General features: G+C 39.4%; 1 protein-coding gene across 1 annotated transcript; it reads right to left on the bottom strand.

Annotated features, from left to right (window-relative positions):
• Positions 1-17,993: 17,993 nt before the first annotated feature.
• Positions 17,994-64,120, bottom strand: Slc27a6 (solute carrier family 27 member 6). The gene is made up of 10 exons (XM_055622929.1): positions 63,640-64,120; positions 52,000-52,203; positions 46,267-46,425; positions 43,232-43,356; positions 33,269-33,463; positions 27,196-27,286; positions 23,072-23,270; positions 21,760-21,857; positions 20,662-20,792; positions 17,994-18,170 (listed from the first exon to the last, which is right to left on the bottom strand). Exons 1-10 carry the CDS (start codon positions 64,118-64,120, stop codon positions 17,994-17,996), a joined length of 1,860 nt encoding a protein of 619 aa, XP_055478904.1.
• Positions 64,121-72,089: the final 7,969 nt, after the last annotated feature.

Below are 72,089 nucleotides of genomic sequence, written 5' to 3'. Positions count from 1 at the left end.
CAAAGGAGGAAGGCTTTATCCGGGTTCACTGTTTTAGCAGCAACAATCCACGGTGGGCCAGCTATATTTTTCTAGACCTATGGTGAGCTGCAACATCATGGCTGAAAGGCAGGCTGAAGCAAAGATTCTCACTTCATGACAGCCAGCATACAAAGGGTTAACAGGAAGGGGTCAAACCAGCCACAGGCTTCCCAGGGTGCACTAGGAAGAACGGTGATGTCTCTCTTCCTTCAACCAGGTCCCATCTTCCTCAGTTTTACTACCTCTTAATAGGCCACTTAAATTTTGAATCAATTGGTGGATTAGCCATCTATTAGGTCAGAGCCTTCACGGTCTAATCGTGTCTAGAAATGTCCTCACAACATAGTCAGAGGTGTGCTTTTCTGATCTGCGAAATTTCTCAAACTCAACCAAATTGATGATAAAAATTAACTATCACAAGTATTTCTAGTTTTGTAAAATAGGGGCTAAGTATGTTTTTATATTATTTGTAGGCAGATACAATAAATCTTTTGAGTATATTCAGTTTTGAATTTGTCAAATTGAATTTGTCAAATTTAGCCTTTAAAACAGGTTTTCAAAGTAAGTTTATAATAATTTTATATTTTACAAATGAAGACAATGAGGCTTTAGAGTTGAGTTACTCCAGCTACCCAACTAATTTAATAGCAAAACTGTAATGAAACAGAAACTCTAACTCCAGTTTCTCTTCACTTTTGAAGAGAAAATTTAAGGTGAAATCAGAGATGAGTTAGTAAGCTATAATATTAGATAGCAGATAAAACCAAATCAAAATTTCTGAACTTATTCATTAAAGGAAGATTCTTTGTGATATTTTAGGTATATGCAATGAGGAATATTTAATGTGTTGATCAGTGGACACACACTACAGTTTGCCCAGAAAAATTGTTAAAGAAGTTAAAAAGAAAAAAACAAACAAACAAAAAAAAACAACAAACAAAAACACTACAGGGGCTGGAGAAATGGCCAGGTGGCTAAGAGCACTTGTTGCTCTTGCAGAATTCAGACTTGGTTCCCAGCATCCACATGGTGGCTTACAGTTATTCATAGTTTCAGTTCAAGGGGATCTGATGCCCTATCCTGTCCTCTTTAGGCACCAGGCAGGCATACAGTACAGGTACATGAATGTCAGCAAAACATTTCTATAATAAAATAAATAAATCTTTTTAAAAAAATCTCTGCAGGTTAATAGGCAAAAACAGTCTCCATTCTCTGTTCTATAGACTGTGTAGAATAATGTCTCTACTATAAAATAACAATTCTGAAATTAACACATAAACCACATAAAATTGCAATTCCAACTACAGATATGCTTCTTTTACAATATGTATTCAAGTCATACATAACTGTACCAATTTTAATTGCTGTTTAATTACGTATCCTAGTATTCATTTGTTTCTGATAACTTTAAATCAAAACCATATCATTTAAATATATATATATATATATATATACATATATATATATATATATTCAACCATCAATATTCTAAATGTCTTTACAGAGCCACTAAATGTTTATTACACTTTGAATAGTCATTCTGAGAGAAAGATAGCTAAGTAAAAGAACCCCATGTAGAAAGAGCAGGTACAAATAAGCAACGGGTATCTATCACATTCTGCATGATCATGGTTTAGAGGTGAAGATTGAAAGTATTGGCTCATCCTTAGCTTCATATAGATATAGATGGATATATTCGTATATATTTATAAATAATGCGCTTGTACACAGGTTCATCTAAGCATGTGTACTTCTTTTCTATGTCAGTTGTCAAGATCTATACACAAAGTATCCCAGTGGCAGCCCAGATTCTTCCATTGCCCAATAGAAGGAAACAGGAGTGGATAATTGGGGTGAGTGTTATACAGAATGGGTAAAGTGCGGAACACAATGCATCCTGAAGATCTTGCAGGGGCATAAAAACTGTCTGACACCCCAAAGAATGGCTTGATCTGAATTATATTAAATATATCAAATGTGTACTACCAAAATCATGTCCACATTCCCACAGATTGAAAAGATAGTAGAGGCTGAAGCTTTTTGTGTGTTTTTTTTGTTGTTGTTGTTTACTTGTTTTGCTTTTGTTTTTACATTTGTTTGTTTAACACATTTGGTGGGAGTCGTGGCTCTTGCCATGGTGGGTATGTGGAGGGTAAAAAACAATTTGCAAGAGTTGGTTATTTTCCTTCTATCATGAGGGTTTCAGGAATTGAACTCAGGTTAGCAAGCTGTTACCCACTGAGCCAGGCCACTGAGCCCAGAAAAAAATTTAAAACTACACTTTTTGCTTTAGAATGCCTTTAGATTGATTTTAAAAAAAAATGGATCAATCAGAAAGCTTCCCTGTACACATATCCAGTTTTTGCTATTGTAACATTTTAAATTAAGCGTGGTGTATTTATTACAATTAAGGAATTGAGGCTGATGATATTATGACTTACAGTTTCTTCTTTGGCAGATTTTATTAGCATTCATTTAATTTCCCTTTCTGTTGCAGACCCTACCCAGGATACCACATTATGTTGGTATGTTTTCTTTAGTCACCTTGATCATCTACAACAGTGCTTTCCAGCTATTTTTTTGAATGTTCTCAGCTAGGGTTTGTCTGACTTTTTTTCTCACAGGACCAGGGTTAACTGTGTGTTATTGGAGTCCAGGATTATGCCATTTTGAAAGCTGTTTGTTTTTGTTTTACTCCTCTCAAGGAATTGTAAAATGTTGCTTTAAAGGTCTCCAGGTTTTTAGTCAGCACATATTACATGTGCTATAATAATTCAATCGTAATATGCAGTAATTATTACAAGAGTTTCAAGTATTTTCTCTTTGGATTTTAACAGGCTGTATGAAAGTAAGAAAATAACAAACTCAGCAACGCTGGTGTTAATTAAAAATAATTGACAATCCTAGACTTTCCTTTTAAGCTTAATGATTTGAGATGTCCATTAGTCACCAAAATATTTTATATCCAGCTCATAGAAATAGTTATAATCATTGTCTATGCTGTGAACTCATGAGTATATATTTTTTTCTTGCAGGGATTTCTCTGCTAATATGAACAAGCATTGTTATTGTTTTGGCTAACTTTGGTTTGAGTGGAATTTGCCCATTACATTATTACTTTCTTGGCAGAGCATTTATGTGCCATCTTCAATATTTTAGCTTATGTGCATAAGAATGTAATACAGGTCTGAACACTATAGCTTCTAATATTTGGAACTCTTGCTTTAATTTTCCATTATGTCATTGACAATTTGAAGAGCTCACATCTATAGAAATTGCTGTGTCAGATATTTTCTTATAAACACATTTAAGAAAACAAAAGTCCAGTGAAAAATGATGACTTTCATTCTGAATTTGATGGCACAAGTAAATATGCAATTTTGTCATCTGACCCATCCACTAGTCTGAGCTTCTTGTTCTCTCCTCAAGGACGTTGGGTCCGTTACAATTTCAAGGCTGCTTTGCTGATTCAAGTAACAATGAACAAAGGTATTGAAAGAGGAATATCTATCTTTCAGTTTGAGAGATCTGTCTGTGAATCACATGAGAAGAAGTACGTCCTTAGAACTACAGCCAACAGTCACCCCCTCTCAGCATCTATACATTGAAGCCATTTTAGTTAGCAATGTTTTTGTATACTAAGAATGTGAAGTTATTTTTCAGAGAATACAAGGCTGAGTTTGGATCTCAATTAGCTTAATTTCCGTGGCAAACGTTCCTAAGAGAACTTGATTTCAGACAGCTATGGTCTTCCCCTTTCTGGGATATCCAGACTAAATGATTTTGAATGAGCTAACCATGATCAGAGAAGACGAAGGAGTCAGATCTGATGCTATGCAACTGTCTCCGAAATAGTCATTATTGTGTTTGATTCCCAAAGGTTCATAGTTTCAGCCACTGAAATGACCCTCATTCTCAGCCACTAAGCCTCTTGAAGCCCAGGAACTTTCTAACTAATGTTTCAGCCCCAACTAGAGTCATGGGAGCTGTTCTGCTTCTGAAAGAAACTCAACAGTTTTCATATGTTGCTCCCTTACAGCCAAAGGAACTGGTGTAATGGAAACTCTATTCTTAAAATTTTTCATTCTATGATCTCATAAGCATGATAGGTATGTTTGCCTTTCGTTGTTATTTTAATTAAGATGGAGGAAGGCTTTTCTGTGTGTTCTGTTCTGTAAACTGGATACCAACAATCTCTCTTTCTTTCTGTCTCTTTCAATATACCACATGTTTGTGAATGTATGTGTGTGAGTATATGGGCACAACTGCATATGCATGCATTCATGTAGAAGCCTCGGATGTCATTGTTCAGGTTTCTTGGGATCCCTCCACTTTGGTTTTTCAGGCAGGGTCTCTTACTGTCTTGGTGCTCATGAGGTAGGCTAGACTGGCTGGCCATTGAACCCCATAGATCAGTTTGGTTCTGCTTCCCAGCTTATGGGATACAAACATGTGCCACCACTCTAGGCCTTTTAAATCAAGCACAGCTCCTCATGCTTGGATGGCAAACACTTTGCTTCTTAACCTCATCCAGAATCTTGTTAGGAATGTATTATGTATTTTCTCATATCTCCTTCCTTAACCCTTGTGACTGCTCCCTCTATTTACACTGCACAAAAAAAAAAAAAAAAAAAAAAAAAAAAAAAAAATTAGGGAAGCCAGTCAGCATTTCATCCTCTTGCTCTCCCATTCTCCTGAAGAAGTATGTGGTTGCTGCTTTTCTCTGGAGAGGAGACTGACTCCCATTGAAGAGAAACATTGCAAGATTTGGGCAATTATACACAGTTAGAGATTTCTCGTTCTCATAGGTGACTTGTGGCATTTACTCAAGTATTTATACACTAAGGAAAAGAAATACCCAAATTTTCTTTTAGCTATATAACAGAAAATATCATTAATACAAAAGATGTCCATTCTCTAGAATAAAAGTCAGGACTAAAGCAAGTTCATGCCACAGTGGTCCATCTGGGCCTAACCCTGTTCTCATCTCCCAAGTTCTAGACTACATAATAGGCACATTCATATAGAAAAAAACAGACACATGTTAGTTTTTATTGTTCTTATTGTTGTTTTTTAATTTATATAGTAAGATCAACAGCAGTGAAATAATCACGAGTAGTAGCCTTAGAATTCTCGTAGTTCATGCTTAGGCGGACATCAACGTTACAAATCCCAGGTGACATGCACAAATTTATGACAGCTGTAAAGTATTAAATACACGTTGCAGAGGTAATGGACTCTATCATATCCCTGGTTTAACTGCTTGATACATAAAAAGACTAATGGAATGATGGTGGAAATTTGTTGGTGAGTGGGAAAAAGCCAGGGTAATAAAAAGCTGAAAAATGCATGGGAAGATTTGCGCCCCACGACAAAACCAGAGATGAGTTGGAGAGTAGTGAGGGCATGGTCTTGTCTGTGGTTAGCAAGGCATACAACTGTGGCTGAAAAGCCTGAGTGGGAGCATCCGTGAGGAAAACCCTGCTACAACTGTCCTTTCCTGTATAGTGCATGTTCAATGTGCCTTCATGCTATGACAGCAGTTGCATGTTTCCTGTTATAGATAGTGAGACAGACAGCTAATGCTGAGCCATCAGGATTAGGAGTGCTTGTGAAAGAAATCCTGGCATGGCAGCCTTCATGTCTGATGAGTGGAGTACACAACACGAAGAAGGAGATGCCTTAACAACAGTTAAAGGTTTAGAGGAAATTGCACACTAGAGTCAAGGTTGTTGGCGAGCAGCAGCAGAGGTTGCTAGGCCTCTGTCAAGTGCACTTAGAAAGGCTTCTGAAGCCAAGATGGTGGCAAAACAGGAACTTGTCTGTGTAAAAGAGGAAGCTGTTTGTATAAAGGAGCAATTGCAACAAGATAGGGAGCAACTAGCATCCTGCCTGCTAGCCTCTAAATGGAAAGATAGAAGTTAGATAAATGAGATGATAAAAGAGAGGTGGTAAAAACAGTAAAAGATAGCCCGAAAGTCTGACCTTCAGTAGGAAAGGAGGGAAAAATCTGTTATCCAATATATAGATGGGAGCCTTTACAATGGTCCAGTACAAGAAACTAGGGTGTTCAAGAAACACTTAGCACTTAAACTTCTGAACTCAGGAAAGACTTTTAAGAAAGCAATGAAAGAGCTTGTCACAGCCTGGCTTGTGAGGCTATGGGGCATGGGAGCAGATGGAATCAGTCTAGCTGTTATGGAAGCAGAAAAACTGAGTAATATAACTACTCAGTTATATTATGACATACCTGAGAAAGTATGAGGAAAAACAGTCCCCAATGAACTGGCCTACTAGAGCCAATACTGCTTTATCTCCATCTGAAGTTCTCACACATGTCTGGGAATGGAAGACCACGGAGAAAGGAAAGTAATTATTGGGAATGTAGGAGTGAGAGGAAGGTCCCTTGAACTTCAAGTTCAAGAACTTCATCTGGGCCAGATGAAACTATGTTCACAGCGGATTTTTAGAAATAGTTGATCCAGCAGGGACCGACAGCCTGGTGTAGAAGGAATTTACTGGCTTTGCTGAGCCTGTTCGTGAGGCAAGGCCTCTCTAACATAGGAAAGGCTTTGACAGAGAGCAGTAACTTAGACAGCATTGAAATAGTATCCATAAAATGAGAGAACAACCTAGAGGAGATTTTTCTAAAAAGTAAAACAGAGAGAGAGAGAGAGCTGTCTGGGTACCTTGGAGAAAAATGTGGCAGGACTTGTATTGAGCTATAGTGCCTAAGGAAAAACTGAAAGGAAAACAAAACAGGCGAAGTGTATGCCGCTGGGAAGCTTTGAAAAGACATCCAGGATAAAACCATACAGGTAAAGGCAACCGAGCCCGTCCCAGGTGGGTAATTATCTCCCAGACTAAGGAGGGTACATTTCCCTCCAGCCAAATGTTATGCTAGGGGTGGAGATGGTTTGCCCAGACAGAGTATGGGGAATGGAGAGGCAGCGTCTATGGATTCAGCCACAGTGCCTACCCAGGGTCACTCTGACCCAGGGAGACAGCAGGTACAGCAGGATAGAACAGGGCTATACTAATCTTGAATATGTGTGAGCAGATTAAGTCAGGTCCGTTGAGTTCATCAGGGGTATAGGAAGGCTCCACAAAACAGCTCCAACATACAAATATGTAACAGCTCAGAGGCAATGTTCAAGGCTTACAGAGCGCTAGTTACCACCTCCTTTCCATGCTTTGTAGCCAACCTTGACCAGAGGGGAAAACAATTAATGCAAATCAATGGACCATTTCCATGCTGTTGACCTTGCTTACATCCTTCGGTGTCTTTTTAGCTGTTAATCATTGACCTCACCCAACGCTTTCTGAGAATAGATAGAGTAGACTTTCAGAGCACTGCACCAAGGTTGTCTTTGTAACCCTGCTGTTTGTTATGGGATCATGATTTGGGATGCTGCTTTGTCTTGCCCAGCCTCAAAAAAAGGTTTTGTTTTCTATAGATAGCATGATGCTAACCTCTATGTGTTTTACAAATTTAAAAAGCTATTGCGGATCAGTCAGGTGAAATGGTATTTCCTCCTATCTTGTAACCCTATTGGGGCTGAGATAATAAAACAAAACAAAACAAAACAAATTCCACACTACTCAGTTATTAAAAACAAAGACATACAATTTGTAGGCAAATGGATGGAACTAGAAAATATCATTCTGAGTGAGGTAACCCAGACCCAGAAATATAGTATGTACTTACTTATAAGTGGATATTAGCCACAAAATACAAGATAATCATGCTATATAGTCCCCAGACCCAAACAAGCCAAGGAGGGCCAAAGGGAGGATGCTTGAATTTCAATTTCACTCAGAAGGCAAAATGAAATAGACATCTGAAGTAGATGGAAGGAGGGATCTGGGAGGGAGAGGGGCTGGAAGAGGGGTGAGGGTAACATCAGTGAGGATCAGGTGTGGGGATAGTGGTGGGAGTGGAAGAAGGAGGACCAGGAGATTGTTGGAGGGAGAAGGCATCTCTGAGACAGAGGAGGCTCCAGAGAGTCTACGGGAGTGACCCTAGCTGAGACTCCTAGCAGCAGGGGATATGGAGCCTGAAGTCACCACTGCCACTTTCTATAGCCAGGTGGCACTTCCAGTGGAGGGAGGGGGCACAGTCCTGATGAGACCTGATAGGCTAAGGTCAGATAGAAGGGGAGGAGGACCTCCCCTATCAGTGGACTAGGGGAGGGGGGAGGGAAAAAAGAGGGAGGGATGGATGGTGGAATTGGGAGGTGACAAGGGAGAGAGCCACAGCTGGAATACAAAGTGAATAAATTGTAATAAATAATAAAAAAATTTTGGTTGTACACCTAGCCTTTAACGGCTGAGCCATCTGTACACCTAAAGAAGCTAAGCAAGAAGGAGGACCCTGGGTAAGATGATCAGTCCTCACTCAGAAAGGTAAACAGGACTGACATTGGAAGAGGAAGAAAACAGGGAACAGGATAGAAGCCTACCACAGACAGCCTTTGAAAGACTCTACCCAGCAGGGTATCAAAGCAGATGCTAAAACTCATAGCCAAACTTTGGGCAGAGTGCAGGGAATCTTATGAAAGAAGGGGGAGATAGAAAGACCTGGAGTGGACAGGAGCTCCACAAGGAGAACAACAAAACCAAACAATCTGGGGCCAGGGTTCTTTTCTGAGACTGATACTCCAATCAAGGACTATGCATGGAGATAATCTAGAACCCCTGCACAGATGTAGCCCATGGCAGCTTGTGTCCAAGACAGTTCCTTAGTAATGGGAACAGGAACTGTCTCTGACATGAACTCAGTGGCTGGTTCTTTGATCACCTCCCCCTGATGGGAGAGCAGCCTTACCAGCTCACAGAAGAAGACAATGCAGCCAGTCCTGATGAGACCTGATAGGCTAGGGTGAGATAGAAGGGGAGGAGGACCTCCCCTATCAGTGGACTTGGGGAGGGGCATGGGAGGAGATGAGGGAAGGAGGGAGGGTGAGATTAGGAGAGGATGAAGGAGGGGGCTACGCCTGGGATACAAAATGAATAAATTGTAATTCGTAAAAAAATAAATTAATTTAAAAATAATGAAAAAAATAAGAAAACCCAAAAGGCATCTTTCATTGGTGGAAATGGACACTCCCATGGCCATAGGTTATTAAGTAAAAACCGTGTGTCAAAGCTAGCCTATCTTCCTGTGAATTTTGGCCAAGGAAGCCCTTGAGGTTCCACAAACCATAAAGGCTACTGCTACTACTGTTGGTTGTATACAAATCTAAAAGGTAAGACCCTCTTGCCAAAAACACTACAGGACATGGAGACATTAAATTGGGACGGTACTGAGAACTCCCATCATGCTAGTGGGTTTTCATAGTGCCCACGTAGACTACTGGTAGATAACTGGTGGACATTCGTGTTTGGCTAAGGACCCTATGTGCTAAAATACCAACATGGCAGGCAGGCTGGGCCTGCTTGTACAACAGTGGCTCCGTTATAATCGGTAAAACCAACAGCCCTCTGAATGCTTAAGCTCTGTTCCACAGGAGGGTTCACATATGGTAATACCAGCCAGGACAAAAGCCCGTGGCTGGCCAAGTCATAGGTCCAGATTCAGAAACAACTTCTGCTGTTCTCCTGGATGGATGTGATGTGCCTATCAATATACTTTCTGAACCTATGTGTTTATGCTCATAGGTCACCCAATGTTCTTGTCAGCCTCAACCCGTCACCACCGGTAATGCTCTGGAGAACATTGTGACTGCAGGGTGACTCCCAAGGCTCTGAGATCATGAAAGAAAGAGGGAAAAAAAGCATGTAAAGAGCAGAAATGTAAGAGCATAAAAAAAGGGTGGACTGTTGTGAAAGTTTCCTCTAAGACTGAAACATTCCCCAGTCTGCTCATAGTCTTAGATAGGTTTTCCCAGTAGGTCATTTTGCCCCTGATGCTTCCAAGATCTTTGTCTGACGTTTAACAATTTAATGAGCACATGGTCAGCATATCTCTTTTATATCCTTAGGTCTTCCTGGCTCTGGATGCTCATTTTTTTTCCTCCCCTCAGGGATTGGCTGGCTTTCAAACATTGTTCACTTAGCTGAGCTTTCTATCTCCTTTTTTCGTTCTTCTTATAGAACGTTCATAGCATAGATGGTTGGCATTGCAATATCCCTTGGATGATCACCTGTCTCTGAGTCCACAAACCCTTTCTTCTGGCAGATTTAGTAGGCTGCTGAAACTGTGCTGTTACACGCATTTAACCATTGCTTTGTTCTCTGGCGTTCCAATGGGACCCCCAAAATTGTAGGCCCTTTCTGCTGTCAGAAACAAGTGAATCATAAGAAAATACCCCACACTGCAGCTAGAACACATAGAAGACTAATGGGTGGCCCGTGTCTTCCCAATGAGAGGCTGTAGGCCTGGTTTCTCCTTGAGACAAGCCAGAAAGTTTGAGAGATAGGTAAAAGTGTGATTAAAAGTAGAGAAACAGGATTCAGTACTAACCATAATTTAGGATTCCAGAAGGAATTGTTACAAATTAATATTTATAAGACACTGAGTTCTGGATTCAACAAATCTGGTAAACCCCAGGAACACATATGTTAAAAGTGGCAAAACGTTTACACTCGAGATTTTAGAAACATCTGATATTCGTTGAAGGCAGGGCCTTAAAGTTATAAAGATTTCAGTTATTGTTGAAACTGCAATTATTCCACAGAGAAGAAAGAACCGTTGCTGTTCAAAAGGTCAGCTGTGTTACCTAAGTCATTCAAGAATTCAACCCCTTCACCATGTTACACGTGACAGCTAAAGTGTTACATGCTAAAATGTGACATGGGTTTCTTTAGGAAAGGCACAGCCATGTCTGACCTATAAAAAGATTCGAGTCTCACAGTTTACAGAGGGAGATGACAGTTACTTTAAACCAAGCATCCAATTCTGAGTAAGGAAAGCACTGCAAGTTTATAACATAAACTCTGCAGACAGTTTTAATACTGCATTTTAATGTTGCTCTTTAATCTGCCAGTGATGATATTTGCCAGGGCTACTTAGTGCTGAGGCTGGAATCATGGCAGAGAAAGCTCTCACTGGTGTAACAGTGACTATGCGTGGGTGTATGTGTAGTGTGTAAGTTAGACACGCACGTGTGCGTCTTCATCAAGGGTGTATACGTGTAGACATGTCAGTGGAGGCCTGTGGTCAACCACGGACGTTACAAAGTGAGAGATGTTGTAAGTGTTAACAGCTCTGAGGGGAAAGGCTTCCCCAACGGAAGTGTTGCAGCTCTAAAGGGAAAGGTATCCTGGCAGTCTAAAGCCGAGAGATTTATTGGGAGGGACGCTGGGCGGCTGCCTCTGCTCAGGTGAGAAGCGGCGGGGAAGAAAGCCCAAGACAGGCTTATCTAGGGTTTCTTGGAGGGAAGAGTCTTCCAGGGTGGAGATTTCCAAGGTGGGGATGGGTGAGATTGAAAGCCGAGCCAAGGGATTGCTGAGATTTCCAGCTCAGGGTTTGGTGAGTTTTCGTGCTCAGCAGTTGGTGGTTTCTGATAAGTTTTCAAACCTGGAAGTGGACGAGGACTTTTCACCCTGTATTTCACTCTTGATTTTTGCAGTAGTGTGGGGGCTGGCTATCCTGGAGGAGATCTGCCTGTCTTCCAGCTCCCCGGAGATGAGAATACAAGCACTGGCTCCATACCTGGATTTTTACGTGAGTTGTGAGTATTGAGCCCATCCCTTGCTGTTGAGGGGCGAGAATTTCACCGAGTAATCTCACGAGCCTAGAAACCTTGAATGTGATTTAGTCACATTAAAAATTTGGCTAAGAAATTTACTGAAATTTGGGGATAATTAAGCAAGCAGGGTGACTTTTCTCAACAATGTAACAGGGCTTTCTTGAACTGCCAGCTCCCCAATAATGACACAGAGATTTTTTTTTTTTTAATTAGTATATAAAAGCTTAGCCTTAGCTTAGGCTTGTTGCCAATAACTCTTACAATTTAAATTAATCCCTTCATACTAATCTATGTTCTGCTACATGGCTCATTGCCTCTCAGGCCCTAAGTCTCAGCACCTGTTTCTTCCCCGCTCTTGATTCTTTCCCAGAGTTCCTATCTCTGTCCGGAAGTCCGGCTTTTCCTCTCCTGCCTCAGCTATTGGCCATTCAGCCCTTTATTAAACCAATCAGAAGGTGTTGGAGGGAGTATTTACAAAATATAATGCAGCCGTAAAAATGATAATACCAAAGTCTGTACTCAGCTCTCTGCTACTATAGAATCAGCATTTGAATGATGCAAAGATAACATTTTACACAGTGCACAAGAGATTACTCCAACTCCTCAAGAAGCTAATGCTGATACTTAATATCTATTTAAAAAACAGATTTTAGAAACTCTCCTCTTTGGTGCGCTTCATTCTTGAATATGTCACAATCTGATGAATCTATGGGTAAGTATAATATATTAAGAAAACTAATGACAATCTAAGGTTAACTTTTACTGTAAAATTACTGAATGTCTTAAAATTGCCTCTTATAATGTCACTTATTCAACTTCTGCTTTTCCTAAGGAAAGTGATGCACTTTGCTAATGATCTTGCAAACTAAGAGTACCTTAAGTAGTTATAAAATTCAAACAAAAGGCTTAAAATGTGAGAGTAAAGATTCTTGTCTCAAATGGAATATAATTATATATAATATATATAATATATACATCACTAAAAGTATGAGATCAAGTTAATACAAAGCAACAGAGCTTCCTTTCTTAATTCCTATTCTAACTGTATAGGCTTTGGGTCTGATTAATTTTGCTGTGTGATATTTCAACTTATTTTCAAGGCTTTTTTAAAATAATAAAGTTTATAAAATTAAAAACTCATCTGCTCACATATAGTAATATACTTGCTTTTCATTTAACTAACATTCTTTAATTTTTTATTCCAAATGTTTGCATTTGTCAATGTATTTAAAAAAATAAATGATACATCCTTTGTATTATTATTTCCTTAATTGTATGTCAGTGGGTGTTTGTGTCAATCAGCTTTCACTGCTATAAGAAAATACTTGAGATAAATCAACTTAAAGAAGGAAAAGTTTATTTGACCTTATTGTTCCAAGGTTTTAGTTTACTAGAACCATGGCCAATTGACTCTTGCTTTAGGCCTGTTGCTAGCCAGAACCCCATGGCTGAAAGTGTGCCCTGGAGTAAAGGTTCTTACTTCATGGCAGCTGGGAGGCAAAGAAAGAGAAGAAGACGCTAGAATCCTAACTTTCCCAACAAAGGCCTAAACACATTGCCCCAACTTTCTTCCACTCCATTCCCCCGTTAGAGGTCCCACAGTTTTTTGCTTCAAGCTCAGATCACACCATTAACATATGAACCTTTGAAGGAAACTTAATATCTAAACCTGAAGCTTATCACTCCATGTTAGGCCCTTGTTAGGCACTTGCATGGCAAGTGTTCTTTATAACTCCATTATGCCAAAATAAGTATAAATTCTACCAATATTTGTATAATTGTTTCCCATGTGAGGTTATCCCCAATATTTGGTGTTATTAATAATGGATCCCAAACAGAAAGTAGACACATAAATTCTAGCTCATTGCCATTTACTTTTAGCCCGGGAAATAAAATTGTTGAGTCAGTGCTTTACATGCATCAGAAGCTCAGTGAGACATTAGCCTTGAGAAGGTTGTACCCATTTGGGCTCCCACTCACAGTTTCTGTAGAGTCTTCTTGTCAATTTGCAGTCACTAAAATATAGTTCAGTCTTATCTTACAACCTCCCAAATTATTCACAATTTTCAGATAGCATCTCCAATGCTTAACAAACATCTGCATTCTTTATCAGATTTCCATTCTTTATGCGAGTTGACATTTTATTCCATTTAAATTAATTGTAAAATGACAAATTATTATAAATTTTGTTTTAGGTAGTTTTAGGCCAATTTTAAATTAAAGAAATGAAATTATATCTACCCAAATATATGCCTTTCCAAAAGGTCATCATTGATTCATTCATGAAGATAGGAGTTTCCTTTTAGCAACATTTTACTTTGGTCTGAAAACAAAAAACAAACTACTTTTGCATTTGCTATGGACAAAGCTTCCTGGCTGTTTTTAAGGTAGCATAACTGAGACAGCATTAACCTTCATTCCTAGAAGACAATTTCACCGGGTATAGAGTTTTGACTTATGTTAGTAGTTCTCAGCTTTCCTAATGATGTAACCCTTTACTTCAATTCCTCATGTTGTGGTGAACCCCAACCATAAAATCATTTTGTTGCTACTTCATAACTGTAATTGTGCTACTGTTATAAGTCATAATGTAGATATCTGACATGCAGAGTGGTCATCAGTGTCCCAGGGAAAGGGTTGTTTGACCCCCAAATAGTCCATGACCCACAAATTGAGAATCACTGGCAGAGAGTGCTTAAAATATAATATTTTCCATCTTTATTTGTGCTTCTTAGTTTTGATAAATCATACATATTATTTTATGAGACAAATATACTTAATTTGTTGAGATATGTTCTTGTTTCCCAGAGTTTAGTAATTTGGTAACTAATATTCTAGTTGTCAAATTGTAGTGATTTGAAATCACTAGATACTAGATTCCTCTCCTCCCCTACCCTCTCTCATATAAACATCTCTTCATTTCTATATAAACATGTTTATTTATGTAGAATAAAATGGAAGACTTCTGAAACATTTTCCTGAAAGTTTTTGTTTGTACAGTATAGCTGTGATTAAGCTTAATGCAATTATCCATTCAGGTACTATAAAGGTGGCTCTGTTTATTTTCTCCTAGTGTCTAGCACCTTAAACATGTTACCTGTTCTTAGGGTTTGCTTTTGTCCTGAGTGAACTCATGCATTTGTGTGGTGTTGGCTCCTGCTGCTTTCCCCAGTCAGCAGTGCAACTGTCTGCTCACAGTAGTTTTCCACAAGCCACAGAAGTGCAGAAGTACCTGATGCCGCTTTCTGTAATTTCTTGTTCTGATCATACATGGACCCCACTTGCTTTTCAAATGTGTTTACTGTATAATTGGCTTCCTTTGACTTTGAAGCATTTGCCTGTGTAATACTATTTCCCTTTTCTCCCACTCTTTCTTTGATCATGTGATCTCATCTGCTGTGTTTTCTAGCAGCTTCCTATAATGCTCTCCACTTGTGACACTTTCTACACCTACTCCTTTTCTAGAATGGATTGTTCTCTTCCAAACATCTGCCTCTAATATCTATGGATTTGGCAAAAGAACTGAATAGTGGTACCGGGTGCTACAAAGATGTGTTGTTTACTGTCACAGTTCAGTCTGCCTGCCTTTTAAGGAGTTAGAAATTAGCAGAAACTCGCCAACAGATTTCTAATACTTAAAAGAGGACAACAAAGTGCAAAGCACATATCCCAAGCAAAACCTTAAAACTAAAGGCAATTAACTAGTGACCATTAATAGAGGTTTATACATTCACTCAACCTTTTTACTAAAGAAAATGTGTTGTTGATTAATATTTATTATTAATTTATTTTTTAGTTAAACAGTGGTTATTCCTAAACCAGCTGTACACCTAAATCACCACACAGAGACTAGGATTTATTTACTTAACCATTGCCCAGCACAATGCTGGGCAACAGTTACTCCAACCTAAACCTCCAAGCCTGGATAGTTTCCTCCCATTCATATTTCCCACATTATGCTTGCTTTTAGTCACATGTTGGGTCAGGTTCATCTCTCCTCCTGGTCCCAACTGTTCTCCTGCCGAACTCTTCTCTTCTACTCTCCCACTCGCTTCTTTCCCTCCCCGCCACCAGAGTGTCCCACCCTATTCTCTCCATTGCTCAGCAACTGTTTTATTGAAAATACAGAGAACAAATGGGGGGCATGCTTACACAAACTTGAGACAGGCGATGCTAAGAATAAACATCACGATGCAATGGATTAAAACCAGATAGTAGGGTAGAGAAACCAGCATTTGAATGAAAATGGGTAAATTGTTTACATTCCTCAAGAACATTACACCAACAAAAATCAATTCATTTTCATTTATATATTGCTATACAAGTTTTCTTAGATAACATAAATAGGCAAACTTTCTTTCGGAGAGCTAGGTTTATAGGTTCAGGGCTGGCTAGTCAGACCTTATTCCACCTCTTATTCTTGCTTTATAAAGCCTTCTAACTTAATATATTTTCTAGTGTTATTACAAAATACCTGAAGTTGGGTGCTTACACAGAAAAGATGTTTATTTAGCTGACAGTTTTGGAGGCTGAAGTTGTAGATTATGTGGCCATATCTGTTTGTCCTCTAGTGATGTCCCTGTAGACTGTGTCATACTATGAAAGAACAATGAGAGCAGTATGTTCAGGAGAAGCTAAGCACAGCGACTCATTCTCCCAAGAATAAACTGGAATCTGAAAGAATTTATTAATCCATTCCAAGGGTGACCACCCCAATGACTGAAGTCTTTTCCACTAGACCCTACCTCTGAGACATTTTGTCACCTCAAGATTGTACACTGGAAACCAAGCTTCCAGCAAATGCAGCCTGGAAGATGAAGACACACTTAAACCACAACCCATCCATGCCACTTTTCTATGGACGATACTTCACCTTACTTAGGGATGTTTTGTGGTTCTAGATTAAAGGCAACACTGGGTCCAAACGCTCCCACCTTCCAACCAGCACTCTGTTCCCCACACTGTCATTGTATCCTGTGTTTTAGGTAACTCCTTACATTCCTGTTAAGACTGGCAGCTCCTTCTGTCTTTGACCTTGATGGTAACTCCAGAGCTCTGCCCTAGTCCAGCTGTTCTCTGTACCACTATTGGTTCCCGTGACTCTTTGAACATTTATTGCTGATCTTCCATTTATACAGCTGCCCAACAATTCCAAAGACTTGGGCTCACCCATTTCCCTGCTCTGCCCCTTTTATATTTTCACATTTGTTTGTCTCTTTAGTGTATTTTTTTAAGAGAAAGGAAATATGAGTACATGTATTTTCGGTCAGGTGCCTTTGATTGGAGTTTACACTTAAAAACAACACAACAAAGACTCAAGTTTCTGGGCTAGAGAGAGGTATCAGTGGATAAGAGCACTGGCTGCTCTTCCAGAGGACCTGGGGTTTGATTTCCAGCTCCCACATGGCAGCTTACAACTATAAAACTCCAGCTCTGAGAAATCTGATGCCCTCTTCTGGGCTCTGAGGGACAGCAAGCACAAACGTGGGGCACAGATATACATGCAGGCAAAACACCCACACACACAAAATAAAAAATAAAGAATTTAATAGCACCCAAATCACATAATAATAAAGTTTGTTTTATTGAGTTACAAGATAGAGAACATAAAAATAAACTGAGTAAAAATTTTACTATTCGTTGAAAACTAGAATCGTTACATATTAGAAAGTATTTTAAGTGATTAAACCGTTAACTGCTTACATATTATCTTACATAAAATCTTCAATATTAAGGCAAGTATTTATTTACTGAGTCTTCAAATTAAGGAAAAAGTCAGCCAAAGTCTACATCAGATCAAGCAATCTTAAGCCTTATTAAACTCAAGGAATTTTAAGCTTCACAAGGAAGTGCAGCATATGATGAACACTACTTCGCCGTCTCTGCTTCAGAGTAAATCAGCCTATTTGTTAGAGTCCCAGAGTCAGGTGGTAACACTACGGCCTGTTTGCTTTTACTTCCCAAGTCACTGTACTTTGAACTGTGTTCTCATTCTGGGCACATGCTGTGCAGTGTGCTACTCTCTGGTAGTCTTGGGCAGCAGCTGTTAGCAGCATCCTCATGTCAACCTCAAGCCTCTGGGGTGAACATCTCATTCTTCACGGCTCACTGTGCTGAGAAGTGTGGGCCTTGACAGCTTAGGTATATCAAATGCATTCTTCAGTTCTTTCCAGTTTATGATTGAGTTATGAAAGGAACCCCTCCTGACTGTCAGTCAGGGAGCTCGTGAATCTTCCTTCATCTTTCCCAGGAAGCCATCAAAGTCCCATAAATACAGCCTTAAAGTTTAAGCTCCTCTAACATTATCTGATTATAAATTTCTTTGGTCAGTGGAACATAAGATTTTTTCAAGTTATCCATAAAGTAGAGTGGGTCAGAAATCTTCAGGGGATTAAATCCGTCTTCTACCAGCTGTAACTTCTGTAGCTTGAATGTCCCTGTTGTTTCCATTTTGTCCTAGAAAATAATTACAGATCTGAGTGGAACAAGTTATTTGTATTTGTAATTACTATTATGTATGAGTAAAATGTTTAGGTCATAAATGTTTAAAATGTTTAGGTCAAAAAAACATAGGTCGTATCTTCTTATCACATTTTATATCCAACTTACTTTTCCATATTTAGTATTAATTTAACATTAGAAATAGACACCTTTAATTTATCTGTAAACTTTATTGAAATGTTAGCTTATTAAATACATAATAGTAATATAATCAACAAACTAAGCATGATTGAAATACATATCCTATTTCATGTCAATACCAAAACAATATTATAAATACATAATACTATAATAAGAGTTAAAGTTATAAAAGACAAAATTTATGATCTAAGTTTTCCCAGGAGGTTCTGGAAATTTTTGTCTCTGGGGTTGAACCAAAGGACAGGGTTAGTTCTATTTCAGCTGTTTTGAGATGTGAGAAGAAAGCTTTAAATGTTAGGCTTTCTGTCCATTGTAACGAATTAAATAACAATCAGAACTGTAATGGCCAAGGTTCCGTTTAGAAAATTAATGATATTAAAATATTTTCTAACGGTGTATAATGCTGACCCAGTCTTCTAGAGTAGTGAAAATAAGGCTCCCACTCTCTAATTAGATTTCAGAACTGCTCAAAAACAGGAAAGCTATGCTTTGTACTAGTTTGTATCCAACTACCCAGAGCTAACGAGGTCGTGAGGTTGTGAATCTTGGAGAAGAACCTGCCACATTATTAAACCAATGTAATTCCTAACCATGTTCTAAATATTTAGTTATACCCACGGATAAGTGTAACTCTTACCCCTCAACAAAGAAACATCTTTTTGCAAGAAATGAAGACCATTACATAAAACTACAACTGGTCAAAATGCAAAAGCAGTGATCATATGTTATCCATCTTCAACTGAGCCATCTACAACAAAAGGCCTGCATCCTTCACCTAAGGCTCAGGGAACATTTTCAAAAGAGAAGGCGTGTCTGCTGTGAGATGACATCTCCTAGAAATGTCAGGAAATTACACTTATGGCGTCTCAACAACATGACTCCTTAAACATGACCCAATCAGGGATGATACCAACAGACATGCTAACACAAAAGGAGGAAATCTCAAAAGGCCCCAACCATAGACTAAGAACTGTAGGCAACTAAGGAATACTGAGAACGGGATGAAATAGTCTTCCCAAGGAAGAGTTCCCTAATTGGTTAAACAACACCAAAAGATCAGCCCTGAGATAAATTGCATATAAGTAACAATTATATGAACTCAACCAGTTGAATTTATATATTTAGGAATATGTATGTATATATAATATGCTATCTACATATATAAACAAAGAAAAAAGAGGCCATACAGCACATGATGTATAAGAAACACATGCACATGAAATGTAAATACACAAGTAATATGGGAGAATTAATAGTAAACTTAATTATGTTATAATGGTCGTGTCAGTTGTCTATATATGTCAATGCTTAAAAATAGTTAATTCTAAAATAAAAATACTTAAATGCTAATCCTCAACTTCATCAATAAAAGGTTCAGCTAACTAAGTTACTTCTTTTTCATACTTACTTAATTTTATAATTTCAGAGAATATTTCTGAGACTTATCTGAAAAATATATAATATGCAAATGAAACAAATAAATTTGGATGACGTGCACCTTGGATAAGCAATAGCTTGACTATGAGCATTGGTTTACAAATGTTTTAAAATATGAATGTGATATCATTTTGTTCTACTTTACTAGTCATTTAATAGTAATATAACAAATATATTCTGGAAAAGTATGTGTTACAATGTTAAAAACAGAAAACTACTAACGTCCATGAATTGTATTTGAGCCACAGTATTAAATAATTGAGTGACAGAGTAAATAAGCAAGTAAAATTATCCGGAAGCTGAGTAAGATATTTTCAAACCACTCTTTACTAGCAATCTAACAAAATCTAAAAAGAGCTTTTATCCCAAAGGAAATGAGCTCAGGAATTCCCACAATATAAGGAGAGGACTTAAACCTATAAAAACGGGTTGGGAAGAAAACTGCTTGAAGACAAATTCCTTCAGGTTCTGTAAATAACCTACAAGCAATTTGGGGTTGACCTAGTAAAGTCTAATTTTAGGCAAATGGCACCAACTGTCTTCAGAAATTAAGTACAAGATACAGTTTCGGCTTGCCACCCTCACTGAGAATATCACTTTATTTTAAGGTCCTAGGTGAAGAGGAAGAGATCTGCTCCACAGGCAGGACAAAGGCTCACCCTAGCACATCACACTTCTTTCCTACCCAACTTCAAATACAGCATCAAACAGCACCCATTCTACATTTCTCTGCTCTTTATTCTTAAAATTACCCGATATAAATAAAACACATGCATTACCTAAATCAGACAACAGTATTTTGGTATGACCCACCTCTTGGTTCTGCCTCTTACATTTGACAGTACATTTAGAGGCTGTAAAAATTTACCTGAATTCTTAAAAATCGCGGGCAGGCATAGGCTGGTAGAGATGTTGCGACTTGGTCGTAAGTTTTTTGTAAGTCTAAAGGCTTGTTTGGTTTTAGAATAATAGACGTCATCCCTGCTTTTCCTTCATAACCTGGGGAAAAGATTGAAATAAAATCCATCTATACTACGTGAATTTTCCAGATTCATCTGGTCACACACCCACTGCCACAGAGATAACTTTGTCTGTCGCAGAGGTTAGTTTCAATGTGGCAGTAGCATTACTGACTGTGTGTCTTTCCCTGGCATATGATATAATCACTAGAAGTCACTGAACAGAGGGCATGACCACAGCTTGTCCTTCATTGTCTATACTACAGAAAGGAAACAGGCTGGATGGAAGACACAAGAAATTAAGGATAATTTGCATCCTACCAAAACGAATACTAAGAAAGAAAACTGACTTAGAGGTAACTACACTGTGGCCCAGCAAAAATGCACATTTTAGTCACTGATGAAAAACTCAACTGGGATATTTGAAGTTAGGAAAACTAGATGTGGGTATTTTGACTAAGTCCGCATTGCCAACTGTCTGAATGCCATCTGTAGACCTCAGGGGGCTGGTGCAGTTCTCCAGTCCTCAGGGATCTGTTGTCTCCTTCAGTCCCTGGCTTCCCCACCACCCACAGCATTAGCAGGAAGCACCTTCGTTTGCATAAAAGGACACACTTCAGGCCCAAGTGGTATTGCTAAACCTTTAAACTCGAACATGTTCCTCTTTGGTGGAATGCACCAACACACACCATCAGAGGAAAAATGAGACAATTGGAAAGATCGGCTTCGACTATTTTCAAGTCGCTAGTCCCTGGCCAGATTTTCTAGCTTTTGCCTAAAAACACACCAAAACAGTAAAATTCATCTGTACCGTTCCTCCAATGTGTCCATAAAGCTTGTTGGCTTATTCAAGGGCATTGCTTGCCAAGTCAAGGTGAAAATATTTTTTAAATGTTAATTTTAATGTGCAAAATATTTTAATGTCGACTTAGAACGTAATAAAGCCTAGAGAGGACACGGACATTCTCTTCTGCAAGTCTCAGAGCCGTCTGTCGACAGCCACATACCTGGCACAGGCACGCCATACACGTTTGCTTCCTGTATGAAGTCCAACCTCCCAATCACATCCGCGACCTCTGTGGTCGCCACGTTTTCTCCTTTCCACCTAAAAGACAGGTGGAGCAGTGAGTCACTCTGAAACTCTGAAACCCACTCTGTTTCACTGACTCGCATTTGGCTCTAGGAAGCACCTAGTGGCAAAAATACCTAGTTTCTAAGCAAATGCCATGTCTACCAGAGCATTTTGCTCAGAGTTCAATAAAAACGATCAGCTGTGGTTTGGTTAAAATAACTTAAGAGTTTTATTGGTATAAATTGTTCACTGTAAAATGTTTTTAAAAGAGCCATAAAATTAAACGATGATAAGGGGAATATATCAGGACAAAATCACTGCTTTGTGCAGTAATAAAAATTAAGTTTAAAATTTTATCCCTGGAGGTAGAACTTAAAAGAAATACTATAATCACCTCAGTTTCTTAACACACTTTAGTTTCTAGGCATTAATTTCTTCACTCCTGCTATTTTAATGAGGATAATTCTATAAGATGAGAACTTGACATACTTCTCTTTTTTTTATTCCCTTTTCATCTATCCATTCAAGCCCTTTGTAAGTACTTACTCTATGCTTTTGACTATTCTAAAGGCACTGAGTAGCAAAGTAAAATAAAATTTTAGGTGGGCTAAGACAAGCTTGAAATATTAGAAAAGAAAATGTTAAAAAAACAAACAAGAAAAAAGAGGGGAAAGTCTCAGTTTCAGTATTTTTTCATTGTATCAAGAATCACCTCAGGACTGGTGAGACAGCTCAGTGAGTGGAGGCACTTGCCACCAAATCAGAGTTCAGTACCTGGACACACATGATAGAGGAGAGGAACAACTCCCAGAAGTCGATACGTGGTGTGACACGCCTCCCGTCCCCCCCATGCCACCCACACGCCCATACACATAGAGGAATAAGAGATAATAAAGAAAGAAAGGGAAGACAAAACATTGACCTTAGATTTGATCCTATGGCTCTTCTGTTTAATCGTAACTCCGAGCTTCACCCAGGACTTCTTTTTAACCCTAACGTTAGCTTCACCTCTTCTCCTTTTAGATCTTAGAGGAGGGCTTACTGATTGGGTATAGACTGGTTCTTTTTTTTAAAAGCAATTATGGAGTTTGACGTCAGAAATCAACTTCTAGTTTGGTCTTGAAGCAGATGGGGAGTGAATCTTTGCGTGGGGAATCACTATGAAGATGGAAGGACTGTGTGTCCCAAGGAACAGAAGCAGGAACTCACAGGCCCAGGGCCAGCTGGGTACCCAGTGTCACTCCTACCTGAAAGTGTCTCCAACACGGTCCCAAAAGTAAAGGAAGTTCTCATGATCTTGAACCATTAGGTCTCCTGTATTGAAGTAAACATCTCCCTTCCTAAAAACATCAAGAAGCAGCTTGCTTTGTGTGTGCCTGTAAGAGCCTGTGTAGCCAAAGAAGGGATTCTTCATGTTCACACGAGAAATGAGAAGACCAGGTTCGCCTGCAAGACCAAGGGATATTTTGGCAGCCGTCACTGCAGCAACCATCATTACAGACACCACACACACCCAAGTTTTATCAGAGAAACCCAGCTATTGTACGTTCTTGTTTCCCTTTGTATTTGTTTCAGTCCTACCTAATGGCCTTTATTCTTGGTGCTTACAATTAACACACACCCTTGCAAAAATCAACAACAAAATAATTCTATGCAAAGGAAATATGAATATAGTTTCTTTTATACTCTGGGTTGACAGGCTGAGGGTAATGTCACTTGGAATTACACAGATTTTAACTCAGGTAATATTGAGAGCAAATAACTCAATAATTTCAGTAAGCTTGGTGACAGCAGTACACAATAGTGATCACACCTGCTCTGCAATTACAATTCGATTTATTTTGATTAGCAGTTGTTTAAAGCTGGTATTACAATTCTAATTTTCTTAAGAAAAGAACTGATACTGAGAGGATAAAGTCAGCAGTCACAATAAGAAAAAGAAATAGGTGTAGAACTCAATGGAGTCTTTACAGTTTTGTGGCTAAGATTCCCTGAAGTAGGCTGAACCAATTAACACAGTGGTAGAATGATTTTTTTTTTCCTCTGGGGTGTTATTCTGGAAGTACTTGACAGGGAAGGGGAAGGCATTAGAAAGAACTCCCATCTCATGACACTTACGAGTGCCACTCATGCTTAGGCACTTATCTGAAATTATTATTCCAGCCAAGCCTATTTAATCAAGGTCATGCTTGGCAATCTGCAAGGCAAAGTTATCTGCAAGATAAAGGATAGCAGTGATCTTAGCCTCTAAGGCCCTGGTTTACCTTCTTCTGGATTAGCTGCAGCGATGGGCTGAACTACTCAGAGGGTTCTTAGCAAGGGCTGCTCCTCAGCAACTGGCTCCTCAGCGCCACTGCCATTGCCTTACCTTCTCCCTCAGAGCCCCGTGGCTTCTCTTTCTCATTGTTTCCATCCTCACTAGCACCCCTGGTTCTGATATGGTCACCGCAGTTACACAGTGCACCTTCTCTACGGTAGCCTCGCTGTTCTCAGAGCCTGGCATACGTATCTACCCCAATCTTATTAACAGCCTCTAAGAAAGGCTCTTGATGACAGCTTCCTTTGACCAATGCAGAAATGGGGGTAGACAAAGTAATTTGCCCAGTGTCATACAGCTGTCACACATAAAAGTTGCAGTGAACATTTTAGAACAAGGTCCATGTGCCTTCAAAGCCTCACGTGCATTTGTGTAGTCTGTCAGGCTACATTTAATATTGCAGAATTTTTAAACACTCTTATCTTCCTCACAATTTGTACTGTTAGTTTATCATTCTCAGATCATATAGATCTGTTTTTCCTCTGATAACTTATTGTAAATGCTTACATAGGTCACATAGGTCACAATGTATTCATGCCTTTCCTGACGAGGCATAATTTACATAATGAAGGCACAGCACCATAATAGAAAACAAAATGCAACAGCTCATCATGAGGATTCTAAAGTGGAGTCATTTAGCATTTTTAATAAGTGCTGAAATTACATAACCATAGTCCCAAGATTCAAGTTCCAGTTTCAGGTCTCATGATGGTTATAAACAAACACGCTAGGAAAGACTTCAAGTTCTCCAAGACTTCCGAAGTTCATCTTTTTCCTCTTGGAGAGTATGTGGGGAGTTGAATTAAGAACTGTTTGAAAATGTATATCTTATTATTATTGTGGGGTGTGTGTGTGTGTGTGTGTGTGTGTGTGTGTGTGTGTGTGTGTGTGTACCAGTGAAGTTGGGTGCACGTGCCCTCACAGGCCACAGGCTCAGATCTTGTGGAGCTGGAGTAACAGGAAGTTGTGAGCTGCCTGACATGGGTGCTGGGAATTGAGCTCAGGTCCTCTGCAAGAGCAATGAGCTGTCTGTGTTATCTCTCCAGTCACCAAGACACTAATTTGAACTGATTTGATATTCAGAGGCTTGGAGATTAGGTTTTTTTTTTAATTCTTTATTAATTACACTTTATTCACTTTGTATCCCCCCTGTGGTTCCCTCCCTCCTCCCGTCCCAATCCCTCCCTTCCTCCACCCTCTGCACGCATGCCCCTTCTCAAGTCCACTGATAGGGGAGGTCTTCTTTTCCTTCCTTCTGATCCTAGTCAATTAGGTCTTATCAAGAGTGATTGCATTGTCTTCTTCTGTGGCCTGGTAATGCTGCTTTCCCCTCAGGGGGAGGTAATTAAAGAGCAGGCCAATCAGTTCATGTCAGAGACAGTCCCTCTTCCCATTACTATGTAACCCACTTAGATACTGAACTGCCATGGGCTACATCTGTACAGGGGTCTTAGGTTATCTCCATGCATAGTCCATGGTTGGAGTATCAGTCTCAGGAAAGATCCCTTTGCTCAGATTTTTTGGTTCTGTTGTTCTCCTTGTGGAGTTCCTGTCCTCTCCAGATCTTACTGTTTCCCACTTCTTCCCTAAGATTCCCTGGACTCTGCCCAAAGGTTGCATTGATAGTCTCAAGAGACAACACATGCTGGAGAGGTTGTATGGAAAGGGGAACCCTCCTCCACTGCTGGTGGGAATGTAAACTTGTACAACCACTCTGGAAAGCAATCTGGTGCTTTCTCAGACAACTAGGAATAGCGCTTCCTCAAGATCCAGCTGTACCACTCCTAGGCAAATACCCAAAAGAGTCTCAAGTACACAATAAGAACATTTTCTCAACCATGTTTATAGCAGCCTTATTTGTAATAGCCAGAAGATGGAAACAGCCCAGATCCCCCTCAGTGGAGGAAAAGGGATGCACAAATTGTGGTATATCTACATAATGGAATATTACTCAGCAATAAAAAACAAGGAAATCATGAAATTTGCAGGTAAATTGTGGGATCTGGAAAAGATCATTTTGAGTGAGCTATCCCAGAAGCAGAAAGATGCACATGGTATATACTCACTCATATAGACATATAATATAGGATAAACCTACTAAAATCTGTACACCTAAAGAAACTAATCAAGAGGGAGGACTCTTGCTAAAATGCTCAATTCCTATCCAGAAAGGCAAAGAGGATGGACATCAGAAAAAGGAGAAAAGAGGGAACAAGTCAGGAGCCTGACATAGAGGACCTCTGAAAGGCTCTGCCCTGCACTCTATCAATAGAGATTATTTTTTAAGAAGTAAAACTTTTTTTTCAAGCTCTCCATTACCAGTAAAACACAACAAGAAAAACAACAAAGCAGCTTTACAACTTGTATTATCACATCAAAGAAGAGACCTAGGAAGTCACATCTGGTGTTGCCTCATGGTGAAATCTGGGCCACATTTATGCAAATAATATCTCTGAACAATTCTAAGCGCACATCTCTACATTCTGCCTTCAATAATAACACGCAAGTAACTGAGACATTTGTTTTCAACATTTAAACTGAAGTGTGAGGTAGTCTACCTTGAGAGGAACAAAAGAGAGAAGCAAAGAAGGCAAGAAGCCACAAAGATTTTTCCCACACCATTTAGTTGTCAGCTTGAGCCTCTGAGGTAATGTCATCACCAATTTACACAAGAAGGAAAGGAGTCTCAGAGCAGCCGATCTTCTACAGTTGCAAAGGTTCCAAGTATCAAAACCCAAATTTAAACCATGGGCGGTCTGTTTAATGTGCCAAGGATAAAATAGTGACTTAATATTATTGGTGATATGTGATGCAGACATCTGCTACGATCACACACCGGATGTGTATATAAAATCGAAAGATATGCCACTTAACTATTTTGCAATTTTGCATTTAAACAACGTAATCGTTGTTTAAATATCCAGCAGTTAAAGCTAGTCCACCTGTGCTACGATTCAAGGCAGATCACGTTCTGAAGAGTCATTTGTTCTTCCCTGAACTCAGCACCTGTGGATTCAGTGTCTTTGTTTAAGATGTCTTCATAACTTATCTTACCTTTTCTCACACAGTAGCACCAGCCTTGTTCATTCCTCAGTGGCTCATCTTTCTGGAAGTCATACTTTATCAACTCAAAAACAAAAAAAAGCTGCAAAATGAAGCAAAGAAAACAAGTGAGCATTTGGCTATTTGTGCAACAAAAGGAACTGCTAGCAAATTCTCTGCTCAATTTAAACAATTTTTTTTCTGACAAAATATTTAACAAAGATTTGAAAATCGAAACCGGAGGCATCAGTAAATAACCCTTCCTAACGGACATTCATTTTTGTTTCCTTCATGCTTTGTTTTACCTTAACACTGCTAGGATTTTCCCATAAAGGAGTGAAAGCAAGCCACAGAAGGTACCAGGCACTGACTTATTCATTCTTCTAATGGGGAACAGGAGGATCTGTTTCATAGTCTTGGAAAACATCTTCTTTAAGAGCAAATTTTAAACAGCAGTAAGATATGAGCTCTGACTATCAGGATTTTTGTTTTCCTCAAGGCCTCCAGAAAGGTGACCAACTGCCTACAGCTGCCTGACAACTGTTTGGCTTCCTCTGGGCCTTTCAAGTTAACTATTCTAAGCTAACTTGTAGTCTGTATGCCTCTGTGGCATAAGAAGATGTGTTTGACAGAATGTCCTCCTCACTTAAGAAGCCAGGAAAACTGATGTCCATCCCCCTCATCTTCAGAAGGTCTCAGCTGCCTCATCCTGTGGTGGCTGCCTCACAGTGTCGTGCTGACATATTCATTCCATCAAGCCTGACCTGAAAGTGAACTGAAAATTGGCCAGGCCAACGCCCTAATTTTATTTAAAAGAAACATGTGGTTTTATTGGCCATTTAAACATGTAAGCTTATTAAACAGAATTAGAAAACAGATTTAACATGGAGGTGATAAGATAACAGAAGCCAGTAAATAAGGAGGGAGAAGAGGCAATGAAGATTTTTTTAAAAATGCATAATAAGAACAAGTTAATTAGAAAAATAAATAGATTAACTAAGATAAATATGATATTAGTATCAAAGTATAAGTAGAACCATATTTGGTACGCAGTCAGTGAAAACAACATTTGAGCAGAACCACAATTCAACATCCAAAAGGTTTTTTTTTTTTAATTGTATTTAGTTATTTACTGTTAGTGTGCATGTTAGTGTGTGTGTGTGTGTGTGTGTGTGTGTGTGTGTGTGTAGGTCAGAAGACAAATTTTGGAAGTTAATTCTCTCCCTCTGCCATGTGGTGCCTGGGATGGACACTTTTATCCAGTGAGCTCTCTTACTTCCACCCCCAAACCAAATCATCATTTTAATTCAGTTTAAATGACAGCATCTTAGGTCAATAGAACACTTCATCTAAGCCAAAGTGCCAAGATCGTAGGAGTTCTTTTTAGGCATGGGAACTCGGTATGAGGGAGTAACTAATGTGATCCCATTTGAAGACCAGGACCCCCCAAAGAGGCTGCAAAGGAAACACACTATTCTTCATTACAGAGAGATTCTTTATTAAGACACATGTTTATACCATGCTGGTTTTGTTGCTTTGATAACATGATGCTATTATGCTTGCCTAACGGCTGGTGGGAAGATTCCAGACATTCAGTCCAGCCTTTATCACCTTGTTCCAACAGGAAGAGAGAGCTCTTCCCACCACCCATCCTTTTCTCTCTTATTTTATACTTTTTAAGTAGTTTCCCAGCAACTTCAGATATCAATTTTGATGCTACTTACTTTCAATTAATTTGGTAACGTATACACTCATGAGAGCTACTTCCTAGTGAATTACTGTCAGTGAGTCTGGTGATGGCAGGGGTACTTTTATAGCTTCAAGTGAAGTTAAACACATTATAACATCTTTGAAAGTAGTCTGGAGTGAAGCATAAATGTACCCCTAAAGAAGCATCTCTCTTCTCCTTTCTATCTTTAAGAGGCTCCAAAGAGATTGCAGCAATGTCTATGCTATAGTATCTCAAATAAAAATAGTTACTACACTTTAAAGTCCCAAATTAAATCATACACATGTGTCTCTGTATGAGGTCCTGTTCACAGCAATATTGATGTGTTTTCCTCCAAACTGTTTCGTCCACAGTTGCATGGTTACACAATAGCTCCAAGAGTCCCACATGCCTTTCTATTATTATTATTATTATTATTATTATTATTATTATTATTACTATTAATGTTTTGAAAGCATGTGTATGCACGGTGTGCATGCATTGCCCACAGAGGCCAGGAGTGGCATCAGATACCTTGGTGCTGGACTTAACAGATATTGTTAGCTACCATGTGGGTGCTGCACATTGAACACAGGGCCTTTAGAGCAGCCAGCACTCTTACCCGCTCAAACATCTCTCCAGCCCCACCTGTATGTCTTCCTATATTCAGGTACAGAAATGTCTATATTGCTGAGGAACCCAAAAGTAATTTCCTCGAATAATATATGAGGAACATTTAAGCCAGAGAAAAGGAACTCACTCAAGTTATGAAGTCCAATAGCTGCAGAGTTGACATTGGAGCTAGGCTATCTGACTGTGTCTAACATGATTCTTGGCCTTCACCCTCAGTTTCTTATTGATTGTCTCTAAGACCCTGAGAGGTTGTTCTTTTCAGGAATGCACTCATCTGTCTAAGATGCTTAGGTCAACTAGATAATAATGATATTTTTAAGGGGGTCTTCAAGCAATGTCAACAATGATGTAGCTGAGCTTTGGATCATCCATCTCCATCCCAAAAGCAGGAGGAAATGGAGGTCAGTCTGTGGGCTGCAGAGCTGTTCTGATTCTAGGGAAAACACATAGCCTTGCCCTTGATACTTTCCTGGATTTTGCCCATGAGCTGTTCCCTTGGCTGGATTTAGACTGTAACCTTGAGCTGTAACCTTGAGTATAACAGCTTCCAGTGAACTGAGTCCTGTCAACTGTCAAGCCTAACGGTGGTCTTAGAGGCTCCTGAAATTGAAAGTGCTCTAACTTTGCATTTGGTGAACTTTGCTTATGGTGAAGAGATGCTTACATTTAAGAGGGTTAAAAACAGCTTGTAAAACATATCAGGAAATAGGCTTGTCAACAATTTATATTTTATTTTTTGTATTGTTTCCCTGGATTTACTGCTATGGAAGAAATACCACCTACAGGTCTTCTCTGCTATCTATGTTGTTAATACATGTACTTTATATTTTCAGATCTCATTTCCATTCCACTTAGAGACATAAAGTGGATCTGTTTAGTCTGTATTTAATGCTGACCACTAAACTTTTAAAATTAAAGGAGACTTTTTCAAAGTTTTGTTTTATCTTGAGATTGATCAAATGTTTTCTTTCAATACTTTTTTTTTAGAATCCTTCTTATAATACATATGTGTTTTATCCTCTGTTTCTTTGTAAAACTTTTATTTTAGGGAACTCCGTTGTTGCTTTTATACTGGCAGAGCACTGTATCTATTACCAAAATCTCTAAATGAAGGATGAAGATATTTCTTTTCTGTCTGGCCTTCGTTATTTTGTTAGCATTTTGAGAGATACCTGAACCATGTCCTATTGTCAACCAAGCTATGCTTTCTACATCCGATACTTTTTTTTCCCCTTAGCATCACCTGGCTCTTTACATTTTGTTCATTCATTTCACTAGTTTATATTTTCATGTTTGTTATTCTGTACAATGCTTCATTTACTGGAACATCATATGCTCTTTGGTTAAAGATTCAAATCTTTATGAGCATTTTCTTCTAGTGTTGTCAAAAGAATTATTTTTCCCTGTGTCCAGCACTTTCCTGCAAGAACAATTAAGCACATGCCAGAGTTGTCTACACTTAAGAACTATCTTTTTACTTATGTGCACAACTCCTTAATCCTATTCATCTTTTTCCTAACAATGTTTATGATCTGTTTTGTTTTTAAACTTTTTATGTGGTATTCATTTCTATCATAGCTTCATTTTTTGTTTATTTCCTTTAAGCTGAGCATGTTTAGTTTCTAATTCCTTTGTTAATCTATATTTTCCTTGAAACCTAATCTCGTGTTTAAATGAGATCTCTATTGTGATCTTTTACTGAGTCTATTGAAAAAAATATTTGAAAACATTTACTGGCCATGTTGAAGCACTTACTATTTTGACGTACTTTGTATTTCCTCAGCTGCCTTTTGTATATAGCTATAATTTCCTTTGTTTCAAGGCTTCTGCCCTCCATAGATTTTATGTTTAGCCTTCCCAAATTATTTCCCCAGATGAAATTACCACAGAAAAGTTGGTGGCTGCCCATAACGTTGATTTGAATTTGCTTCTCATATTGTTTTCAGATTTCTATTTTGCTTAAATCATGCAAATTTATGGGATGCTATCTCTCTAGTTTATGCACTTGCATATTGGAGTTTGTTACAGTGAAGGAGAAATCCTTCACTCACATCTCTCTAGTAGGAAACTGATTCCTCCCTCAGTAGTAAGCTTTCAAGTTTCAAGAGACATAGTTATAACCACCTTGCTTAATGATGGAATAACCATTGAAATATTTTTTATTTGCACCAAAACCCGAAAGCAGGTGGCTGAAATGATAAGAACACAGACCAGAATTTGCACGGTGTTAGGTACAACTTTTTAAAAATATTCAAACTATGAACCAGTGAACTAAATAAATTGAAAATCAATATTTTTCCAAAAAAAATATTGGAGACTATTGTGATGTTTTATATTACTGACACAACAGCAGTCTTCCAGGAGGAAACTATAGGGAAGTTAAGCCAGAAGTATAAAGACAAGTTACCTTCAACACTCTTGTTGGAAGCTACTGTGAGATGCTTCAGCTTCAAAATGCCGTCTTCACATAAATGCAAAAAAAATGTTAAATTTCCTAAGCACTGTAGTAATGTTTGTTAATGTTCCCCAAGTGCATGAAAAGAGTGGGCATTATATATTTAAGAGATACAGGTCCCATATATATCCTTTAGTTTAAGTAGCTTGTTTATTGTTTTATTCAAATATCCTATACCATTGCAATTTTGTTTATTTCCCCTTGAGATGCTTTTTTAGACAAAATTATCTTTACAAGTTTTGTGGTTGTTTTAGCAAAAATTCTACCCTTCTTTTTTTGGTAATTTTTATTTTTTTATATTAATCCCAGGTTCTTTACTTTGTATCCCAGCCATAGCCCCCTCCCTCATTGCCTCCCAATTCCACCCTCCTTCTTCATCTCCTCCCTGCCCCTCTCTAAATCCACTGATAGGGGAGGTCCTCCTCCCCTTCCATCTGACCCTAGCTTATCAGGTATCTTCGGGACTGGCTGCAATGTCCTCCTCTATGGCCTAGCAAGGCTGATCCTTCTTCGGGGTGCGGGGAAGGAGGTCAAAGAGCCAGCCATTGAGTTTATGTCAGAAATAGTCCCGGTTCCCCTTACTAGGAAACCCACTTGGATACTGAGCTACCATGGGCTACATCCGAGCAGAGGTTCTAGGTTATATCCATACATGGTCCTTAGTTGGAGAAACAGTCTCATAAAAGACCCCTGTGCCCTTCTTAAGAATTTTTAAAATTTATTTTATTTATGTGTACTTGTGAGTGAATGCCCTGGGGTGCACATACCTGAAGAAGCCAGCAGAAGGCATCAGATCCCATGGAGCTGGAGTTACAGGTGACTGTGACTAATTGCCTGACATGGTGCTGGGGTTCTCTGGACAAGCAGTTAAGTGTTCCATCCATTCATTGATCTAGCTCTCCAGAGTTTGCTTTGAATCTTTTATTCTTAAAAATATGTATTATTGCTGTGTACCAGGAGCTTTTATAATGTATGTGGCATAAATGATAAAAGATAAGGAGTAGTGAAAGAAAAACAGGCAAGAGGAATGAAGAGCTCTCTTCAGGACTTATGTTTCACTATTAAACATTAACTAGACAACTGAACAAAGTTAGCCATAATTGTCTTCGTGATACGGAAGGAGCGCACGGCAGAGGACTGGAGTTTTCAGAACTCCTCACAGTCACTCTTAGCTTTGCAAATGTTCTCAGCTACAAAAAAATGAGGTGGGGATTCTCACAGCGCAGAAGTATAAGCCATAGATAAGAATCTGTGGACCTCAGTGATTCCACAGAACGCTCTATACTTACTTTGTAAAAAAAGTTTGTCCTCCCAACTGATCCAATCTTGCCAGTGTGGTTCATGAAAATTATGTTTCCTTCCGTAGCTCCGTAAAATTCACACATTTTGATATTTCCGAATCTGTCTAAAAATTGTCTCCACACTTCGCTGCTCATACCATTTCCGACTGCCAAACGCACCCGATGGTCCTTTTCCCCTTCTCTCTGTTATAAGGAAAGACTGCACTTGTAAATAATTCTAGTTCCCCCACTCTCTCTTTTATTACTGTTATTTACATGACAACAGTCCTGAAAGTAAATGCGGCATGTGCATTAACAGAAGAGAGAAGCAAACATAACAAGGAAACCACGGGGTCCTGTTGGAGAATCATCCACAGTAGAGAATGCTAGGCGGGAGGGATGTGTCTGGTTCTTCTCCATAACTGCTGGGTGGGAGGGGTAGGGGACGTTCTTTCCAAATTAGAAGTTGCAAAGACCCTTTGGGGGGTAAATATACTAGAAAGGGAGGAACTTTATTTCAAGATGAACAAACCTTATAAAGGACTATGAAATATTTAAGTTTATTTTCCTAGGCCTATCATTTATTACCTGTATAATACTGCAGCCAATGGGCAACCCCCCGCCCCAATTCCCAACTGAGGAAGTAAGAGTAAAAACCAAATCCTTAGAATTAACTTGTCTGATAACTGAAGAGTTTATTGCTCTTGTTCGTAACCTCAGAACTGTAATTAGCGCAAGGTGGTTCCCCTTCATCTGAAATGCACTTTCATTAAACACTCCTGTTCCTATAACTTTTCCACCCAAACTGGTTTTCTTTATATCTGGAATTCAGAGAGTAACTTTTCTAGCATTTAAGCAAGGCAGGCTTCACAGGCAAGCTTCGTAGCTCCCTCATTCTTTCTCACAATTTCTGGACCTTGAGGAGCATTTGTTGGGCCCTCTCCTATAGGCTTATGTATCTGCCTCATCCACTCTTCATCACATCTTTTTATTTGCTCACTTTTTAGTTTCCCAAATCACTTCTCATTCATTTCTATTTATTCTTGAGCAATTACAGACTAAAATGTTTCATTCAAAACCATTTTGCTGGTGCTTAGAGAAACCTACTGTGAACAAGTAGTCGTATTAAATTGTCAGTATCAAGGCCATTGGTTTTTCTACTTTATCATTACTATTGCTAATTTAATATTGCTTTTACATATTAACCAGAAGTAGTTCTGAGCAAATTATCAATTTACCATGATTACAATAATAATGCAGTCTTACTTGAACTTAAATGTGCATTATTCATGTTAATGGATGCTATGTTTTTCTTTCTTTTGGGGGGGGGCGGGGGGTTGTCGAGACAGGGTTTCTCTGTGCAGTCTTGACTGTCCTGGAACTCACTCTGTACACCAAGCTGGACTCAAACTCACGGAGATCCACCTGTGTCTGTCTTCCTGAGTGCTGGGATTAAAGGAGTGCCATACAGCCACCCAGCTGATGCTATGTTTCTTGAACATAGAGCAAAAATTACTGCTCTTTTCTTTGAGGATGGGATAGTGTGGTGGGTATAGTATCATTTCTGCCTTCTCTGCTGTGATAAGCCGACCTTGAACTATGAGCTACAATAAAGCCTTTTCCTTTTAAACTGCTTTTGTCAGAGTGTTTTATCACAACAATGGGATAACAAACCGCAGTATCAGCTGATACAATACTTGAGAGCAGTCAGGCTGGGAAAGAATGCCCTGCAACCCTCACACAAGGAGAAGCTAGCACAAGCATAGCCTGTGCTGTGTGGCTGACTTTAATTACAGAAATGTTTCAGCAAACAGAGAAGAACATTTAATAATACACCAGAAGGATAATGTTGGATTCCTTTTCATCAAGTAACAGTCAAAATATGTAAGTATAAACATGTTGCAGAAAGAGAGAAGCAACAGGTAACCTCCATTGCCAGCCCCTCTCTGGTGCTGGTTGAATAGGTAGGAAAAGAATCGTAGGAACAGAGAAGCACAAAGAAAATGAGTTGGCTTGAGAGAATTTATGTGTACACAACATTAAGAGATATCACCAAAGGACATACACCCTCTTCCAATGTTCATAAAGCCTTTAGCAAAATACATCAATCATACAGCTAATCTTGTAGCAAGTCTTAATCTAATCCAAAGCATTGCCTGACACCAATTACACAAATCAGGCAAGTTTACAAATAATAAAACAGTTTTAAATACCCAGTGAGTAGAAGAAAAAAATACCACAGAAATTGGAAGCATTTTTTAACCAAAAAGAAAGGTGAAAGCTTACAGCATGTAGCAAAACCAATACTTTGAAAAAAATGTGTGTATACTATTAAAAAAGAAATATTTAAAAGTTCTCTTTCTCATGATATCAATAAGTATATTCATGGATATACATATGTGTGTATATGTTTACAAATGTATAAACACTGTCCATTAAAGGACATTACATATAAAATTACATATATTAGTAAAATGACATGTATGCAAAGAGTCAAATACAAATTGATTATGATGTATGCATATATGTTTATATATCTATGGATATGGATGTGCATAGATAGTTATAACAGTATGTGGTTATTGAATACTAATTGAATACTAATAGCAATAACAACAACAACAACAGTAATGATGATGATGATGCCAGGCTACTCTTTAGAAGGTAGCAAACAACATAGGGAACTACAGACACCTTTTGGTCCTAAAGAAAACTAATTTACATCCCATACTAAGAAAGGCTCATCTCTGTTCTAGGAAAAATTTGAGATGTAAAGAAAGGGCTAATTTACCAGTAGCCCCTCAAAATGACCCAGAACTCACTACTTCAAGGGGGAGTATCATTCTTAAGCACTTTCACACTCGTGTCACAGATACAGACAACATCTGTCTGGGCTCCCCTCTTCATGGCCCATGTGGACCTTGTAACATGGGAGTTTGCTGTAGAGATGTCACATGACTCATTGCTCCCCAAATCACACTTGCAAAACCTTTCTTGCTTGCAGTCAGACAGAGGTCTCTACTTTACAGGCCTCTGGCACTGGATTGCATCTCTAGGATAGTAGGATAATCTTCCTGTTTTTGAGTCATAACTGTAAAACAGCCACAAGATCTCCTTCCGCAACATCCCTACTGCACACAGGTTTACAAGCTGCAGAAACCAAGACAAGGGAAATCTCAGACGTAAGTGAGACAAGCCAAGTTAGACAGGTAAGTGAGGCCTTGCTGGGCTTTCCAGGAGAGTGTTAGGAATGTGAATTCAGGTCCTTTTGTTTACACCTCAAGCCATTTTACCCTTCCCAGAACCACTTCTTCAGAACTTTTCCAACTTTTTAAAATTAACTGTGTGTACCTGGGTATATGCAAGTGAGAAAAAGTGCCTGTGGAGGTCAGAGTGGTCAGAGCCCTTGGCCATGGGGTACTAGGGGTTTGAGCCACCTGACCTGGGTGCTGGCAACTGGACTCTAGGCATCTGCAATCACAGTACCACTCTGAAGCCACTGGGTCATTTCCCCAGCTCCTCTTTCAATCTTTTAACTGTGGAAACTATAACTTTGATTTTAAAAACAATAGAAATAAGTATAATAAGAGCAAAGATCACAGAGTCCTTTGAAATGTGCTCACTGGTTGGTTGATTCATCGATCAAAGGGGCTTCAGTTAACTTCTGCAGATGGATCAAGAAGCTCACTGGATGAGGGCTGCTCCTTCTCACACAGCCCAGAGCAGATGTCCTGGCCTCACCTCCTGGGAGCTGGAAGATGTTACTTATCTGGGATGCAACTAATCTAGGACTTTTCACTACCATTTCTCTGAATAAGACGGTAGAATTGCAAGCCTTGTGATTTATTTTGCTTGAGCAGAGAGCAATCTTTTATAGGACACAATTCTTGGATGCTTTTCAAGTCAGAGGTGCACTTCATCAGGAATCATTGTTAAATGTCTTGGCACGGTACTGAAGGCAATACAAAAGGAGTCTATAAATCAGATTCCACAGAAGTGACTTATGGGTTGTGGTTATATAAACCTTTAAATGTGAGATATAATTATATCTCAGCGCTATAGCTCATATAGCAAACCAAACCAGTCAAAGGAATCACCAAAACCCCTTTGTTCAAAATATCAGTTTTGATCCTCTAATGCTAGAGTCTTCTTTATCTACCTGTGTCTCCTTCAAACGAAAAATCAGGCCCTGGGGAGATGATTCATCAATTAGCTGTTTTAGCAGAGGATTCAGGTTTGACTCCCAACACCCACATGGTAGCTCAGAACTGTCTGTGACCCCATTCTCAGAAGACCTCACACCCTCTTCTGGCCTCCACGGGCATTGGGCACGTAAGTATTGCACAGCCACCTATGGAGGAAAGCTACCCATACACATTACAGTAAATTTTAAAAGAAAGAAAGAAAGAAGGAAAAAAAAAAACACCCAGATGAGTGTCCTCAGAGATGTATGGAGAAATGGCAACTGACTTCTTGCAGAAGAAAATGAAATTACAAACACCATAGAAAACTTGACAAATAAAGAAAAAATAAAAATGGAAACAAAATTTATAATTCTAGTTGCAATGTTATTTTCCAGTTCCATACGCCTTCACTGATAAGATGACAATGTGATGCAGCTATGTAAATCTACTTTGTTGGTGTGTTCTGGATATTGTTCTAAATTGTTAGCTTGTCTTAATTACTTTTCCTGTTGTTCTGATAAAATACTCTGATGAAAGAAACTTAGGGAAGAAAGGGGTTATTTTGGCTCTCAGTTCAAGGTGACAGTACATACAATGGTAAATCAAGGTAACAGGAGAGGACTATCACTTTAACAAATTAAAGCTAAGGATTTTCACTTAAAACCTCATTCCATAAGAAACAGTATCCTGTAGACCGAGTTAACTTCGGTTTTAAGCAAATTGAATTATTTTTACTTAATGACACACTCAGCAGATATACTGTTTTAATAGCTACAAAGATTCTTCTCAATTTTATTTTATTTTTAATATTGTAACCACCATTCATTTTTAAATATATTCTTTTTCTCTTGTTAACACTCCTTCATTTATGTTTAACATATTCCTATCATATAAGTAGCAATGATAATAATCACTAGAACATTTCTTTGTCTTCTCATATTGAACTAGTACATTCATTTAGTGTTAATTTTATGACAAGGGGGTGACTTTTTTTTTTTACTTCATGGACTGAGTTGCATCATGTCCAGTCAATTCAGATTCCATTAGTTTATTCTTTTTTTTTTTTTGAATGGATAGTCTTTATTAGCCAAATTTAAAAAAAAATGATTTTAGTTGAAATGCAATTACTTCACTCACTTCCTTTCTCACTCTAGACCAGTGGGTCTCAACTTGTGGATCCTGAACCCTTCTGAGATGGTACATCAGATATCTGCCTATCTGATGTTTACATTAGGTTCATAACAGCAACAAAAATACAGTTATAAAGTAGCGATGAAAAAATTTATGGTTGGTGTCACTACTACATGAGTAACTGTATTAGAGTGTTAACCACTAATCTACATTCTACCAGCTATACCTCTTCAAACTCTTCTTATGACTCTCAAGTTCATCACCTCTGAAAAAAAAATAAAAGCCTACTTCTCCAATCTATTCCCAATACTTCCCATCCTAAGTGATCGCTTCCTTTCTATTTGTTAAATTTTTATTTTTTTGTATTAATTATAGTTTATTCATGTTGTATCCCAGCTGTAGCCCCCTCCCTCAATCCCTCCAAATCCCACCTTCCCTCCGTCATCTCCTCCCATGCCTCTCTCCAAGTCCACTGATAGGGGAGGTCCTCCTCCCCTTCCATCTGACCCTAGGCTATCAGTTCTCATCAGGACTGGCTGCATTGTCCTCCTCTGTGCCCTGGCAAGGCTACTCCAGCCTCAAGGGGGTTGGAAGTCAAAGAGCCTGCCAATGAGTTCATGTCAGAGATAGTTCCTGTTCCCATTACTAGGGAACCCACTTGGACACTGAGCTGCCATGGGCTACATCTGTGCAGGGGTTCTAGGTTATATCCATGAATGGTCCTTGGTTGGAGTATCAGTCTCAGAAAAGACCACTGGGTGCAGATTTATTGGTTCTGTTGCTCTCCTTGTAGAGCTGCTGTCCTCTCCAGATCTTACAATCTCCCCCTTCTTTCATAAGATTCCCTGCACTCTGCCCAAAGTTTGGCTACGAGTCTTGGCATCTGCTTTGATACACAGCTGGGTAGAGTCTTTCAGAGGCCCTCTGCAGTAGGCTCCTGTCCATTAGTTTAATCTTAACTCTATACCCTGCACTTGAAAAGACTGGAAAGCAGAAGTTCTCCAGGTCAGGAGTGAGTCTTTCAGTTGACTTGCTAGGTAGACTTACAAAACTTTTTAAAGCGATTCTCAACAATACTTGAGAATCCAACATGCACTTCTGGAAGTAAAACATGGCAAAATGTTTTCTCTGAGTGATATAATAAAGTTACCATTTCACAGGTTACTGAGATAATTATTGAAAGTTGCCAGAGTCATTATTCACAATTTTGTTTCCTTGATTCAAACTGCTAACACAGAAGTAGGTGCTTACAAATGAAAAGGACTTACAGTAACAAAAATGTAGCATCACAAATTTATGTAGGAAGCCCAAAAGTTAATGTTATTGGGGGTGTACACTTCTGCACATAATCGCTCTCACACATGTATATATATGAGAGGAAGTAAAAAAAATAAATGGAAAGCTTTCAAAATCCTATTGCGCAGAAATTTTGAATAGAAATTTCGCTTTACATAAGTGTCTAATATTATCATGAAGTCTAAATCAAGCCTTGGCAAACTACAGCCTTCAAAGAGCACAATTGGCCTGCCTGTGTGTTTCAAACATTTTGATAAAGCACAGTCATTCCCTGCTTATTTGGAGATCATCTATGCATTTTTTGTGATACATGAGCAGAATCTTGTGAGGCAAGCCCAAAATACTTGTTATGGGTTGATGACCTTTCTCCTAAATTATAGACAAAGTTCAAAGTACAGAATTTCTCTTGATTTTAACACAAACTTAGAACCATCTTGTTAACTGGCACAGTTTTCACAGTGACCTTTTCTATTTTCATTATCACTCTGAAACGGAGACAGGAAGCCTGAGACTTTGAAACACCGAGACTTTTGTCACTCATTGGATCCAGACCACTATGTGAAGGATGGTCAGGTCAGTCACTTGGAGGAAATTATTTGGAAGACACTGTGAGAACAAGTGCTTCCCAGCACCCAGAAGAAGGGATGTGCATGGTACAGCCAAAATACACGCTATGATTGCAACAAAATTATCCTAGATTCCAGAATAGGAAAACAAACATACATTTGTTTCAGGAAATGATCCCATAAACATTTTAGCCAATCTACATGGGACTCTTCAAAAGGCCTGTCAATGGTAATTCAACAAGGCTGGCATAGACAAGATTCTGAATATGGATTATATACCTAAAAAAGTGATACAAATTCTTTTGGTAATCTTTTCTATGGTGTTCTTTTCTCTGACATTTTCATACTTCTCCCATTTATTTTTGTTTATGGACACACTTGAAAAAGTCTCAAAAGTCTATACTTCATTTTAACTAAAATTAGCCTAGTAGTTTCAGTAACAGGAGGCTATCGAAAAATGACCTCTGATGCAGTATTTTTTTCTCTTACGTTTCTGAAAAGGCATACAGAATCCTTTACAGCTTTCCTGTATTTATTTAGATAGTCTCACACACATAAAGCAAGAATGAGAGATGAAGATAGATAGATTATGATGATAGATAGATAAATAGATAGATGATAGATAGATAGATAGATAGATAGATAGATAGATAGATGATAGATTAGATACAACAATTTTCTAAACCACAGAAAATATTTCCTTATTCATCAGCCACTTAGAGACTCACTGAAAAATTAAAAAGATTTTTTTTTTTTTGGCACTGTCAGAACTTTTATCACAGATATTCTGTGGGCTTAGTTCTCAGTAGACATGTCCATCTGGCTTTCAGTACAAAGTGCCAGACTAGTGTGATGACATCCACAAAGGAGTCACACCAATGTTGAAGCCCTGGGTTCTTTAAAAACCTCTCTGTTAATCTGCTGTCTGGTGCAGCAGGGATCAGAAAGGAAGTTACCTCCTACCAGGTCAGCAATCTCTTCTCAGAAACAGTCTCTTTCTTCTAGCAGACAAACTCCATCCACCTCTGAGAAACCCTAACACACCTGGGCTGAAGACCTTCTTTAGATGCCAAAGGAAGCTGACACTTCAGACTTTTCTCTTTAAATGCAGAAAATTCTCCATAACTTTAAGCTTTAAGGAACTGAGAATGTTCATTGCTACATGTAGAGGCAGAAGCAAGAAAACTGAAGGCAAAACCAAATGACCGTTGCCTGCAGCCCGGCGTGGTGAGCTGTTTCCTGCAGGAAACAGGTTTCATTCTGAAATGTTCACCTAAAAGCATCAACATCAGATGGTAGGGATGTTGAGCCTTCCACTCTGATTCTAAGTACCATGTCTTGTTCCTAAACCTTAACGATAATCATGCATGCATGAATGTCCCCAGCACACACCTATGCCTCTTTAAAACCAAATTATGTTCCAACTTTCCATGCAAGCCCTACAAATAATACACTGAAATAGTGCAAGCAGCAACTTAGGTCGGCTTACAGAATGGAGGCAACACTGGGTATCTCCTAGACCATGGTTTGAAACATCATGTACATTTATATATATGATGATAAGAAAAGATGATGAAGCCAAATGTTCTTTAAATCAATGTAAATTTTTTGATAAAAAATAATATAGATGGCTCTGAAAAAAGAAGAAAGTTGGCAGTCTGGTCTATTGAGTCCAGGACAGCTAAGTTTACACGGAGAAACCTCATCTCCAAAACCAAACATACACACAGACAGGACAAGAAGTCTTCCCGTGGTGAACTCCAAACCCATAAATAAAAATATCCTATAGATCTGGTTATCCACATTCACATTCTTTTCTGTGTTGATCTGTCCTGTGCAATCCCACGTATTTAATAAAGTTTTATTTAGGGCTCCCAACTTAGTTTCTTCTGGACTGAAAATAATTAGTGGAAGAAGTAATGTTAATATTTTAACCAGGAAAGACAAAAGTGTTGCCCAAGTCTACCCTTCATCCCCAGCTTGGCAAATATGCTGAGTGAGGGAACTCAGGCCTGGGGGTATAGCTCAGAGCCATGGCTCTGCTGTCTCTTCTCACTAAGGGGACCAACCTCTCTGGAAGAGGTGGGTATTGATTTCATTAAAAAAAGATTTCTTAGCTGTCAAGAGTGCTTAGAAAGCCAGAAAGTTGTTTTTCAAGCATTTGGAAAGATAAATGAGGCCAGAATAAATCAAGGACAGAAAAAGCAAATAAGCCACAAAGACAAACAGTGGGCTCTGTCGAATCTCTGCACTTACCTATTTCTCATGCAGCAGGGACTGATCAAAAGCATGCCAGACTGACTGTTTTGAGGGGCTAGGGGATGGGTAGAAAATAAAGTTTCCTTTAAAAATTAAAAAAAAAAAAACCTAACAGGGATACACCCACGGTAATCATTTATTCAATAGAAAACTATAATTGGTGTCATTTTTAAAGCCAAGAATTTTTAAGTATTATCTTCTCTACAGGTGGAGTTATTTTTCTATAAAGATAATATGCATCTAATTTCATAATAAAACTTGGATTAGCCTGAACCTGAAGTGGACTAGATTATGGATCTGACCTGTCCTGGTACAGAACAAAGCATATTATTAATCCTTTCCTGGATGGTCCCCCTCTCATTTTCTTGAACTTTTATATTTATTTTATCTTGTATATTGTAAGCTCTTCTGTGTCTTTGATAAATCGTGTTCTGGAGGACTGTGGAGTGAAAGCAAAGAATAAAATCCTCCCCGTCCACTGCCGTGAGTATTCTGTCTGAAATCCTTCATGCCTCCAGTAATGATCTCTCTCTTACCTGAGGTTGTTTGCATAGATAACGGCAAAGTTCCCCAATGTACTGAAACACAGTGACATTGTACTTCTTGCAATCATCCCAAAACTGGCTTGCAGAGAATTTCTTCTTTAACACACATGTGGCACCTATGAGGAGAGGTAAAACCAGACATGAAGTTACTGTGAACACGGATGTGTGTTCACTCACTTCTGGTGCTTTCATAACTCACCCCTCAGCCACTGGTAGCAAATTTATTTGGAAACATGATCGTTTTGGTACAATAACCTTTTGATGTAGTCATGTGAACTACGAATGTATAGGCTGCAGCTGTGCTTTTTCCAATCTGTGGAATGAAAGCACCTTCAAAATCAGTAGGAATTACATGTGTATTGCTATGAGCATTGGAAGTTCACATGTGAACCACAGGTATTGGAAGTGCATGTGTAGCACCAGCATTTGAATTACCTGTGTATGGCCACAGGCACCCATCCACCCTTCTCAGAGATAAGGGATATCAACTCATTTTATCCTTGCACAAAAACATGCAGTTTGTTGTGAAGACTTTAAAGGAGATTCCTCATACTCCTAAGTAAAGATTTAATAAGTTGTTCTAAAATCCCACCAACAAAAATGTCATTAATTGGTTATACTACCTAGGTTTAATAATATGTTTTAACATGGTGTCTGTGGTGTCTGAATAGGAGTGGGCCCCACAGACCCACAGGTTTAAATTCTGGGCCCAGAGGGAGGGGCACTGTTAGGGGTGTGGCCTTGTTGGAGGAAGTATGTTACCATGGGGATGGGCTTCGAGATCTCATATGCTCAAGCTACACCCAGTGTGACACACTGTCTCCTTCTGCTTCCTGTGGATCAATATATAGAACTCTCAGGTCCTTTTCCAACACCGTGTCTGCCTGAACACCGCTGTGTTCTGCCATGATGATAATGGACTAAACCTCTGAAATTGTAAGCCAGCCCATTTAAATGCTTTCGTTATAAGAGTTGCCATGGTCATGGTGTCTCTTTACAGCAATAAAACACTAACTAAGACAGTTTCCTATCTCTAATTGGGATATAAGTCACAATAACAAATAATTCAAAATTTAATGTATATAATCCAGTGCCGTTTTACATAGTTACAAAACTGCCATAATTATCATTTAAATCGAGGGCAGTTATTTTTGTTACCCCAAAAGGAACCCCATCACCTTAGCAGGCATTCCAATTTCCAACTTCCCTTACCCTAGGCGACCATTTATATACATCTGTCTAAACTTTCCTGCTCTGGACGAATGTGACACGTGTGTCTTTTCATAGCCCTTTCAGTTACTATGAAATATAGTTTGGGTTTGTTTATCTTGTAAGATTGTACCAATACTTCATCCTCTGTGTGGCTAAGTATTCCCATAGATATGTAATATTTTATGTATTTAGATTGATTCTATTTTTTGGCTATCAACAATAATGGTAACTGACACACCATGGCCAGGTGTGACTGCATGTTTTCAGTTCTCTTGGACTTGCATCCATGAGTAAAGTCACTCCTCAGTATGACTACCCAGTGTTTAATGGCTCTGAGTTCTAAGAGAAACACCCGTGCTTGTTTTCATGCCCTGCTTCTCGGTGGATGGAGTCCTGCTTGCCACTCTACCGCTGTTTGTTCAAGAAGGGGTGATAGGCAAAGTTAGGAGACCAGTCTAAGGCATTTACACAGCTCATTCTGTAACAGGTATTGCTGTGGCAGTAAGGTCCCTGGGGCTCTGGCTGGCAGTGGATTCCACCACACAAGGTCTGTTACTAGAACAGGCCTAGAAGCTGGGCATGATGGTGCATGCCTTTAATCCTAGCACTCAGGGAGGCAGAGGCAGGTGGATCTTTATGAGTTGGAGGCCAGCCTGGTCTACAAAGAGAATTGCTTTGTAGACCAGGACAGCCAAGGATACACAGGAAACGCCTGTCTTGAAAAACAAAACAAAAAAACAACAACCACCCAACGTACAAACAAACAAAAGAACAGACCTAGTCAAACGCCCCTCTCCTCTCTCTTCCACAAAGAATCTCTCTGTCTCTGTCTCCCTCTTTCCTTTTTTTCCCCCCTGCCTCTGATGAACAGCTTACACTTAGATAAGAGGCAACACGGCAGCTCCTTCCCTCATGATGTGTTCAGTATTCCCTTTCTGTTATTCTAAAATCAGGTCTCTGGACTGTCGCCCAGTTTCCTTAACTCTCACGATGATCTATATGTGTATGTATGATCGATCACTTGCTGTGTCTGTGGAGAAATGACTATGATCACTCACTTCCTTTACTTCTAACAACCCTATCTTGACAGCAACATATGTCTCCATGCAAATTCACACATATGCTTTTAACATTTGGTACTTCTTTCCTGTGAATATTGATCATGCTCTGAATAGCCTGCAATCATACATCAGGCATAAACTAGCAGTAATGAGTGAGCTCTATTATTTCAGAGCTGGCAAATGAAACAGCATCTTGCATGTCTACAAATGGAATTTACTGAATCATAAACTCCATCACAAGACTTCTTGAGTGTTTGGGACAGACTGTGGGGAGAAAAGAATCAGGCCTTCAATTCCTTCCCCTCACTCATCTGGGTAATACAAACTTGCTCTTTTTGCCTGGAAGAGGTGCAGTCTATGTTCCCACATTCATATCTAGACTCTAGTGTGCACTTTGACTTGTTTTGTTCAGAAGAATGCTGCTGAAGTCATTTTTATGATTTCAGAGCTTGTGTTAAACCATCATGCAGCTGAAATATTTACTCCTTTTGAGTTACTGTTTGGGGAACCTGGGCCCAGTCTCCTGGAGAATGAGTAACCACAAGGGAGTCTATAAACTGCTGAAATCACAAGGGCAAATGCTCAGGTCTTTGGCCTTTGTAGTTTAAGAATATGCTATGTTTTGAAAATGTGTCCTTTTCACAATTATTACAATGTAATTGTGCAATACTTTAAGTTTTGATGAACATAAGCTCTGATTAAAATATTGTGATAACTTATCAAAACAAACAACAACAAAAAATAAAGACTTACCCAGCTCAACACATCCACCAATTCCCAGGAGAGCCCCTGAGCTATGGTACAGTGGGAGAGTTACATAAACAATGTCATCAGCTGTGCAGCCAAAAGCCCATAGCCCAACAGAGCCCTTCAACACCTGCAACTGACTAATCACAGCTGCTTTGGGTAGACCTGGAAGAGAAGAAAAGAAAGACAAGTTAACCTACACATGTTCTCTGAGGGACTGCCATCCATGCTCAAGATTGTGCAAACTGATGTCAGCAAATAAGTATCATAGTTATGGAAAGGTGGAATGTAGGTGGAGAACAAAAGGTATCTTGGCTAGCTTTATGCTTTAGAGAATAGTTATCTATGTTTAGTTGTAGGAGATAATTTTCTGATGACCATTGGGTAAGCCTTTTGAAACATACTGTTAAGTGGCATTTAGCCTCCACCAACCTATAACATGATGCTTTAAAATACTATCTGAATCATATTAACCCCTCCTTGCCATAGCCCACTTTCCTAGTTCCCCCACTGTATTTTCTGGATAGATTGATTTATAATTTCCTTTGTGCTGTAGCTTCAGAAGTCTATGCAATCCCTACAATAGCAGAACATGGATTCCAGAGTAGCTTCAGTCTGTTATGTAGGGTCATGTCACTCATACTCAAAGTATGAGTGGATCTGTTATTTTTAATGTCAAGTTATATATATATAATGTCAAGTTCCATTATATATAGCTCTATGAAAAGAAGATTATCCTGATAGCAACTACACAAAGAATTGAGACAAAAAATACATCAAAATTATTCTTGTATCTAGAATAGCATATTTGATAGAATATGCTAGAAATGTGTAGAATCTGCTAGAAAATAATGAAAGAAATGCTAAGATCTGAAAATATATGCCCCCAAATAATAGGGTCCGTAATAAAATCAAGATTTAATGTAAAGATGTTTCCTGAGAACAATTCCTCCAAATAGGACTCTCACTAAGGACCATTCACTTTATCATGTTTAAACATGTCTTATCATATAATCTTTTAAAAATGCAAAGCTCATGAAAATATTGTAACTGTTCCATACATTTTATGAGCCAAACATAGTTTTCTTCTCTGTCTAGCCTTCTCCCACATATAATTAGTTTCTTATGAAAATGCATAGTTGTAAGCAATATATAAAACATTTGCATTTTGCATAGTGCCTGGGTACTGGCATCTACAGACAGATATTTTCCTTTTTTTTTTTTTTTTTTTTTTGGAATTTTCTTCTTTAGAATTTGATGTTGGCATAGAAAATTATAATGTCAGCATAATAATTCATCCATCTAATCTGATTGGCTTGCTCTTTGATCACCTCCCCCTGAGGGGGGAGCAGCCTTAACAGGCCACAGAAGATGACAATGCAGCCACTCCTGATGAGATCTGATAGACTAAGATCAGAAGGAAGGAGAGGAGGACCTCCCTTATCAGTGGACTTGGGGAGGGGCATGGGTGAAGAAGGGGGAGGGAGGGTGGGATCAGGAGGGGAGGAGGGAGGGACTTATGAGGGGATACAAAGTGAATAAAGTGTAATTAATAAAAATAAAAATTAAAAATTAAAAAAATCTTAAAAAATTTTAAAAAAAAAGAATTCATCCATCAAAAAAATCTGAAAGGTTAACCCATATGATACTGTGTGATCATTTCTGAACATGAGCACTTTTATGTTATATTTCTCTATCACGGAATACAACTTGTCTTCCTGTTCATAAATATTATCGCTTTAATTAATTTAATTAAATTTAATCGAATTGGCTACAACTGAATTTAATTGTATCCCACTCTTCTTTGAGTTTAAAAGTTTTTGTTTTCAGATGATTTCCTGCACAGGCTTCCATTTTGTATCTACTTCACTGTGGCTTGAAGTGTGGGTCAGTGGTCAAGAGCTTCCCTCAATCAGCTTTCAAAAGCCCTGTATCCAATCCCTAGAACCACAAACACTAACAAATATATCTCATTAATAAACTCGTTGGCTTCATAAAATGTTAAAGAGGTGAGGCCAAGCAGGTGGTTTCCTGGAAGCAGAGCAAAGCCTGAGGAACCACAGGAGGCATCCACAGTCCGTGGAGACTTCGAATGTGCTCCAGGAAGTCTCATGTCTGCCATGTTTTGTGCCAGCTCTGAAATTCCTGACAGACTTCCTGCTCTGTTTCATTAATGGGATCAGACTTGACCTTACATATGAAGTTGGAATAATATTTGCCACTTAAAACCATGTTCTTTCTCAAAAGATGTCTTTGTAGCTACTCCCAATAGCTTAGACTTTTACACCCTGTACTGAGAATCCAAATTTTTCCCTCAAAACTATATGTAAATAAGTGAAGGCACGATCATAAAGAATGGCTTTCTGTTCCTCATCCAGAGGAGCAAATATTCTTGAGTTTTCTGTTACAGAGAAGTTCTATGCCTTAGTCACCACATCCTCTACTCCCTGCAGTGTCCCTGAGTCCCCTGGCAAACCAGCTCTTAAATGAAATGCTCTTCCTGGAGAGGCTGGTCCAAAAGCAGCAACACTACATTTAATGCTCCTGTCGCTTTCAAGCCACTTTAGTGAACTTCTTGAGCCATTTACCTTTACTAGTTCAGCTATTTTCCGGTGTGCAATACACTCATGAACTTACTCCAAACAATGGAAGGTACTTAGTACATTTATTGATAAAGGAACCAGAGATAGGAACTTATCAAAAAATGATCAGAAGTTAATGGTGTTTAGGTTTGAATGAAGAAGATAATCAGAAGAACAATTCAAGTCTGATTAGGGCTTTCAGATAACATGTTAACACACTGGAGGACAGTGGTGCTACATGTCTTTTTTCCTAGCACTAGAGAGACAGAAGCAGGCAAATCTATGAGCTTGAGGTCTCTACAGAGTGAGTTTCAGGACAGCCAGGGCTACACAGAGAAACCCTATCTTGAAAAACAAAACAAACAAACAAACAAACAAAAAACCAAACAACCCTTCCTAAGAAAAAACAAAACTAAAACATAAAAACCCAAACAAACAAAGAAAGAAAAACCAGAGAGCTTATAATAAAAACTTTGGAGCATAGAGCAGTGGTATTTTTTAAAATCAATACAGTTATAAGGCACTTGTTTGCATCTTTCTTGGTGAACTTTTTTTTTTTTTTTGAGAAAGACAACCTTAGGTTGGCTTTACAATTTTTAACATTTTAATAATTTATGAATCCTGACACTAGAACTCTTCAAATGCAGTTTGACCACTGGTATAGGGTCTAGGAAGAAAGTGGGGAGTTAGGATATGTCCTATTACTTGAAAACTAGGAGAAAGATAAGAAGGGCTAGAATACACCAAGAGAAAGACAGTTCCAATACAAGAACAGTTTGGGGGAATAATTGCAAAATTTGTTTAATATATTGGATGAAGAAAGGGAGGGGATCCATAATGTAAAGAGGGAACTTGCTATATGGTAAAGACAGCTGGCTCCAGAACCAGAATACTACATGAAGCTTGGTTTCCTCTTGAGACCTATAGAAAAACTTGAATACATAGCTGCCCTATGCATGTTGAGGTGGCCTTGTTAGAGATTCCTGATCCTGACTCTTCAAGTCCAACTAGTAATGGACAGACTAGATGGAACACATCTGCAGACCCTAAGCACAAAGGAGATAAGTAGAAGATAACACACTCCAAAGTTTTACTAAAGAGATGAGAGTGTGGTGAGCCGTGGAGCCCATCCAATAAAGCCAAACTTTATTTAGGGGAAGCCAAAAGAAAGCTGGTTTGCCTCCATAGAACCCCAGAAAGGCTCACAGATAAGGAAATTAGTCCCCTCAAAGAGTAAGACAATAAAGGTGTGGGCATAAATTGGCTAGGGTGTGGGTTGTGAAACAGTTCTAGTCCCATCAACACTGTAGACAGTTTTCTCTAGAAAACAAACAAACAAAAACTTCTGGAAATGTCAAGAAAAGGAGGTTAAAACAGGGAGATAAGAGGAAGTCTGCAAACATTCTTATCTTCTCACTTCCCCTTTAACACTTGCTATTTTTCTACTTAGAGATTCTTTTCTGAAGCATCTCAATAGCTCAAAGACAGACAAGTAGCCAAGGGCACCCTGCTACACCCACATACACCACACACAGCAAAGCCTAGGCAAGGAAACCATCCAGTAGATAAATCTCACAAGAAGGTATGCTTGCCTTCTACTCATGAGTTGTTGTTGTTTTTTTGTTTGTTTGTTTGTTTTGTTTTGTTTCTTTTTGTATGTGTGTGTTTGGGGGAGGGGGTGTTACTACCTACACTTTTAAGAATGAACTGCCAGTCAAAAGAAACCCAATGTTTCAAGAAGTTTGGAAGCAAAAAACAAGGCAATACAAACTAAAACATAAAAAGAAATGAAAAAAAAACAGGCAAGATAAAGACATTTGAAAGATATAAGCAATAAATTATCAAGAGTATAATAATAGGCTTCTCACAGAAGAATATTAAAAAGACACAGAATAGGGAAATAAATCTCTAAAAAAGTAAATATAAAAATGAAGAGAAGAAAAATAGGAAAAAAAGAGGAAATTAATGACTTAGTCGAAGAGGCTCGATTTATAAAAATGGAGAGGCTCCAAAGATGAGTGAATGGCAAAGCTCCTGCAATAGGAGGAAAGGGAGAGGGGGAACAGAAATGAACAATCAAAGAGGAGAGGTGTATTTTTTTAATATGAAAAATGCTTAGAGATGTAAGACATCAATTTCCAGACTGAAAATAGCTATTAGCTTCTCAGTAAATGACTAAACAGGACCATCCCCAGTGTAAGTCTTCAGGATACTATGAACTACTGTAAATTCAAGGGCAAGAAGCACAAAGACAAAAGACTTCTCAACGTGAACACAGAAAATCCAAAATTAAAATTCTGAAACAAGGGAGAAGGGGAAGAGGAAGGGAACAAAGAAGGGACAAAAGACTGCCTCTGGATAGAGAGGAGGCAGGTGTGGCCAATAGGCAAAAGGCAGTTTATAGAGATAAAAGGGGAAATCTCTTGTTAGGATGAGGTGTGTAATTTTGATTGGACAGGTTAATTAATGTAGCTCAAGGGGAATTTTGACAGCTGGACCTTGGTAGTTAGCCTCAGGAGGAGAAAGTGGCCAAAAAAGAGAATAGTTCTTGGGACCCAGCTTTAGGAATGTGATCTAATGGGTTTAGTAAGGAAGAGAAACTGGAGGCAGGACAAGGCCTGCCAAATCAGGTTTGTCATGTTCAGGTCTGCTAGAGTTCCTTCAAGGTTGATTCTGTAGTAGGTACTGAGAGATTCAAGGAGAAGCTGGCAGACAGGTCTGCTTTGATAAATAAAATAGGTTTCCCGGCTAGCCATGTGTCTAGGTTTGAGATCTAACACAACAGATCTAAGATTTTCGTATTTTTAATTATTTGTATGTGTGTCATATCTGCGCAATGCCTGTAATACCAGTATTTCTCTCTCTCTCTCTCTCTCTCTCTCTCTCTCTCTCTCTCTCTCTCACACACACACACACACACACACACACACCAGGTGGTTCTAAGAGCTGGCTAGCCAGTCGATTTAGCTAGAAAGTTCTAATGATAGACCTACCTCAAGGCAATAAAGTAGAGAGCAATGAAGGTCACATGACACTTTATTCTAGGCTCACACATATACACACAGGACAAAGAGAGAGAGAGAGAGAGAGAGAGAGAGAGACAGAGAGACAGAGAGACAGAGAGACAGAGAGACAGAGAGACAGAGGACAAACATACCTGTTGTTCCAGAGGTAAAAATATAGAGGCAAGTAGACTTGAGGCTTGAGGTGACATGATAGCTTGGCGGTACTGGCTCATCAGAGACGAGACTCAGCTTTTCTTTGAGGGAAACTACACCTTGTGGAACAGAATCCTTCATTCCCCAAACACTGACATGTTTGGGGAGGCTGGGAAGGATTTCTTCTATGCTTCCAAGCAAATCTGAAAAGCAAAGAGTTAGAAATAGGTAAACAAACTGAAATCTCAAATGTTTCACGTTGGATGTCCTTCACATGTTAGGACAGAGATCTATTAGAAAAGTATCTTCTCTGTCTGATGAGTGATACCAATGCTATTTTATGCTTATATTTGGTTTGAGACACTTTGCTTTGTTTTGTGTCATGTTACCCTTAATAACCCTAGTCAGTGCTTGAATACACAATCTCCTACCTCAGCTTGCCAAATCCAGGGATTAAAGCATGAGCCATCATTACAGGCCACGTGGCTCTATTTCAACAGGACTCCCTGAAAGAACAATTTTGTTACCATTTGGAGGCTAAGATTTATGGAAGATATCAAGCCACAAGTTTTCCTCCCCCTATAAAAGTTTGACCCAATTGCACCAGATGTGCTTGGTTAAATGTAGGTGAGAGGTAAGAGGGTAGGAATCATTTCAGCATATGTGCTAACCCCTAATTGGAAGTAGGCAGGAGGTACTTAGGCAGGAAAAACATCAGGACATATGCCTACCCCTGATTAGACTTGTTGGAAAATATGGTGGTTCTATGATTTTGTTTTATAAGCCTCTGCAAAACATGACTCCTTGTCATTTTCTGGAAACCCAGGAGTGGATATGGCCATAGCCCATCATTCTGGCCAGTATTTAATTAAAGCTTGCTTCAAATTTGCTTCAAAATTGTAGTAGTGGTCTTATTCTCACATACTGAAATTAAGACTACATCCTAGGTTCCTTTGAAATATAAATTTTGGAAACTGCGCTAGACACACACACATACATGTGTGTGTGTGTGTGTGTGTGTGTGTGTGTGTGTGTATACACACACACACATATATATATATATATATACACACACACACACTTACATCATACATACACACACACACACACAACTTGGTAGTTAAGTATTCCAGGAAAACATCTGGGTGCTTAATCACTCAACCTCAATGAAACATATTTGGGGAAATGCTTTGGCTGCTCTGGAGTCCTAGGATCATTGCAGTCTCAAGACCATTTTGAAGCCAAAGGTTACATGAATTTAGAGAGAGGCCTTTTCTCAGCACCACTGATAACTGAAGTTGCAAACCCATGAGCAGAAAAGTTTCTTCCCGATAAAGAAAAAGGCCCTATGTGCAAGGAACAATGTGACAGGGCAGCTGAGAATGGAATGGTTAGCAGAACAGCAACCTGAGGTCCAAGGCCAAGGGCAGAATGAAAGTCAAGCAGACAAGAGGAACAGAACATCCTGAGAGCTTCCGTCTCCACACGTGAAAAACTCTGGAGTATAGTGAGTTAAAAGTCTGAGTATGAGGGGAGTGGAAAGGAAACAGGATACTGTTTTCTTTTCTTTTCTTTTTTTTTTTATGTGCTGTAAGTTAACTTTATTTATTTATTTATTTTTAATTTTTCATTAATTACACTTTATTCATTTTGTATCCCCCCATAAGCCCCTCCCTCCTCCCCTCCCAATCCCACCCTCCCTCCCCTTTCTGCATGCATGCCCCTCCCCAAGTCCACTGATAGGGGAGGTTCTCCTCTTCTTTCTGATCTTAGTCTATCAGTTCTCATCAAAAGTGGCTGCATTGTCCTCTACTGTGGCCTGGTAAGGCTGCTCCCCCCTCAGGGGGAAGTGATCAACGAGCAGGCCAATCAGATAATGTCAGAGGCAGTCCCTCTTCCCATTACTATGTAAACCACTTGAACACTGAACTGCCATGGGCTACCCCTGTGCAGGGGTTCCAGGTCGTCTCCACGAATAGTCCTTGGTTGGAGTATGATTTTCTGGGAAGTTCCCTGTGTTCAAATTATCTTGTTCTGTTGCTCTCCTTGTGGAGTTCCCGTCCCCTCCAGCTCTTACTATTTCCCACTTCTTACATAAAATTCCATTCACTCTGCCCATCAGTTGGCCATCAGGCTCAGCATCTGCTTTGACAGTCTATACTGCAGAAGCTTTCAGAGGCCCTCTGAAATTTGCAGGTAAATGGTGGGACCTGGAAAGGATCATCCTGAGTGAGTTGTCCCAGAAGCAAAAAGACACGCATGGTATATACTCACTCATATAAACATACAATATAGAATAAACCCACTAAAATCTGTACATCTAAACAAACTAAGCAAAAGAGAGGACCCTAACTAAAATGTTCAATCCCCATCCTGAAAGGCAAAGAGGATGGACATCAGAAGAAGAAAATAGGAAACAACCTCGGAACCTGCTACAGAGGGCCTCTGAAAGCCAGAAGAAAACAGGAAACAACCTTGAAACCTGCCACAGGATACTGTTTTTAAAAAACTTTTTGTTTCCAGAATTAAAAAAAAAATTAAGGGCTGGGGTAAGGTGAGACTAGGTTACTTAAATCTTTCCTTAGCCACTAATAAAGGATGATAAAGTGTCATATTCTAAAGAAGGTCATTGATGGAAAAGAAGAGGGATATGGTGGCAGTGAGACCTTCGAGGGGAAGCATGAGATGTTAAGATACCAAGAAGTACACAAACAAAATTCATCATTCCTGAGAACTCTTTTTTCCAGAATGTAGAGAGAAATATGTTCGTCACATTCTTTTACTGTAATTATGCCTTAGTTTAACATGGATCTCTGAGAGCAGAGTCAAAGTTTTACATTTAGAATGGCTGCTAGTTTTCCCTTCATATTTCTATTTATTCCAAGGTTTGAGGAACTTTAAGTGCTGTATTTATTTTAATTTAACATCTAGCCCAATGTTGTGGTGCTGGGTGATGATACCCACTGGCCTTTTGCAATCAATGCAAACAAAGCAAAGGATCACTGGCAACCATCAGAAGCTCAGAAAAGGTAAAGAAAGATTGTTTCTCATGCTTTTCTGTGAATATGACCCTGACAACTCCTTTGCTTTAGACTGTTAGTCTCCAGAACTGGGCAGAATGCCGTTCTCTTATTTTAGTTTTTTGTTTGTTTTTTTTTTCCTTTTCTTTTTGTTTTGCTTTTTTGTTTTTGTTTTTGAAGACAAGTTTTCTCTGTGCAGCCTTGGCTGTCTGGACTCACTTTGTAGGTCAAGCTGGCCTCAAGCTGACAAAGATCTATCTGTCTGCCTCTGTCTCCCTGAGTGCAGGGATTATAGGCATGCACCATGACCCCTGGCTCACTTCTCTTATTTTTAACCTCCAGGTTCAAGGTATTTTATCACAGCATCTTTAGAAAGATAATAAACCAAACCCACAAAATGGTGGCTAGTGTAACAGGTAATCGAACAGAAAGTAAGTAATTTTAAATTATATATGCGTCATGAAAGACACCAATGATGTGGGCTGGATAGAGAGATGGGTTTCAGAGGTTATGAGTGTGTACTCCTCCTGCAGAAGACTTGGGTTCAGTTTCTGGGACCCATGTCAGGCAGTTCACACTTATAATCCAGTTACTAAGGTCAGAGGCCCTCCATGGCATCTTTGGTCACTGTACTTTCATGTACAAATCTCAACAAAGACACACAAAAATATACATACTTTAAGAAGTCTTTTTAAAAAACCCCTGTGATACTACTTAATATACAATAGACTCTGGTCAAAATGCTTTAGAGTATATAAATTTTGTCCTGTACAAAGAAGATAAAAGTTTGGTGGTTAGGAAGTTCAGGCAGATCTGAGGGATGGGAAAATCATGAAAAAAATATTGTATGAAAAAATATTTTTCAATAAAATTAATTAATAAAAACTAATGAGTCAGCTGGCCCTGGATAACTCATAAATAGAGCACTCCAAGCAAATTCAAAGCAAACACATAAATGATGAAATTAATAAAATGCCTCACTAATCTTTATTTCTACCATAAATACAAAAAGCAGAATGTAAGAATCTAAAGAGAATTCTCCCTTCTGGTTAGTATATGCAGTTATGAGCTACCCCTGCTGTGCACAGACTGCTACTGGCAAGGAGTGAGAGCCTACAAGGATGGCTGGAAGGACAGACAAGACATAAACAGAGAGACAGCACAAAGGCTGTAGTCTTTCAAAATAATAGTTCTAGATTTCGTTTAAATGATTCTTTCTGGCATTCGGAACTTATCAGTCCTTTCAACTACTTATCCTAATTATCATGATTTCATCTTGGACATCTGGAATTATACACCAATGGCTAAGCTTCTATAATTTCTTTGTGAATTGGGATATAAGCACAAAGTTTCAAAATGATGGTGAGCTGACTCTTTGTTGGAACTGTAGAGTCTAGGGAGTAATAGGAGTTTACAAAGAGTGATAATGTTTACAAGAAAAAAGAAAGTGAGCAAAAGTCAGAGGAAGCTTGAGTTCATATCCTTAAAATTCAGCTGATTTAGGGGGAGCCAAATTCTCAAATACAATTCTTTTAACAGCGGTTAAAACTGACAATGGGCATTGAAATGAAAGTTTGAAACACGAATGTGAAGATAAAGGGGGTCTAGGAGCTGGTTCAATGTTAAGAGCATTTCCTGTTCTTCCAGAGGACCAGAATTCGGTTCCCAGTACCCATATCATGTCTACCTCCAAGAGATCTGACACCCTCTTTATGGCCTTTGGGGTCACTCACATACAGTTAGGACTTACCCTCCCCAGCCTGAAATAAAAAGAAAATAAATCTTATTTATAAGGATAAGGAATCACTAGTGTCTTATCATTAACAATTTTAACAACATGAAAAAGGCTACCTCAATTTTGAAAGAATATTAAGAATACTGATAAAATAATACTGTTGAATTATATTTATTTCATATGTGTGGGTGTTTTGCCCACATGTATGTCTTTATACCATGTATGCCCTTGGCGCCTGTGGAAGCTGAAAGGGTACACCGTTTTCATATCCACTGGAACTAGAGTTACGGATGAGACTGTGAGCCAGCCCCGTCTGTGTGCTGGACATCAAACCTGGTCTTGTAGAAGAGCGGCCAATGCTGTGAAAGCAGCCCCTAAAGTAGTACTGTTTAAACACATTAATGAAATCCAACTCATTCAGATGTATTCCTCAAAGGAAATTACAAACCACTGATGCCTGTAGAACTTCCGACACCTCAACAGGATGATCAGTGCCCTACAGCTTAATGCACCTGCCAGGAGTACCACACATTCTGGATAGATTTCTGTTTAAGAGAGCCGGGATCTGTACTTGACAGGCTACAGTAGATGCAGATCTTGATAGTAAACCATGTGAGAACATCAGTTAGCTAGGTTTCCTGTGATACTTAACAAAGCCTCCAATGCAGAAGAAGGGTTGATGAATTTGGTTTTGCTTGTTTGGTTGCTTTGGTTTGGAAATTTTGCACTAGTTTTTTTCAAGAAACTTACAAAAGCTTCTCCCACATTCAAGGCACAGCGTTAAGGGGAACCCCAAGTGTAAAAATGAGTAAAGATGATCCTGTGTGTGAGCACTCAGCACCCTTAGTGCTAAAAATGATTTCTTATTCTTACATCATCATTGCATCTCTTAGTCACATTTCTGAGACTACAAAATCAATAACAAAAATTTCATATGTCCCTCCAACATGCCATATGAGTTGGCTTTGCATGTTGCATGAATAACTTTATGCATTCCTGCTCTATATTTAACAGAACTATAATATCAAATGTGAAGGAAAGAAATTAATTGATTATAGCTCTTAATTTTTTTTTATCAGTTCCACGTGGGAGGTTTATTAGGAGAAGGGGGAAGAAGGGAGCAGAGACAGAGAAAGGAAGAGAGAGAGAGAGAGAGGAGAAGAGAGAGGAAGAGGAAGAAAAGAGAGAGAGGAAGAGATTAATTTATTTTTTAAATAGGTATTTTTTTTTTACAATTTATTCATTATATATCTCAATTGAAGCCCCCTCCCTCAACTCCCCCAAATCCCACCCTTCCCCTTCCCCTAGTCCACTGAAAGGGGGAGTTCTCCTCTGCCATCTGCACATACTGTATCAAGTCTCATCAGGACTGCCTGGATCCTCTTCCTCAGATGCTTAAATCTCATTCAGAATGGCAAATAGGGGTATAGGGCCACTGTGGCATACTTGTATGATATTTCTGAGGTCCATGATTTGATTTCCAGCACCAAAAGCACTGCATTAACAAACCCAATATGAAAATAGACTCAAGGTAGGTGACCTGAGCTCGCTTTAGAGTGCAAAACAATGTTTACAAAGAAGTCAGGGTGAAATGATAGGTATCATCATGTATTTATAGCCATTGTTTTTCTGTGTAGAGCAGCTCAGCAGCCGGGGTATATGGGCACGACTAGGCTCTGGTTTCTAAGAAAATGCTTAAGTAAGCAGTGTCCTAAAGTACTGTCCGGACATGATGACACCAGAAGCCCACTCTTGCAGAAACAGTGCTCCAGCTGCTTTCATAAACCCTGTTTTACAAGTCATAGGACACTTAGAAAGTGGGTGCGATTTATGTGTATTTATGCTATTATTACGCTACTATGCTATATGTATTCCCTATTATGCTATTTGCATACTTTTATGAACACTGTTTATTATAACTCACAGAACACTTAGGAAGTATGTGCTATTTCTTTTCTTGCCTTGGAAAGGGAGCACGAGGAATTTGAAGCCAACTGGAGGTCTAAAAGCCTGAAAGCCTGGCCAAGATGGTGAGCCTGATTTAATCCAGGTGCACTGGACTTCAAAATCTATAGTGCTCCCCTCCCAAATTAGCATCCATTCTACATTCCTAATTATTGTAACTGTTTTTAAAACCAGCAGTCTTCACATATGTGTTAAGTAATTATCCCTTTCCATTGAGAGATGATAGGGCTGAGACAGTCTGTTTCATTCAATTCTCTGTCTAGGTGTTTTGTTGTTGTTGTTTTAATTACACTATATATTTACATTATTAAAACTATTTTCTTCTGTAGCAAGGTAACTTTCTTGACCCTGCTAAATCTAATTTGGGAAAAAAGTGTGATAACAACCATTCTAAAAAATACTCAAAAAAAATTAACCATGTCCTGAAAAAAACAAACAAGGATCCCATTTAAGGTTATCACAGGAGACAAGCTGGGTAATAAAATCGCAGGAGCCCATTGCTCTCTGTACCTCCATATATATCACATCTTGTAAACTTTAAAGGGACTTTCTTTTTCCTCTCTTCCTGTTGAGCGTTAAGAAGCAGTTGCCTTTCTGGCTAAAAGGCATTTGCAGAATTGCAAAGGCTCAGTTGTTAACCTGAACATTTTCTCTGCACAGCCTGAGAATAACTGCTCATAAAAACAGGGCAGAGCTGTACCCATCAGCACGGCTAGTGTGAACACAAAAAGTTCTCTCCTCATGAAGAGAAATGTGAAGTTTCTTAAACACATACACTGTGTGGTATCACACTCAAAGTAGCAGAGATGGGGGTAACATGAAAAAAATTTTTTTGAAGTTATCTGTTTATAGCGATTTCATATGTGGTGCACTAATAAAGTAAGATGTACACATTTGAGTAACAAGGGTACCTTGTAGACTCATAGCACTTATATTTTTAAGAGTAGTGTTCCCTCTTCCTCAATGAAAGAAATATGTGTGTATATATATTTATCAGCGGATTCTGCCAGCTATGCTGAGAATTTCCAGGCTGTCACCTGTCCTGCCTGAGATTTGTCCTGCCATTTCACTTTAATCCCTTGATTGGCAGAAAACATGAGGCTGATACAGACACCTAGATCATAGATAGAAAACCTTTTAGCAAGTACATATGAGTCTTCAGGCTCTGTTGGAGGGAATAGTGTCATACACATTTTTAAAATTATTGTGTTTTAAAAGCCTGGTATCATGATATTGCCAGATTGTAATGTTTTCATATAGCCTGAATGTATATTTTTTTTCACAACTATATGAAATGAAACTGGCAGTTTTTACACAACTGGATTATGATCAGGTCAGAATCCCACATCAGAAACCAGGGTTTGGGTCCTGGTTCTGCAGCCTACTAAACTGAGTTATTCACCCTGAGGTACTTGACTTCTTTGCCTAACATCTGCCTCTCAGAGACACTGGGAATACCTAACAAGAGTCAGCCTTGAAAAATGGCTAACGCTGACACCACTGTTACTGAGAATAATAAGAATAATGTTTGATGATGATTGGATACCTTTCCTTTGGCTTCCTCCTGATGTGCTTATCAGAAAGCTATGCCAAGGTAGAAATTGTACCTATCGCCGAGGACATTATCTGACCTGACCCATAAAACTTGTTTAAAATTGTCTATAACTTCTGGATCTACAGTCATATCTTAGTTGTTAAAGTGCTTAACCTTACAAGCACAGAGCCCGAGTTTGATCCCCAGTACCCATCTTCAATAAAGTTGGGTGTCATAGTTCACACTTCTGATCCCAGCACTGGGGAAACAGAGATAGAGGCAGAACCCTGGTGCTTAGTGGCTGGCCAGGCTAGTCTATTTGATGAGGTCCAGCCAGTGAGAGACTCTGTCCCAAAGGAATATGGATAACAACTGAAGAAAGGCACCTCTCACACATAAATACACACACACACACACACACACACACACACACACACATTCTAAAAACTGTACAAATAACTTACAAATAGTATAATTTTTCTAAAACACTATTTCAAGGAAACTGTGTGTTTTTCTTTTGGGAGTAGGGTGTCTTCATGAGCACAGCACAAATGGTTTTCAGTCACTAAGCTACCAGCCACGAGGCGCTTGGCCACATCAGGAAAGCCAGATCACCTAATCCTCAGAAACTGTGCTGTGAAGAAGACGGCGTGATCACCATCTCATAGTCTAGTAAGGTGACACTCAGGACAGATTCCATCAAAGCGGCTGACTCTACCTGAGCCTCAGGTCTGCCTGGCTGCTCTGTCTAAACCGCTCAGCTCTCCACTACAGTACCCTCTCTCCAGGGGTCTAAGAATCCTCACTAGGAACAACAGGTCAGAACCTGTGAATTCTGAAGTTTAAAAATCTGATCATTAGGAGCATGTTTTTCACCAATGCAGCCTAAAATGCCACTTAAAAGAATACAGTATTTTAGGGTAAGAACTTTAAATGCATACAGGTTACGAACACCTAGAGGCTGTTCTTAACAAAGTAACCTGCTCATTAACTAAAACAGAATTATCACATCTTTAAAATTCATGTAATTTGTGTTTTGAGATATAGTAAAATGACTGGTTAATGTGACTTAAGCTTAATTTCTCCAGGTAACTGTCTTGCTGGAAAGTTACACTAAATAGTATTGACTTAAAATCCCAGGAACCCAAACTAGTAGTCTGTGTGTGCATGCTTGTGAGAGAGAGAGAGAGAGAGAGAGAGAGAGAGAGAGAGAGCATATGTGTATGTATTGTTTGTGTATGAATGTATGTGAATGCATGCGTGTGTGCCTGTATATGTATATTTTTTGTGTATGAATGTGTGATCATAAAAGTGCATGTATGTGAGCTTGTGGGGAGGTCAGAGGTCAGCCCCCTGTGTGTTCCTCCATTGAGATCCACCTTACTAGTTTTTAAGATAGAGTCTCTCATTGATGGAGCTCAGCACATGGCCAATGAGCACGAGGGCTCCACCCACCTCTGCCGGTCAGCGCTCAGATTACCACACATAACTTTCCTTTTCTAATTTGGGCTCTGGAGATCAAACTTAGGTCTTTAGGTTTGCTGGGACTTGGCTGGACGCAGCTATGTCCCCCGTCTCCATAGCTTTTCTGTACTAAAAAGAAAGCGGGGGATGCTGGGACATTGGCACTGAAACCAATAAGCAAGGAAGCACTGCAGTTAGTTACCAGAGAGCAGAGTTAACAGCTAGAACACATCCACCACAGCACTAACTGAACACAATTAAGCGGCACCTCCTGCCATAGCCGGGTTTGCCTACCAACTTGAGAGCTAACCTGCACTACAGAGCTAACCTGTACTACGCCCCTTAGGAGCACTCCTTAGTATTTTGTTCTGGGGAGCTTCTCGGATTGACTTCAGCATCACAGCCACAGAGACCTTTTCAGGCACACTGTAGCCCTTAGTTTGCTCTTCTTTTCGAGCCTGTTTTGGAGCTTACGTTTGCTACGGTGATGTGCAGTGATGCCAGCCGTGGATAAAATGTCTGAGTATGTCCACAGACGACAAATATTCCTTACTTTCTGCTGCCCTCCTAACTGTAGTAATTAGTAAATACTATTTAACCACCCTGCCAAAATTCTACATGACCCAATGATTCTACTTGTTACCAAATGTCCCTGAAACCACAGTACACAAACAGGCCTCTTTGCAAAATGAAATGGAAGGCAGGACTGAGAAAATCACCAGATAGTACATAAGGGACACTTTTTGGCTTCTCCACTCCTATGGTCCTAAGCTAGCTGAAACTGGTGGTGGTTGAAAACAGACATTTTCTGATTTTTTTTTTCGGTTGATTGAACCACAAGATAAGCTGGAAGAACACAGAGAGGTAGGAAGAGTGACAATGCTGAGGGCCAGACCTTCTTTTGTGCACAGCAGAACTAATTTTTGTCATGTGTGGGTATGTGAGAAAAGTGAACAGCCAGAAACGTCTATGATTTTAGTCATCAATAATGTAGAAATTAGAATATGTTCCACACTCATGGGATTCTGACATCCTATAGAAAGAACTGGTATGTATCAATGAATCTAAAATATTGAAGTATTTTTTAAAGCTCTTTACCAAGGACATCCTCATGATTTTTTAGCTTCACACAAGAAGAAATTGTCTCAACCTTTTTGGATCTACAAAGTAAGTATCATGCTCCCTATTTCAGTTTACTGAGTAACTTGTCTTCCTAGTTCCTTAGTTAATTGCTCATTTAGCTAAAGATTTATCGTCATCCCTCAATATGAACATATGTGTAACCATAGCTGTATTAATTCACACCAGGAAAAGAAGAGTGTAACTGAAAGAAAATGACAGAGGAGAATAAAACAAGGGAGAGGATTATCATCTGCCAAAAGCCTGCCCCTTGCTGAGAGGGGTAGCTCAGCCTTGCTCTGTCAAATCCAAATCCAAAGTAAATGCAAGAGTGAAAATAAGAATTTGTGAATGTCTCGGTTCTGTTTTCCAAATGCACTCATTCTTGATAAAGTTATTGGGGGAAGGGGCATTCAAGAAGTTGATAGCTTTCTTCTTCATGAGACATTTTTATCAGGGATAAAATAATTGACTCACCTCTCTCTCTCTCTCTCTCTCTCTCTCTCTCTCTCTCTCTCGTTCTTGCAGGGACTGAAGACACTAGTTGTCCCTTCCCCCAAAATGGCAGGATGCAGACCTTTTATAAAAATATTCTTCAGTTCTGCTTTTTAGTAATCAACAAAGTGGGTGATTGAAGAGGGGTAGGAGGGGTTAAGCCACTGGCTTTGGGATGGAAAAAACCGATAACTCACACACCTCATCACCCACCTCCAAGTACTAGACATCAAGCATGGCTAGAAAAAGGGAGGGCAGGAAAGTAGTCAGTTCACTTTTGCACAGCAGCCCGCAGCCCATACTCTACCTCCGCCAACCACCACAGCAGTGGGCTCGCAGGTGCGGACACAGTGGAGGAGGGAATTGGAGCGAAGGTTGGAGTTGAGGAAGGCCACCACGCAGCCCAGTTTAGCCAGGCCAAACCACACGTGGACGAAGTCCGGCTCGTTGCTCATCAACAAGGCCACGACGTCCCCCCTTTTCAGCGAGGAGTGGTTCAGCAAGGCGTGGGCTACTCTGTTGCTCCTCTTGTCCACATCCTCATAGGTGTAGACGACCCCCTCATAAATGAGGAAGGCTTTTTGGGGTTGCCTCCTGACGTGGCTCAGGAACTTATCCAGCACCGTGACGAGCTCCCCTCTCCATCTGTACATCTCCATCTTAATCCCATAGCGCACCACCTTCAGCAGGAACCGCAAATCATCCCAGAAGTACGGGAACAGAAGTTTCTGCAGGAAGTGCAGGAAGAGCAGTCCAGCCCCAAATCCTGTGAACCACGACAGAAGCATGGGCACTCAGGCCACCCTCAGACCTGATGGTCCCTTCTCCAGGAGCTTCACCTCTCTTGTCCTGGAACACCCTGTCCTGAAAGCTGGAGAGGCTGCCTGCCACCTGTATTTCTGGCTCAGGCTGTCTTTCTGTAGCCTGTGAAAGAAATCAAACGTTTTCACCAGAAGGCCACGGACTTCTGCTGATAAGGCTTGGAACGCTGGGTGAAGCAGCTGTGGAGCAGAGCCCTGAGTCTTCTTAAAATAAAAAAGAAAAGAAAAGAAAGAAAGAAAGGAGGGCTTGCACTCACAGCACTCACAGGGCTGGGAATGAGCCCAGCACGGCTCAGTACACCCAGCCCTTCACGGCTGCGCCAGGCTCCTTGGAGGATACCCTGGGCTTCAAGCTGGGACCTTCTTGGTCACCTCTTGCTCACTCTGAGAACCCTGCTGTGCTGGGCTCCGTTGACTGAAAGATCTGGAGGCTGAATTGGAGCTGGGATGGAGCCCGCGGTTTCCTGCTGGCTCAGGCAGGGGCTCAGCCACGCCTCAGCAGCCCCCAGGCAGAAACTGCCGCCAGCGCCACCCTCTCCCCGTCCCCCTTGCCCCGCCCCAGGACCAGGATCTCCCTTCCCTCCCACTCAAGTTCTGTCTAGGGGCCACCGAGTTCGCTGGAAGGAGCTGCTGGGCACTGAAGTCGGGGATCTTCCTCCCAGTGTCCTTAGAGCTGGAAGAGTCGCCCACTCATCTGCTGCCTCCCCCGTGGTAACGACCACTTGGACTCTCTGTCAGGCATCATGCCGGGCAAATGGTCTTCCCGCTTCCACGTGGGCATGCCTGGCCTCAGGCTGGACACCCCACAGTCCCATGTGGCATGAGATGGAGACTGGGAAGCTTGGTGTGGGGTTTCTGAGGAGAATACTACTGGCATTGGGTCAGTGGTGATGGGAGGTGGGGTAGGACTCTGGAGAGGCAGGTGAGGTCAAAGAATGCTGCCCAGGGGGTCCTTAGCAGATTTAGCAAACTATTGGCTGGGATTAAAGGTAGGAGCTCAAAGAAAACAACAACAACAACAAACAGCAAAATCTGCTAAGAGAGAAAGGGAGGAGAAGGTACATTTATGAATTAGGGGTGTTTGAACTCATTCATAAAAAAAGTTCACATTTTCTTCTTTTACAAAAGGCAATTTTTAAAGTGCGTGGTTCGGTTAGTGTTGGCCTGCTCATTGTAACATTATCCTTAGAGTGTTAATTTCTAAAAATATTGATTTACTATCTTAGGTCATGTCCGTGTTTTTTGTTTGTTTGTTTGTTTTGTTTTTTAATGTATGAAATGCTGCCTATCCTGTGTATTTGGAAAAGGAAGTTGTAGGAAGAAAGGGGTAACAGGGATGGTAGAGACATGAGAGCAGGCGGGAGCTGCAGTCATCTGAATGCACTAAATGCACAAATGAAATTGCCAAAGAAAAAAATTCCATAAAAGTTAGGCTTTTGTTTTTGCTTTTGTTTTCCAGTTCTGCCGTTTAAAGAATCGTCAAAGTTCAACGAATTTCACAGCAATGCTTGGAGTGGGAAGGAAGCCGCTATACAGATTTTTATGCAAAGAGAGCATTTTATTAAAAAATAAAACACAGATGAGCTTTTAATTGTACATTTAAATGATTTTTGTGTATTTACATACATAAAATTTCTTTACATGTAAGTATGTATGTGTGTCCATGTATACACACTTGCAAGTCGATGTGCACACTTGGTATGGAGGCCAGAGGTTGATGTCAGTAGTCTTCATCTATCACTCCATATTATTGCTAATTCTTCTCCTCCTCCTCCTCCTCCTCCTCCTTCTCCTTCTCCTCCTCCTCCTCTTCCTCTTCCTCTTCCTGATAGAGGGTCTCTCAGTGAGCCTAGTGGGAAGAGCAAGGTTGGCTGGCCAATAAGCCTGGGCAAGAGAGAGGGTGTCCTTGGGTTCTCTGATAGTGGGACTGTAAGTTCATGCTACTTGGTTGGCCTGACATTCTACATGATTGCTGGGGATCCAAGTTCTGCTCCTCATGCTGGTTGGACATCTCCCTAGCTTGTACTCACAAATTCTTTGCTAGCAGACACTATCAACCAAGCTCTTTGCTTTTAAATGTATATTCAATGCAAATTGTATGTTTAAATAACATACAATCAGTGCCTCATTATGTTTGGCTTGTTCTTCCATCCATCAGCTGGCTTCTAGCTAACTTCCGATTCTTTAAGAAAAAGAAAAAAGAAAGAAAGAAGAAAAGGAAAAACAAAATGATGACAAAAATCTTGATAAAAGCAAATGTAAGATTGCAGTTGCCCTGGTAAGTATGAAATCACAAGGTTGCTGAAGCCACAGATTCTTAGATGCTCCCATGTAAATGAAGAGACTGTTTTCTAAGTTGACGTATAAGCCCTTGTCCTTTCAATTCAGAACTATTTTTTCAGGTAAGAAGGAAAGGCTGTCCCAGCAAGCATTTTTGACCTGAAGAGAGTGTCTGAAATGGCACTGTCTTCCCTCCTGGCTTGCTGATTCAGTTAAAAAATTAATAGAGAACAGTTAGTCTCCTGTGGTCGGCTTACTGATATGAGTAAATCTGCTCTCCTCCCACAGACAAATATCTTCTTTTTTTTATGAATGTCTAACACCATTTCAATAGAAAAAATTTAAATTTTAGCAATTGCCAATGTAAATAAGAATGGAGAATGTTCAGGGTTGTTAGTGTGAAATAGTCTGTTAGTCTCGAATATATTAAGATCTTTAAGCTCATGTTATTAAAGTGTATAAAGGCTTATTTCTTAGGAGATTTCTCCCCATGAAGGATGGACTCTGTGAACATCTTGAAGCATTTAAGGGTCTTGTATATTCTTGCATAAGCACGTGAACAGCTTAGTTCATCCCAAAGATTTGTAGCCACTTTCAATATCGCCAAAGAAGGCTATCAAAGAGGAATGTAACTTAAGCCACAACACCAAGTTATTAGACAATGGCTGGCAGACAGCAATAGCTGCAAGCGAACAGATCTATGATTTAAGAAAAAGAAAGAGAAACAAGAGCACGGAAATCATCTAGACACCTGCCCTGAGACTGCTTTTGACCAGGGACAGTGCAATACTGCTCAGGTTCCCGTTGGGACATACATCAATATTATGCTTTCTCTAAGCATAAAAGCAGTTAACAAACAGTGTGATTAAATATGAGTCAGTGCAGGAAGAGAAGGTCTTCTCACTTCTGATTTGATATTCCTCTCTAACCTTCTTCCTTCAGACCCTTCTGCACTCTCGGTGTTGGTCGGGATGAACGTAGCGAGCGACCAACACCGTCCTGAACAAATAGCATTACAGGATGGACAATAACGCACTTCTTCGGGACATTGCCACTACAACCTCCACTTCCCCCCTGAGCTTTCTAGTGCAGTTCTGCAGCAATCAGCACAGGATTACAGGAGTTTGGGATGAAACCCAAGATGCTGAGAATGATTTCATGGGATGCAAGCTTGATGAAAAGCATCGCTGTGGATGGCCTCAGTGAATCAAGAGGCTGGCTACTTAATACTACCAGGGCTTTGAGAAAACAGGAGAGAGATGCCACCATATAGATCAAGGATGTGAATGCCTCTAAAAATGAAGGGAGGTACCTTTTCAGTTTCCCCTCCAGAAAGCAGTCTGGTAGAAGACATTGATCTCAGTTGATCATGCATGGAGAAGGAAACTTTATGGCCATGACAATGGAGAGATGACAGTCCCCTGCTCAGCTCACCTGATTTCTCATCTCTCATGATTGCTAACTGACCAATTTTCATACCTAGGTTTCAGCTATGGTCTTATTTCCTGGAGGCCTCCTATGATTGAGTAAGATAACAGTACAATGGTAGGCCCACCATTACTGAGGAAGGCAGAGGGAAAGGCTATTTGTTTTGGCTAATTTATCTCACCCAAAGCATGTTACATGTAACAAGTAATATGTCTCCCCATCTTCACAATCGGCTCCTCTCCTTCCACAGAAGCAAGGAGGCATGGGTACTATCTTCCTTAATGGTGGCATTTCAAAGGGGAGAAGGATGGAGTTGAAAATACTGAGTGGAGAACTCATCCACTTTATAATTCAACTCAGGAGCTGAAGCCTTTTAGTGACTGCCTTTAGACTGTGGTAGCCAGTTGGGTTTTGGTGGAAAGCTTACTTTTCCTGTAATTCGATGTTTATTTGAATTAATGAGTAATTATTGCCTAGAATATTTTCTCCCACAAGGTCTCATGAAACAAACATTAAAGACAAAGAGTGCTGCTGGAGTTGGGTGCTATTATTATTGCTACATGTCTTAGACACATCAAATACATCTTCAAATATAAAAAGTTTTATAGGACCAACTAAACCATCCCATTAAAAGTAGTCTGAAATCAACTCCCAAACAAATTAAACACTCAAGTATCATTTTATCACTAATTGAAATTTTAACTAGAAATTTATGTGAGTCAATGTCTGAACAAGATTCACCGCACATATATATTTTACTTGTGGCATTTCTTAGATTCAGATACTGCTAGTTATGAAAAATCTCCCCTTCCTCACCATTGGTAAAACTGATTTTCTGAAAAAGATATTAATGTAAAGCTTGACTACTGATGAAGAATTCGCAGAAGTTTCGTTTCTGGTTTGTAAGCCACCTATGTAGACCATTTGGTCATTACTGAAGTAAATCAAAGAGCCTGCCTGGCAACTTCTACAAAGCATTAGCAATGCTCTCAACGTTGCAGGGCATTGCCCCCTGGGTCCCTGTGTTAAATATCTCATGAGTGCTATGATTTAGTTTCTAATGTACGGAAGAATCTAAACTCTAATGTGTACATTCTGTCTTAATCTGCTCTGCGAATCCATGGCTCTGAAGTTTCTTTTTAACCTTTCTGATTACTTAATAATAATTTCTCTGTAGAGAATTAGGTACTCCATGGTTGGTTTTATTTTGCCAACTTCACCTTGTGCTACTTCCCATTCACAAATTCAGGCTTCAGTTCTCATCCTCATGAGCGTCAGAAAAAGAGCAATAGATCAGAAAAGTCATGCCAGATAATGTTTCTTGGTTTTAATGTAAACTTTTTAGGTTTCTATTACTTCAGAAATTTTAAATGTATATAATGGTAGAACTAATAAAATAGTGGCCTATGAATGACTGATATTATGCTTAATTTGTTTCATCTACTTTTTTATATGCTACTAAGTTTAGGGGCAATTTATTATGAATCAATAAATAATATGTTAACTCAATAATTACAATTTTTAAAAATACATTTTCTTAAGTGCTAAAGAAAAAGTAGGTTATTTTCCTTTTTTAAAAATTTGAAAATAGATTTTTTTTCATACAATGTATTCTGGCTATGCTTTTCACTCCCCTAATCCCTCCCTGATCCTCTCTACCTACCCATCCAACTAAATCAATGCCCCTTCTTGCTCTCCCTCAGTAGAAAACAGTCATCTAAAAAATAAAAGAAAATAAAAAAAACAGAATAGGACAAAATAAGCAGAACAAATAGCCAAAGAGAAAAATGCAAGGAGCATATACAGATGCAGAGACACATACACATGCACACATAGAAATCCCATAGAGACACAAAATTGAAAACCATAATATATAAGCAAACGATCTGTAAGGTTTTTTTTTTTTTTTTAAAAAAAAAAAAAGCCCACATAAAGCATTTCAAGAAGTTGTCCTGCTTGTGGTCCGATGACAGGAAAACTGGAATTAGTGGGGGAATGTGAAGCAAAAACTGATAGTAAAAACTTGTTGTGGCTGGAGAGTTGCCTCTAGTGAACACACACACACACACACACACACACACACACACACACACACATTGGTTTTTTTTTTTTAATTCTTTCCCCAGCAGAGATGTTGCAGACGTTGCTGAAATGACAAGAGCCTCATTTTGTTACTGAAGCATCAGAGTCTAAGGGGAATGAGTCCGTTTTTAACCTTCTGTAGTGATGGAAATGTTGAAAGCTTGTGTGCAACAGCACAGTTTTCCATGAAAAGAGAAGTTAATGGATGCTGCAAACTTTGTTGTGGCCTCACTTTAAACAATTAATGAAACTACCTCTGTCTTTATTTACCACAGCCATCATGACCAGCAATGTTAACCCTGAAGTAAGACATCCACCAACAAAACTTAAGCATTTGTAAGCAAGAAGTTATTTTTAATTAAGGAATGTTTGTTTTTCTCTAAAATGATTTTACATAGTAGTCAACAATATAATGAAATTAAACACTTGGTATTTAATTGGAAACCACAAACAAATCACATGAGTCACTTTGCTACGATATTGTCTTGATTGCAGTGGTCTGAACCCAAATCCATCCCAGGTGTACGTCTAGTCAAGTTAATTTTAGACATTTTTTAATATGTGCTTTATAATATATATTATATATCCACACACATATACAGAGGGGCTGGTTCTGTTCTAACAACACGGTTAAAGTGCTTTCTACTATAGAATAAAAATGTCAGCTGACATGAAATTACATAATTCAAAGCCCACGTGTGTCATCCTTTCCCTGTGTTTAATTTCCTGCATGTATTTATATACCAAATTAGAAAGACAAATCTAAAACAAAAGCTAAACTAAACAAACAAATCGTCTAGTGATGAGAGATAAGGAAGCAACATGGCCTAAAAATCTAGGCCACACACTTCAAAAAGCTGTTGTTCTTTGAACTATTATAAGTGTGTGTCCTGATCTACTACAGGAAGCACGTAGAAAGTTTGGCTCAGTAAATCAGCAATGCACATGAGCTGTGTTGTATAACACCAAATTAAAATCTAGAGTTGCAACAACAGATATCTGATTCTCGACACCAGGGCAACCTGTTGGTTTCCAGATTTAGTATCTGAACTCCATTGTCTCCCAGAAGGCTTGCTATAAACTTTTTGCATTGTAGCAACACTGTGAACAGAATTGCAAATCTGGCATCTCCTTCTTGCACCAACAAAAGATATTTAAAGTCTCAGAGAAAAAGGCCTGCTTGCTGTTCCTTCACAGCTTCCGGTCTCTAGGAAATGGAGTCAAAACCAGATGTTGTGGTCCTCTTGCAGGAGAGCCCTGGAGCGTACAAAGCTCACAGGGTTCAGCAGGTACAGCCTTCGAGGACTTGGAGGACTTAGCTTGGAGGACTTATTTGGGGCAGGGAGCAGCATAGGCAAGACTGGTATTGGGTCAAGGTTAGGTACAGAAGGTATTCAAGAAACTCGAGCCATTTTTAAAAAAGCCTCCAGAGGGAATGTTAATTAACTCAGTGTCATCTTGCTACAGAAAATCATGTTCGCTCTATACCTCTGCCTGGCATGAGCCTACCATCAAGCATACAGAATCAGAGCTTCATGGTCACCTGTGATGCTCACAGGAATTAGGGAGTCATTGTTTATTTGGATGGGACAGACAAGAGTTTTGTGTGCTTGTTCCTGACTACCAAACGCTGTGGGCTTAGTCTCAGTGACCCTACCTGTCCACATTCACACTCAGAATGGGCAAGGTGGCTCAATCAAACTCTGCTATGGTTAATTTCAGTTCTGTGTTGCACTTCCTGTCTGGCTTCTAAGGTCACATGCCATAAGACCCAAAAGCTCAAGGAATACACTTTTCAAGTAATATCTCTCATCTCTGGAAGATTTGTTTGGTTGGTTTAGATTTTGTTTTAAATTTGTCTTTCTAACTTGGTATATAAATCCATGCAGGACATTTAGCACTGTGAAAGGATGACACACATGGGTTTTGAATTTGATTTTTTAAATTCAAGTGCATTCATAGTACTATATAGTATTCATGTCTTGGCTAACAGCACACCCACAGATCACTGCAAACTGTAGAATACCTCTGGTACTCTGTCATTTAATGTGTTGCAAGCTTCTTTGAGATAAAATTTCACCAGGCATCAAATTAAAAAGTTTTTGTCTATCAGCTATGACTCTTCCTGCAGCAGGTTGTGACCAGG

Source organism: Psammomys obesus, unplaced genomic scaffold (assembly GCF_907164565.1).
Source record: "Psammomys obesus unplaced genomic scaffold, mPsaObe1.curated_primary_1811, whole genome shotgun sequence".
Lineage (NCBI taxonomy): Eukaryota > Metazoa > Chordata > Mammalia > Rodentia > Muridae > Psammomys > Psammomys obesus.
The sequence above is the reverse complement of the archived record's forward strand: the minus strand, read 5'-3'. Positions and strand labels throughout refer to the sequence as shown.

Coding starts and splice junctions, on each gene's coding strand:
- Slc27a6 (XM_055622929.1), bottom strand. CDS start 64,120: ATGCTTCTGTCGTGGTTCACAGGATTTGGGGCTGGACTGCTCTTCCTG. Junction 43,357..46,266: donor TGGTGGATGTGTTGAGCTGG/GTAAGTCTTTAT, acceptor CTCTCCTCATAG/GTGCCACATGTGTGTTAAAG. Junction 33,464..43,231: donor ATCTATGCAAACAACCTCAG/GTAAGAGAGAGA, acceptor TCCTTATAACAG/AGAGAAGGGGAAAAGGACCA.